Source organism: Sinohyriopsis cumingii, unplaced genomic scaffold (genome assembly GCF_028554795.1).
Source record: "Sinohyriopsis cumingii isolate HCF-2022 unplaced genomic scaffold, ASM2855479v2 utg001779l, whole genome shotgun sequence".
NCBI lineage: Eukaryota > Metazoa > Mollusca > Bivalvia > Unionida > Unionidae > Sinohyriopsis > Sinohyriopsis cumingii.
Genome location: NW_028316050.1, coordinates 848362 through 920450, shown reverse-complemented (window position 1 = coordinate 920450; position 72089 = coordinate 848362). Strand labels below are relative to the sequence as shown.

At 35.4% G+C, this 72089-nt stretch overlaps 2 protein-coding genes across 2 annotated transcripts in view; one reads left to right on the top strand and one right to left on the bottom strand.

Annotated features, from left to right (window-relative positions):
• LOC149771561 (F-box/LRR-repeat protein 6-like) overlaps positions 1 to 4822 on the top strand; it is a 33856-nt gene extending 29034 nt beyond the window's left edge. The window contains exons 9-10 of the mRNA XM_089948349.1: positions 1709 to 1863; positions 3531 to 4822. Of these exons, the coding sequence (XP_089804475.1) occupies positions 1709 to 1863; positions 3531 to 3678 (303 nt within the window). The 3' untranslated portion in view covers positions 3679 to 4822. The remainder of the gene's footprint in view (positions 1 to 1708; positions 1864 to 3530) is intronic.
• An 11826-nt stretch (positions 4823 to 16648) lies between these two features.
• Positions 16649 to 60941, bottom strand: LOC149771560 (adenylate kinase 8-like). Its single transcript, XM_089948356.1, has 10 exons — positions 60492 to 60941; positions 53048 to 53132; positions 51137 to 51300; positions 38341 to 38491; positions 34540 to 34611; positions 31193 to 31393; positions 26922 to 27053; positions 21478 to 21567; positions 20832 to 20973; positions 16649 to 18831 (listed from the first exon to the last, which is right to left on the bottom strand). Exons 1-10 carry the CDS (start codon positions 60573 to 60575, stop codon positions 18513 to 18515), a joined length of 1440 nt encoding a protein of 479 aa, XP_089804482.1. The 5' UTR covers positions 60576 to 60941; the 3' UTR covers positions 16649 to 18512.
• Between the last annotated feature and the right edge of the window lie 11148 nt (positions 60942 to 72089).

Below are 72089 nucleotides of genomic sequence, written 5' to 3'. Positions count from 1 at the left end.
ATACATCGATGCTGTGTTTGTAATTATGGTAAAGAGTAGACAGAAATCAGGAAAAAGTCACCTGATTTTGCATCAGAAAGTCATTGTTTAGCGACCTTAAAATGACTGACAATGCTAATCACTCCTTCCTTACAGTAATACACAATATTATACTTCTCAAGTCACAGTTGCCATGAAAATTACTGATGTTACTTCCATTATAAAATGCCATTTCAGTCAAGATATCTTGCATCCATATTGAAGCACACTAAAAATGGCTGACATGAAATTGTAGTACAATTTTGCCAGACATGTGAGCCAGACAGAAGATAGAACAATGTGAGGTGATGAGTCTTTACTCTAAACTTTCAGCAGAATAAGAAATGATCTTTGCTTTACGTTCTTATTCCCAACTTATTTTTCACCTTGAATAATTGTTTAGTGTATACTTCCAGCTGAGAGGTAGCTAAGAGAAATTGATCACGTTTTTTTCCCATTTAGCTAAAAGCTGTCAGCTGTTTTTCCTTGACCTTTTGTCAGCAGCAAGTTATCAGCTAGTTACCTGCCAGGAGAAGAGGCTAAATTTACTGTGTTTCAGAACCCAACTTTACAATATACTGGTTCAGACTTGTGTTTCTGTATCTAAATTTGAGAAGTAAAAATGAATCCACTTCTCCACAGAAAATTAATGCTTTATTGCAACTAATGCTAAAATTCTTCTCTCTTTCAAATACAGAGCTCTCAGAAAATAATAATAACAAAAGATCTCAAAAATAAGTCTTCACTTAATGTTAGGTTATTTTCAGATTACAGTGTGAACTGATATTTTAAAATGTATGGGTTTTCAGCCTTCTTTGTGCTGATGTTCAGTAAGCTGTCTTCAAAAGTTGAATTCACGTGTAATGCTAGAGTGCATTTTTTCTTGATGAAAAGTCTTTGTTTTACAAATACATCAAACTTTACATATAGGATGAACTGCTATAGAGATAAATCTCATATATCTAGTAAGATTTAATATCCTGGCAAACTAAAACTTTTTGTGTGTTTATTTCAAGATCCATATATAATGACCTAGCTTTTTAACCCTGAATTGTAACTTATTTAACTATTATGGTGATTATTAGGAACAACAATAATACATCGGGTTTATTAGCTTATCTCAGCCAATGGTATGTCCATTGTCCATCAGTTATCATGTGTTGCCCTTTCACTATTGTTATTTACAAATATGGATGAAGGTGCAAAACCTAGACAAACCACAAAACAGCTGGTTTCGTAATATAATTGATCAACAGCATTGGAAGAAATATTAACAGAATGCATCAATCTAACTTGGATTTCTTAGCCTACTGCTCTTGCATTTTGCTTTTAAGCAGATATCAGACAGATGAGTGGTCTTATGCCCACTTGGGCCATTTGTTAAGTTTGCAAGAATACTTAGAGAAGAATTGAAATCCTCAGTTTTAACCTTCAGTTGCTTAATTTATGTCAACAGCAAGCACTTAAATATACTGTAGCAAACCATGTATAGTGAAACTTCCCTAAACCAGCTGTTCTGCAATCCGGATTTCTTAAATGGTCAAAAAATCTTGATCCCACCAGTTTCAACCTTTGCTAGGTTGTATTGAATTATCCCTTTCATTCATATTCCAACAAATGATTAAACATCGTAGACTATGTATTATCAGTACAAAGCTTACTAAACTCTGTTGTCTTCTTAATAATATAGTGGAAGCACAGTCTTTTGGAAGTGGATCTTTCTTGGAACAGTTTCCATGGTGAAATCCTTGACCTTGGCCTGTATGCTATTACACAAGGTGAAGGTGATTCCCCTCTGCAGAGACTGAATATTGCTGGAACACCTGTCAGCTTGTTGCCAGTCAAGTAAGTATTGTACATGAAATCATGTAGGTATTTAATACCACTACCAGAGCTTGGTTTCAAATAATCATAAAAAAACAAACATTCTATTAAAATTTTCAAATGATTTGTTGCTCCATTGTCACTGTATCAAATGGTATAGAAAAGACAAAAATAATTGGAAGTTTTGTTTTTCTGTGGTATGGAAACATTACACAGAAAATTCTCAGATGCACAACAGTTACAAATATCTGAAATGGATCTAACTAGAGCAGTTTACTTTAATGATTTATAATGCATATTATATCATTGGTCATATTTTACTGTAAGGTGTCACCATGAATCTGATATGATAATGATAAAGTGCTGGGTAGGAATGGAAATTTGGAAATCACTGTTTTCATTGATTTGGAGTGCACAGTTATTGGTTTCAATAATTTACAACCTAATGCTTTTATATTCTTGTGTTTAAAATGTCTTCATAAAACATGAATTACCTATGTGTGTGTGTGATTTGGATTTTTAACATAGCTTTAACAAATTTTCAGTCATATTGTTACAATGTCTGCAGTGTGGCAGTTTATAGTGATGCCTAGCACTGGGTCATCATGTTGGAGACATGTAGCATGATGTCCCACCCAGTCACATTTTCATGACACTAGGCTGACCAGTCCTAACTCTAGTCTCTTAATGCTGAGCTCCAACCAAGGCATCTGTTAGTACCATGTTTGTAATCTTTGGTATAACTAGACTGGGGATCAACCCCACAACCTCCCACATCCGAGGCAGATGCTCTAACCACTTGGCCACCGGAGCAGTCTGAATTACCTTAATAACGTTTGTAATCATATATGATTTAAGCACATACGTGGATATACTAACAAATTATTTGATTAATGGCAACTTCCCTTTCTTTAGCTCTTGCTCATTGACACATGACAGGGAAATTAGTAAACGTACAACACTTCAGTGAACCAAAATATCAATGGACACAACAGAGAAAATTTTGTTGTTTTTTAATTATAATTATTTATCACTTTAGTTATTTATTAATTCAGGTTTTGTATGATTCTTTTTAGCTCAGCCATTTAGTTTGTTCATGCTTTCTAATATCCAGCTATTCACTGATGTACAACTGAACATTTTTAATATTTTGTATATTTAGTTTTAATTTTTGAATAATTGATATGTTATTTTTAAATAAACCATGAATTGCCATTTTCCTATTTAGTCATTGACACTTTTTACTCCTTAATCCACAAATTTGTATAGATTGTTTTTGCTTAAAGGATATGTATTTGGCCTCTATCTGTAGTTCTTCATTGAGAAAGATTGAAGAAATTATCTGCAAAAAGTTTCAGCAATAAAATTCAAGAGAAATTGTATGCAAGTATGAAGTGTAGACTTGGGATATTAAGGAGGGTGAGGATGCAGAAAATGTTTTTGTTTTCAAAACCTTTTAATGTTAGCTCTTAAACTAAAATGTTTTTCTTGTATATTTTGGAATTATATTATAAATTTTTCTTATCGTGATATGCATATATAGTACATGTAGGTTGCTGATGGTACACTAACAAATATTTTATTTTGTTCCAAATGCATCATTTTAAGATATCATTTTCATGCTTATGTTTAAAAATAGAGGAGAAATAGATAAGGAAATTGACAATTTCCTCAATTTGTTATCTCAGATCCACCCTAGAGCTGTGCAAGGATCTACAGTATCTAAATCTTACCTCATGTCGTGCCATTCCAAGAGGATTCAAACGGGAGTATAGAAACAGGCAAGAAATAGACAAGTTACGGGAAGACATTTTAAACTGCAGTGACTCAGAATGATTAACTATTTTAACGTCTGTTAGCAGGTCATATGTTCACAGATAAAGCATTGCTCAGAAAATCAAACACACTATGATATCCTGTACCAACTAATATTGACATAGAATCAGAATACATTGTCTATTTAAATGTGTTATGCATATGTAGAACATGTCTATATACATTGTCCTTATAAATGGGTTATACAAATGTAGAGCATGTCTATATACAGTGTCCTTATAAATGGGTTATGCATATGTAGAGCATGTCTGTAATCATTGTCTTTATAAATGGGTTATGCATATGTTGAGCATGTCTACATGCAGTGTCCTTATAAATGGGTTATGCATATGTAGAGCATGTCTACAATCATTGTCTTTATAAATGGGTTATGCATATGTAGAGCATGTCTACAATCATTGTCTTTATAAATGGGTTATGCATATGTAGAGCATGTCTATAATCATTGTCTTTATAAATGGGTTATGCATATATAGAGCATGTCTACATACAATGTCCTTATAAATGGGTTATGCATATGTAGAGCATGTCTGTATGCAGTGTCTTTATAAATGCGTTATGCATATGTAGAACATGTCTACCTACAGTGTCCTTAAAAATGGTTTATGCATATGTAGAGCATGTCTACATGCTTGTCAAATTTAAAGTGATATGATTATGTAGATCCTGTCTACATGCTGCATCTGTTTAGATATGCATATGTAGAGCATGTCTCAGAGATCTCGGAAACGCTTAATTATGCATATTTGGACACCAATTTTTAATCTGGGACGCATACAATCACTGAGGCGGGAGTCCTCCGTACACATGTGATAGGTGTGCAGAAAAATTCAAAGACTTGCCAGTCCTGCTTCAGCAACCTGCTTTGTGGGAAAATGTGTTGATCAGTTAGCTGTGCTGATATTTACAACGACAGAATTCAGTGACTGAAAGACCCCTTGATGTACATACATGTTGCCATTTTATAAGAGTACATAAAAAAGAACATGATGTAATAGCTGGGCGGCACGTTCAAAGGCTTTGACTGGCGGCAGGGTGGGAAAAATGTACTGATATTTACAGTGATTGAATTCAGAGGCAGAAAGAGCCAGAGATGTACATGTGGTCATTTATAAAAGTACATCAAATAAACAACTTTAGCTTTCGTTATTGTGTTCATTTCCGAATGTATCGGAATAAGCAGTGCACGTGACCTCAGAATCAAGACACATTGAGTCTTAGACAAAATGCCATTTGTAAGTGGGTGTCAAGTCACTAAAAAATGTAAACGTCACCTTCTTCTGTTAGGAAAGTGAAAACGGCTTTGCCCTGTGATTATTTAAGAGGTACATTGACTGACCATATCATTTTTTTTTTTTAAATTCCCCCCCGGTATATTACCCCCTGCAACTACCCCCCTGCCATTACCCCCCTATCAATTACCCCCCCGGTATATTACCCCCCTGCCATTACCCCCCCCCCCCCATATAATTGTTATATCCCAAGAGTAAATAATAAATTAAAATAAATTTCAAAAGAATTTATTTTAAATTTTTATTTTAGTAAATGAATCTCAGCCTTGAAAACATATACTTGTCCTGGAATATTCAATAGTAAAATCATCATATCATAATGTTATATTACCATAAAATATGTTATATTTATAAGATTACAGCTGAATGTTGTGTGCAATCCCTCGCAAGTACTCTAAGTGCTCTCTATTAGCAAAGTCATTAACAATGTTCATAATCTGAGCATTGCAGTCACGATATTTCTTTCGAATTGGTTCCGCTGGATGTCTTCCAAGTTGCTGAGAAATTATCACGTTCAGGAATGATTGCTCTCTTTGAAGGATTGTCAAAAAGCACCAAATGTTTGGATGGTCAGCAGCAACGACAGCTTGCATTTTTTGATGCCAACCTTCAATGCTGTTGTTGGTGCGAGGTAATTCATTTTGAACACGGATGTGTACACTCCAAACTTGAGGAACAAAGACAGGATTAGCTCGGCTTCAACGTCTTCTTCTGCCAATGTAGTTATCTTCAAAATAATCTAACAATTGATTCATGTCGTCATCTTCTGTAAGTTCTTGAAATTCTTCGAAAACCTGCACAGTGTAAGAAAGTGGCACAAAAGCCAAAAGCAGCTACCATTCTAACTGACATTGCAAATTCTGAATCATCTTGATATCTTTCCTGAAATCCAAGAGCTTGTACTTTTCAGTATATGCTCTGAGAAAAATGATAAATACATTTATCCCTGCATAGCATTCTGCAACAGAATTCATGGCTGCTTTTTCATAATCCATCATAACTGTTGCAGGCTGAGCATTTAGAATTAGTTCCTTTATCTCCATGAAAAGACGTTGATAAGTTTCCATAGTTTTATTTGGGAGCAAGCAGTAGAGGCAAGAAATGACATCACCACCGATGAGTGCATGCACCGTATATAATTGAAAGAAAAGCTCAGGCATAATAGCAAAAGTTCCATCCATGAACCAATTAGGAGATTGTGCTAATAATGATGACGTTTTATCAGTCCCAAAGATTAAAATTCTGTTTATATCTCCTACACCGCTATCAAATAACAAGAAATTCTCACCATTTGGAAGTTTCTTGTATACCTCAGGCAGTTCAATGGTTGCTCTATCAGTTGGAAGAGGCTGTGGAGCATGAATAACTTGTTGCTTTCATCGGACCTGATGACGAAGATGTTGTATAGGAACCATTTGTACTGATGCTCCTTCACTTAGATTCTGCATTTCCCGGCCAAGAATCTGTTGAGTGTTTCTTCTGTTTCCACTGCTCTTTTTGTAATGTTTTGTCTAACTTGCAGAACTTCACATCGTGCTGAATCTGGTGCATGTGTATGTTCATGCAGAGATCTACTACAACATCATTTATAACTTTGATCTTTGCTTTACATTCAGATACTCCTAATAAATTTCCTTGTCGCTTTTCACATTCGTAACTGATTACACCTGCCACTAAATCTTTCTGCTTTACATAGACATATCCATTGTGCATAATTTTTTGCTTTACACGTATACTCTGAACTTTATCCATGGTAAAAATATTTCTGGTGATATATATTTTTAAGAACGTATATATATATATATATATATATATATATATATATATATATATATATATATATATATATAGTTTTTCTGGAGCATGCGCATAGAAATAATTTTTGCTTGAAGAATATTCAATGAGGTGAAGCCAATACCCTTATCAAATTATATTTGTGTACACTTAATTAGAAACCATTTCTGCTCGAAGTATATTCAGTGAGGTGAAGCCAACACAATTGTATAGATGAACCACAGATTAAACTGCTAAAATCATTTTTATTCTTGTGAAGCCAATACTCTAATCAGATTGTGTTTGTGTACACTTAATTAGAAACTATTTCTGCTCGAATTTTATTCAGTGAGCTGAAGACAATAGTATAGATTGAGCACAGATTATCAGATTGTGTTTGTGTACACTTTAATTAAATTTGTCGTATTTGCTTTAGTTCGATTTTGTATCTGTATGTCTAAATGATGCTAATGGCTAGTGGGTAATATGCGGAGGGGTAATGGCAGGGGGGTAATATACCGGGGGGGGTGGGTAATTAATAGGGGGGTAGTTGCAGAGGGGCAATTAACAGGGGGGTAATGTCCTGCTCCCCATCGCCTTAGCCCAGTTAGCTCTAGTGTTGTAGCGAAATGTATTCATCAAGGCATCAGTAGCTAGGCCTAGTTTTTATATCAATTACGTTGACAAACAAACTCTTGCCCATTCACAAGCATTATATTTTGATAGCTGATTGACCATTAACCCTTTTCAGAGTAAGGTAGCAACTATCAATTTCCTGCATGCTATCCTTTGATGATAAAACATACAGACTTGTGTTTTAAGATCCGAATTGGTGATCTGGATGTATATTAACTGTCTCTTAATACACTATTTCATCATAAAATTAGTTTTAAGCTGTAAGTGAACCAGTAGGCCTAACGGGAAATGATGGTGGACTTCGCTAAGTCTGGGATGTACCAGTTTATTAGATTGTCTATTTCCTTAAATCATCGGGCAGATATATTCAGAAAAAATTTACAAATCATTGCAACCAAAGCCTAGGTGTTATTTTATTAAAGATTTAACTTTAAAATGCAAATTATATAGGTCAGAAACATATGGGACAATGCTATGTTGTGGAATTCGCGAGATGCACTTTAAGGTCTACGCTGTTTTCTGACTTAACACGTATTTGCAAAAATACGGGGAAAAACAGCAAATCAAATGCTATTTATTTGCCTAAAATTACTACAAGTACGTATACAAATAAATAAACAATAAATGTACAAAACTTTAAATGGACTGTTGTAATGAAGCTATATTATAGTGAGTGATTACATTATGAAAACCTCTCCATCTAAAAATAGATGCACTCACGTGTGTGTTGATTCTGTAGGAAAGAAGGGACTGCAACTTTTGATGGTAGGACTCCTATTTTTACCAAAATGGGAGTCCTGGTCTCCTAGTTTTAAAATCCTAGCGAGACCTCTGTGTCTACACACAGTGTCAAATTTAATATGATATTCATATATAGGGCTTGTCTGCATATAGTGTCCTTATAAATGTGTTATACATATATAGAGTATGTCCACATACAGCATTGATTTGGGGCCCCGAGTGGCCGAGTGGTCTAAAGCGCTCTTCGTTACGGATCACTGCCATCTCACCTCTGTCTGCGGCGGTTCGAGTCTAAGATTCAGCCAATGTGGGCATGTGAGAAAGCTTGCCAGTAGCTTCTCGTGGGTCGGTGGTTCTTTCCGGGGTTTTCCGGGTTCTTCCTCCACCATTAATACTGGCCGCCATGTATAGCCTATCGTGCTGAAAAATGGCGTTAAACCCCACAACAACAACAACAACAGCATTGATTTAAATGGGTTACACCTATATAGAACATGTCTACATACAGTGTAAATTTTAGTGTGCTATGCATATATAGAGCACATCTACATACAGTGCCAATTTTAATGTGATATGATTATGTAGAGCATGTCTACACTGTCAATTTAAATCTGAGATGCATATATAGGGCTTGTCTACATACAGTCTATTTCTAAAAGTGATATGCATATGTAGAGCATGTCTTCATACAGTGTCAATTTGAATGTAATATGGATATGTAGTTCTTGTCTACATACAGTTTCCATTTCTTTTAGAAACAGTAGAATCACTTAAAAAAATGTTTTACATAAGCTTTATTCCAGAATAGGAAGGCGATTTTTTTCTAAGACTACACTGTCGATCAATTTTTTTAATATATTTTTTTATATACTATTCAGTGTGTTTGAAACCTTTTAAAAAATCTTGATTATTCCAAACACCATTAATGAAATAATGTGCCTTCCATCTCCAGATTGGATAGTCGAGAGTTAAGAAACACACATAATTACTTAAATCAGGGCTTGACATTAACAGTTGCTGATTTGTTTGCAGCTGGTGAAAAGCTAAAAGAGCTTGAAACTTGTATAGCCAGGACTATTGATCAATTGATTTTAGTATTGTTAGTATTACTGATTAGCATAATTCAGGGAAAACATTGTGGAAGTTACTACACAGATCATGCAGTAAAATTGAGTTTTACTTCATACCATTTTGCTCATGTACAGTTCATAGTAATTTCAGTGCCTTTGGAGAAATGTCCCATCTGCACAAAGACCATTCTGTATGTAAATCCATGCTTTGCTCATGTACAGTTCATAATAATTTCAATGCCTTTGCAGAAATATCCCATCTGCACAAAGGCCATTCTGTATGTAAATCCATGCTTCCAAACGTCTTCATCTTTTACAGATGCATATGAAACTAGCAAAATAATAAGTATTCATTTCATATGGGATATTAAACTTTTTGAACTTGTCATTTCGATTAACATTTCTATAAACATTTTTTAGTATTTATATGCATATATTTTAACTATTGAGTTTGTGAAATCTTCAGCAACCTTATTGTGCGACATTATGTACAGCTGATGTACAACTTTTTACATGTGTTGGTTGAACACATAAGTGAAATATCAAATTTGATTGCTTCCACGTGGGTTTTTGTTGTCAGACAATAAGAAATATTGTGATCAGAATGAAAAGATTTGTTGATTAGTTTCTGACTTGAGAGAAATGTGAAAGGGACCAGTGTAGAAATGAGTTTCTACCAAAGCAGATTTGGACAAGAAAGAAAGAGGCCAGATTTCATGTCTAATTCAGAAAGCACACATAAAATAGTAGCAGTAGCTATGGCTCTGGTTTTTAGTGGAACAAGACTTTTGTTATTTTTGCAATAATTTCCAATCAGTTACAACATCATGTCAGTTTTTCAGTTTAAGTTCAGAGTAAGATACAGTTTTGCTGATAGAACTGATCTTACTGTAATATATTAAGACATGGCCATTATTAATTTAATCCTGCATCAAAGATTTGCTTCTTTTCATTTCATTTTTGTCCTGAAATATGTCTTGGCAAGTAATGATCAGGTCAGGGCAAGTAAAGAAAGGTCAGGACAAATAATAAATAGGTCAGGCCAGTAATGATTGAATAGGTCAGGACACATAGATCCTATGAGACTTTGTCCTATTGGGCAAGTAATCTGATAATTAATTTGGAGCAGTTCAAGTATTGTTAAATGTGTCCTGACAAGAGATTTCAAGTGATAAGGGACATAACAATTCTTACATTAGAAACATTAACTCAGGGATTCCGAAAAATCACCTCCTCAACAGCATGATGAAATATAGGGTAAGACAAAGAACTTAGATATGCTTATTATATATATTACCTTATTGAAGAGCAGAATTAGACTCCTGTGTTAATTTAACACCGCAGCATTTGTTGAAGATGTAAAATAGAAAAGATAAAGTATCTTGACTCAGGGATGTTAATAATGCCAGGATATCATTTTATCTCATTATTAACTGATGCAAAATGTCGGCAGGAATACAGTTAATAATTGAGAAAGTCTTCAAGTTAAAAATGAATCATTGCTATTAAGTCTTGAACTGATGAGAGAAGAGGGAAGATAAAAATGTTAGTATCATTACTCAGTGATGGAGAAAGGGGTAAACATTTGGACTTGAAAACAAAATACAACTTGTAAGTGTCTTGCATATACCCAAAAATATTAGTACCCAGTTATTTAAACTAAGAATAAATTATATGAAGTGAATATCTACACTCGGGTATATATTATTGAGACATATTTCATAACTGAGACTCACCAGGTTTATCAGCTGATAAAAAATTAAAGCAGGGTCCAGAAATGATTATCTCTACTTAGGATATCATGCAAAATTAAGATGTGATATTGATATAATAAATGTGAAGTGGAAGGGTGTTAATGGTAAAAATTTCAGTTCATATCATCTGGTCCTTTTTAAGAAACACAGTTTCCAGATGAAACCTGTGATCCAGACTGAATGTCTACACCATCCATTAATCTGAGGTGGAAATAGTGCTAACATGTATGGCCCAAATATATGTGGCATAGAATTATAAACTGCTTTCATCACAATATATTTCATTTGGAATAGCCTTGTATGAAATGTCCTCTGATACCGTATAGTCGATTGTAATTCAAGTCCAAGTGGAGACAACACAGACCATGACATACCAGCATATTATGTGAAGACAGATCTTGATTTGTGTAGTTTGAGCATGGATTTGACTTATAATCAAGTAAAATGCAGTATTTGTTGTGGATCTGCATTTCTTGTACAAAAGAAGCAATAGTTCAATTTTTACAGCAGAGTAAAACAAACACTGTTTGAGTCACATGTTAACAGTTGTGGAACTGGTTTATCTATATTTAATTTTTAGGGTAAATTTTGCAAATATTGATGTACAAATTTATTTTTTAACAAGCATGTATATTTTATATAGATATATCCTTTTCTTGTGAATGATATTTGTATACAGCTTTTGTACAATAATATTTTTTGTTCTTGAATAATGTATTTTTTATGAACATCTGTAACCTCGGTTGACAGAACCAGGACGTCAGATTAGTAGATTTTCAGTTCTAAAATGTGTGGATATAATGCATAAAAAAATTTTTTTATACAAAAAACATTAAAAATTAATTTTTAAAAGTGGTCGATTTCAAATGTAAAATGGAAGGTCAGTTAATGGCTTTTGAACAATGTTTTTGTCCTACTGCTAAGAGAATTACATGTATGCACATAGGTCATTTCAATGCATCCCTGTGCTATGTACTTATTCCTAGCTATTAAATTTTCTTAACATTGTTTTTTGTCTCTTGGTTATATGTCTTTGTATTTTTGTGGCCAGTCTATGTAGTAAAGATTAATAATAATGATTTCAGGACTTGTTTGTTTTTAAATCTGCATTGATATTTAATGTTATGTACAGAGCCCTACTGTAGAAACTTTTAATGCTTATAAATGCTTACTGGTATACAACCCTGCTTTTCTGATTGTTTCGTTGATATATATTAACTTGTATGTAATGTACACACTACTCTAATCATTGTTTGTTCAGATCAAAATGCACCACAAAATCATAGAAAGAAGTCTCTCATTCAGCTAGATTTTCACAGGACTTCACGCGATTTTTGCCAAACAAAGTTATGGTTTAATTTAAAAATGCTTTTATTTAATTGTAACACCTGTTTGAGGTTTTCCCAGTGTTTGATTGGCTGATAATATGGGGTAACTTAATATGTCCCAGAGTTTGATTTGCTGATAAGATGGGGTAACATAATATGTTCCAGTCTGATTGGCTGATAAGATGGGCTAACATAATATGTCCCAGAGTTTGATTGGCTGAAAAATTAGGGTAACAAAATATGTCCGTGTTTGATTTGCTGATAAGATGGGGTAACATAATAGATCTCAGAATGTGATTGGCTGATAAGATGGGGTAACATATTATGTCCCAGAGTATGACTGGCTGATAAGATGGGGTAGCATAATATGTCCCAGAGTATGATTGGCTGATAAGATGGGGTGACATAATATGTCACAGAGTATGATTGGTTGATAAGATTGGGTAACATAATATGTCCCAGAGTATGATTGGCTGGTAAGATGGGGTGACATGTCATTGTGATGATGAGATAACATGATGTTTCATGTACACAAGTAATAATGAAAAAGGAACATACATTGTAACTTGTGTCCTTCCCTCTTTCCAATTAGGTTACTGTTGAAGGGAATTGAGGGAATTATGCAGTGAATTAAATTGCATGTGGCTTTTTTTAGCATAATACATGTAATTAGAAAGTGTTGAACTTTTTTGTACGTACCACATTATTATTTTTAAATATGAAAAATTACTAAATGATCAGTGATATTTTCAACACTGCACCTCATGTTTCTTGTGGACATTGCACATATCACATTCACTTGTGTGCTTGTTTGAAAGTTTCATTTGTGACTGAGTAAACTCGTCCGGGTTGTTCATTTTATCATCTCTATTTTAAAATAGACAAAACAGCTGCTTTAGTTCATCCACAAACAAATGTAATAAACTAAAACCTAAAGCATCTGCTACATGAGTGTACATGGTTTGTTTACAAAGTAGTTCCTAATACACTTTTCTTTTTCAGATGCACATCATGCAATATGAAGCCATGCAATATGGAAAAATATTGCATGATTCTGACAATATAAAGTTAATGGAGTTAAATATGAGCATTTTTAAAATATCAAAGGAAATGAAAAAAAAGTGTTAACTTTTAGCTGTTTAAAACTTAAGCTCTTAAGATCAAAAAGTGAAAAATGGCATGCAGGGCTTGCAGTCTTCCAATGCACACCACAGGCAAGACTTCACTGTATACTTGTAAACCCAAATCAACCCCACCATTTACATATTGAAATTTAAAATATGTGTAAGGGCTTGAACTTCACTTATGATACACACATTTCTGTCTATAGACTTCTGATCATAGACCAGAAGATCTTATGGAATGGTCTGTTGTCCATATGTCATTTACCACAAATTTATTTCCGCTACTTCACCTAAACTACTTGAAGGTTTACCATGAAACTTTACATGCACACACTTTCATCCCATGGTCTAGTTGGTCCTAAATGAAAATGATGTTGATCTTATGTCTATTATGGCTGCCATGGCTAGGTCATCAAGACAGCATTCGAAACTGAATCAGCATATTGTTGAATGATTCCTGAACTATGCTGGTTACAAGGATCTGCCTTAGCCAGTTACAAATGTGAGGCAAGGGCAACAACTCTGTCAAAACTGGGCATGAAAATAGGCACATCTGTTAAGTACCATATCAAATAGTATCCAGTTATGTGTAAATGTGGCTGAAATTTGGTTGTTACAAGTGTGAACAGAGAGAAGGGAAAGGTAATTTCTATTAAAGTATTTGTCAATGTGTGTAGGCGATTTTCTCAAATAGTAATTGTTCTAAAATTTAATGCTAAAATAGTTTAACCAAAGTCTATTCAAATCCTGATTGTTGAATGCTTTGCACCTTAAATGTCATCGAAAAACTTCCAGTTGAAAATTACAGATCACTATGGAATTTTGCAATGGTTGCCATGTACTAAACCGGGTTAAGAAAAGAGGACATTGGGTCTGTGGTGACCAATAATAATTTGCTTTCAACACACACTGCTTTCTTTGTGACAGCAAAGAGCATGACATTAAAACTGGTTTGTACTAGAACACACCATTAGCTTGATCCCTTCGAAAATTGTGCATGTAAGTTAACATTCGCCCTTTTTTCTTGGGGGTGTAAATAATGACTTATATATGGCGGTATGTGGATCCAAATAAAATGATTAATTGCCATTTAAGTATATGTGTAATCAGGTTCAGAACACCTCATAACCTACATGAATTGTACTATAGGTTCCTGCATCTGGATGCACGGCCCTATTAAATTTACCAGGAACTGAGACAGAAGCATCAAAATTTAAGAATTAACTTCCATATTTTGTGCTTAACATGACTCAAGAAATTTTACAATTATAAAAAGAGAAAGAATCATCATGGTGCCTTGAGTTTGAGTTAACTTTTGTGTTTGGCATTTTGAGGCCAGTTGATTTTTTATCATATACTTAAAATCCCAGAGCTGGGTAAAGTGTCATGTCTCAAGTATTTCAAAATTTACATTTACATTGTCCCATGATGTAAGTTTTACTCAAGGTAGGGGCATGACATTACAGACATCTAGAAAAAACATCACTGAGATGGTTGCCTTTGCTGTAATATTCTCCCTAACGTAGGGTATTATGACCTTTGAGCGAGGTCTTAATAATGGTATGTTATATACCATGTACCCCAGATATATATCAAGGCAAGGCAGTAAAATTAATATGCCTAGATAAAGATCTGGTTATCAAAGGCTAAGTGTCAGAAGGTCACATGTCAAGGTTATGGAAGGCTACATCCCATAAAGGCTGGAGAGCAACTAATGAGATATATTGGTTCATGCTGTCAGCATCATAGCCTGAAAATTTGCTTATGTTATTACAGAAATATCAGCTTATTGAGAATTCACAGACTACATGCATGTATTTGAGGATCTGATGACATTAACAGTGATTTTACAAACTTTTGTATGTTTTGCTAGCATGATCTTATATGTAACAGCAAAATTAACACAAAATCTTTTATCAAATACAAGAGTTATCCACATCCCAACATAGTTTTAAACATTTTCTCAAGCAGCAGAACCACCAATGGCAGTATGGTCAAACTGCAAGACGAAAATATTTTAAATTCATTTTATTAATGAGGTAGCAATCTTTGCAAATTATTTTGTTTATTTGAACCAAGAAGAGACACATCTTAATACCACTTGTATGTGCCTATGAACAATAGTGTGAGAAATGGTCTAAACATAAAACCTAATCTTGAGCAAATGAGCTCAATCCAATATTAACAAAGCAAAACTCAGTGAATCATGAAATACAGGATACAGTGACCTAGTTTTCATTAATGGCTGTAAAACTCGCGACATATTTGCATACCAAATCATCTGACTCCATTTTTAGTGGTGCCTTAGAAAATGAGCTAACTGCAAAAGTTAATAAATCTATGTACTGAAATAAGTCAGAGTGCGCTAATTTTCACTGATCTGTGTAGTACTCCAAATGACACATAAATATCAGCTTATATGACTCTAGGAACAATAGTGTCTGAGAAACATAAACCCTAACATAGTGAAAATGAACTCAACAAAAAGGTTTTCACAAATCAATGAACTATATAATAGAGGTCACAATGACCTAGTTTTATGTTGGCTTTAGTGTCACATTTACATACCAAGTCATGTGACTGAGCTCAGCACAAGTGTTGGAGAAAATGACCTAAAGGTTGTTGTTGTTGTTGTTGTAGGGTTTAACGCCATTTTTCAGCACACAATAGGCTATACATGGCGGCCAGTATTAATGGTGGAGGAAGAACCAGGAAAACCCCGGAAAGAACCACCAACCCTTGAGAAGCTACTGGCAAGCGTTCTCACATACCCACACTGGCTGAATCCGAGACTTGAACCTACGCAGGCAGAGGTGAGATAGCAGTGATCCATAATGGAGATCGCTTTAGACCACTCAGCCACTTGGGGCCCCTGACCTAAAGGTAAATCCTAAATACTAACATACAAATGGACAGACACCATTAATCCATATTAAGCCAGAACTGTTTTGCAATCCAGTTTTAAAAAATTGTAATTTATGGATTTCGTTGCTGCAAAATATTTGACTTTTAAATGGAAAGAAAAATTACAGTTTTAGATTTGTTGGAGTTTTATTTTCTCTGTAACATTAGAATTTTATTTTCTAAAATTTTTCAAACACATGGAGACTAAATATACTTTGAAAACTAGAAAGGACACTTTGGAAAAAAGAAACAAAATTTGAAAACTAAGATGAAAGAATGAAGCTCCTTTTACAAAAGAGAGATATCAAAATGGCAAGGATTTGTATTAATGACTCATGACAAATTGCAGTAGATTATTACCATGTTTTAATGCAGATATAACATGAAGTAAATGTGTTATAAACTATTTCATTGTATGAATTCTATGGAAATGAGAAATAAAACTTCAATGAAACATAAAATAATGAATACTAATTACTAAAATAATCATTTAATTAAGTCCATCCATGCTTTGCTGCAAATTATATGCAATTATTAAATAATGTAGTCAAATCCCATTAAAACAATCACCTGCTAATAATACAATAGTCTGTGCTAAGGTATTAAATTCAGAAAAGTCAAGTAAATAATTAAAACATTACAAAACCAGTCCTCTTTAGCAGCATTTTTCCTAAGACTTTTGGAAGAACAGGGTTATTGGAATGATACAGGTCTAATGGATGCATTAATTAATGGAGTCTTTTACCACTCTATTCAGTAATTAAATTGACTCTTCACTCTCTCTGGAAGAACAGTGGAAATTTCTGGATTGTTTAGACTCACAAGAGATATATGACCATTTGCCCATAAATTTAACTATATGCCAGAGAACACTGCACGAACAGTATGTTAATACAGAGGTCCATCAACGAATCTTGATAACCATAGATCCATTTTGGACGAGGGTGAAACGGGATATAAGTGTACATGGAATATTTTGCTACTGCATTTATTGGACAATAGTTTGTTTTAAATGTCAATCCATATTTCATTGCCCAGTGATTGGACAAAGTTTGTCCAACATGGCACTCTGCTTTCAAGATTGTTTATGCATAATTCTTGTGATGAAAATAAAGGTTAAAATCTATATAAAAAAATTAGGGAAGGTAGTTTTTTTTTAGACAAATATATGCCAGGGTATTTTCAATTTCATAAAGTTGCTATTAAAATGATAAGAAAATTCTAAATTGCACCTATGGGTGAGTACCCCACAACAAAACTTCCTTCCCTGGGTCCCAGGTATGTTTGACTGGATCAGCACTTATATGTCAAGGTCAACTGCAAAAAACATAGGTCTAATCAGCATCACATAATGTATCAACAGATTAGGGTCTATGTTGTTTGTTCTACTGATTACTCCTAACAAACTTGATAGACATAAAGCTGCTGGTGCATTATGTAATGGCAGATCTGGATCTGTACAGTTTGCACTTGGAGATCAAAATAATGCAATTTTTGGAAAACAGTTAACAGAAGGCCCAGATGGAGAGCATTTCATTTTGTATAAAATATTTGAGAGAGAGAGCCTCAGAAATCAGATTTATTCTAGTCTCTTATAACCCTAAAGGGAAGTGTTATCAGCTAGGAAGTCTTGATGCTATATTTTTGGACTTGAATAAAATCTATCACTGTTGCCCTTTCTGATATGACCTGTCACCTGCTGAAGCCAGTCATGACTGAGCTGATTGGTGGTATGCTGTTAGTATGGATTCCTTGATGATGTGTGATAAACATAATATAACCACAGTAAAGAGTGTTTTATAAAAACAACGAAATGTTTTTATCTATACTTAGAACAGGTTACAAATAAGTCTTATCCCATTTTTCTTTCACATTTTCTTAGGTACATATGTTATGTGTACATTGACATTTTCTATGGATGGGAAGGAAATTTAGACTTGATTCTTTACTTCACATTTATATTAAATGGCTTAACCAGCAATACATTCTTAATGTAACTGCTCAAACAGCTGTTTATTTTGATGATTATTAAATGGTTCCATGTATATAATCCTTAGAAGATAAATTTGTTAAATTATAATAAGTGTGTGCCCAAAGTCAATACATTATCTTTAATTTAATCTTTAAATGCAACTCATAAAGTTGAATAAAAATTGTATCACAGATTACAGTGTGGCATAAACTTTTTTCATTAAAAAACAACTCCACTTGCTTAGTTAAAACGTTTTGGGAGTAGATTAACTATCATGCTTTCCAGGCATTCAAATACAGTATGAGGATCTTGGTCAGCATTTATGTGCTGTGCTTCACTGAAAAAGTCAGCAATTTCTTCAACGTATGCATGATACTGTGCAAGCCTGTGTCTGACTTTGTCTTCTGAGTCACTTGGATGTCTCTGTAGTCTATCCTTGACTTCTTTTGTACGTGGTGGATTATACAAGGTGTGATACCTCTCGCCAGTGACAGGGTCTGTGGCACGGCTGCATAATCTCTCTATAACTGAATCATTAGGAACATCCAAGAAAAACACTCTGAAATTAAAACATATAAAGCAATAAAATAATAAAGTCTTTAAAAAGCAACATGCAAGGTTATTGCACTGTACCAGTAAAAAATACAGTCTTTAGAAAGCAACATGCAATTGGTACTATTCATTTACCATTTACACAGTCTGTAGAAAGCAAGAGGTATTGAAGACTATATCATTTACCAATTAGAAATAGTCTTTTTTGAAAGCAACAAGAAATGCATTCAAGACTATTCCATTTATGAATCAAAACTCATCTTTTGAAAGCAATATGCATTTAGGTCTATTCCATTTACCAATCAAAACTAGTCTTTACAGAGCAACATGTATTTAGGACTATTCCATTTACCAATGAAAACTAGTCTTTTAAAAGCAACATGCATTAGGACTATTCCATTTACCAATCAAAACTAGTCTTTTGAAAGCAACATGCATTTAGGTCTATTCCATTTACCAATCAAAAATCCAGCCTTTTTTAGAAAGCAACAGGAAATGCATTCAGGACTATTCCATTTACCGATAAAAGCTAGTCTTTTGAAAGCAACACACATTTAGGTCTATTCCATTTACCAATCAGAAATACAGTCATTTTTAGAATGCAACTGGAAACGCATTCACGACTATTTCATTTACCAGTCAAAAGCAGTCTTTAGAGAGCAACAGGAATTTGGAACTATTGCATTTACAAGGGATTCACATTTTGTTGAGTCCTTTTATTTAACTGGAAAGTAAAAGCTTCACCACTGAGCTTAATCTGTAAAAACTTTAACACTGACCTTAATATAATGTGTGGACATGCATATGGATGCACACACATCCAAACAGATGCCAAAGTAATTAATCACTGTGCAGAGCTCCCACTAAGACCGACATGACTAAAACAATTACCAATGTCAGAAGGCAAGTCAAAATGAGGGACAGTATATGGGTTATTGTTCTTATAGAGAAATTACTCTTTTATGATATGCAGAGAGAAAATGATGTCATTATGAACATATGGAATACTTAAAGGTTTTTGTAAGTGGCTAATGTGTCGGCCAATTGCAAAAAATGGAGAAAGGTTTTTGAAGCCGCTCAGGTAAAGAAAAGCTTCTAAATCAGCATCATTAGTGTGCTATATCACTGTCAAGAAAGTAAAATTATGGGAAAAAACTTGCTTCAAATTGGTTGCCACTATCTTGGAAAATAGATTCAACTGAGGTAAGATTTTGCTTCAAAATTTTACTGTAAGCAATGTTGTATGAAAATAGTGCAGCACAACACTTTTCCCATCCGAGGTAAATTTATATATAAACAAAAATGTCCTTTTTTTGCCATACAAATGGATACCAATGTTAGTAATAATGTGTCCATGTTTGACTAGCAACAAGTTTTAGAATGATTCCTTCATCAAATATTGACCACTGGCAGCAATGAGGCTTCCTTGTTAATTTTGATGAACTGAAATGATATCTAAAAAGTCAAAATTATATTTCTTGCATCAAAATCTTTGTATAAACCCCAGAATATCCCATCAGTAATTTAAAACTACTTGTTTATATATAAAAAAATCCTTTTATTTAAATATTCACTGATACTCTATTTCTCAAAAATATGTTCTTTTGGTATCTGGGGTTTTCTTGGATTTTTTATAGCACTGCAAAACTTGGAAAATTATATTGTGCCAAGGCAAGTAAAGTACTTTGCCCAAGGAAACACCATGGTAGATGATTGGTGATGGCTATGGTGTATTTTCAAAATTTGAGCAAGAAACTCAAACTGCTGTTCAAAGTTAAAATAATAATGACACATAACTTTATTTAAAATAAATTTAGAATATAATAAAACCTTAACTTTAGTTACTCTTCATCAAGATAAATTTATAAAATATATTTAGTGGAAATACATTACTTAGGGGAGGGGGCCTTAGAATCAGAGCTTGAGTTCTTAAATTTCTTGCAACAACAAAAAACAAAAGATAAAAAGTTTATAGTTTTTTTACATGTACTAGTGAAAATAGAATACCTATTTGGAACAAAGCCTTCTTTGCTCAGAGATTCCGCCTGCTCCCGTGTTTGTGGATAGCCATGGAGAACCCAGCCTCTGCTGACACAGTCCAGTTGAGACAGGCGCTCCTTAAGCACACTCATGACAGTATTGTCTGGAACTGTGTAATGAGAAAAGTTAAGTTTATAAGTATTTTGCTACACATAAAAAAAGTTATTTCTCAGGGCAAATGTGATCATCATCTAACTTAATAAAATAAATTGCAATTCTGCTATTATACAAAACCGTGATGGCATTTATGTTCATGAAGTAAAAAGTATAACACTGTGTTTTCAAATGTTCACAAATGTTGTAGTTTTTGGAAAGGTATAAATGTTTACAAAATTAATTTCTTTAAATCAATCAAAATCAGTTTGGTACACCAGCTACCCTACACCAAATTTGACAATACAACATGCCTAAACCAACCACCAGCAGATATTTTATTTACATATATGTTCTTTTAAAATCCCAACTTTCACCCTACTAAAATTGTTATTTCTAGCAATAACCTAAATTAGAGTTCATTATAAAAGGGTTCTATTTTTGATGAAGATGATGATTTATATCATCATCATCATTTCAAGCATGTGAGCTCAAAAATTTTGGCCTGTAGTTGAATTACCTAACATTCCTTTATCAATGTAACCCTTGGCAGCAAGTCCAGCCTTGGTCTCATCAGCAATTGCCTGTTTCATCAGCTGACCACAGGACACTGAAAAGATAATACCATATTTTCTGCATGTTTCATTTCATTAGGTAAATGATAATTTTTGTCTGTCTGACACCATACAAAGCCCAAGCAACCAAACCTATACATATTTAATTATCCCATAAGTTGTGCCACAAATGTAATGACAATTTATAAGTACATTAACTAACAAAAGTGACATTTCTGCCTAGTTTTGTTGAATTTATTTCAGTTCACAAGTACAAGCATAAAAAGCACAACTTAAAACACAAAGGAAAAGAATCTAATCAGTTAACATCATCTACTCAGTATCACTCATGAAAATATTGGTAAATATAACTCAGAATGGTTGCTTAGTCTGTTATTAAATAAAAACAAAAATGAAATAGATATGATAGGAAAAATCTCGATTGTAATTTTCCAGATCTGTAAAGCAGTTTGTTACTTGTAGCTGGTGGGAGAGTAGAAGGTCTGTCCTAAATACTACTAAGAGAACAAATGAACTGATCCCAGTTTGTGCATTCCACTACTAAAAATCTGTACAAGATAAATGGCAAAATAAATTACAGGAAAAGCACATTTGCTAGAAAGGAAGGATAAATTGATAAAAAATATATGGATAAACTTTAAGTCCTAATACCATATAATTAAATTTTACAAATCTGTTAAATCTATCCTATTTTAGACGTATTATGACTCTTTGCAATGGTGGGTCACTTGTAATTCAGTTCACTGATGCCCCATTTAAATCGAAAAATGCCTTTTAAAAAAGTATAAACTTAATATATTTATACCAAGTCCAAATCATAAAATGCTTTATACAAAAGTTGACACAGAATGTATCCACACTTCTGTCAACAGATAATGAATTAAAAGAAACATATTGGTTGTAATTGTAGATTACATAGTTTATGTACCATTTACATGTACTGTATATACTCGATTACAAGTTGAATCCAACTGCAAGCTACACAGAACCAAAATTTGCTGTCACTGACACTGATATGCCAGCAAATTATGTTATGACAGATCAGGGTCTATGCTGCTTGACATACAAGGGAGTATATATGGTACTTATATCTGACAATTTAAATTCCATTCAGATCAAGTTAATATATGCTTCTCCATTTTGATAAATGACATTAGACTTGCTATTTGTCACTGAAAGCTGTTTCTTATTTTTTACATGCAAAAGAGAGAGAGAGATACAAACATGACTCTCAAGTATAACTAGCTCATTAACCCATGTAGATTTTTGTTGTTTTTGCCTGAAATGTGAGTAGGAAACACAATTTGTGGGGCTATTTCTGAAAACATCCTAATACATCAACTTCCTATTAGCCTAATGCCCAGTTGTGTTAGAAACATCGCTTTCCATTGATTATTTTGCTTGCACATGAGCAGAAGGGTAAAAGTTGGGCGTTATTTTCCTAATACACCAACTTCCAAGAGATTTTCTATTAGTCTAATGCCTAGTTGTGTTAGAAACATCATTTTTATTGGCTATTTTGCTTGCACATGAGCAGAAGGGTTGTTGTTGTTGTTGTTGTAGGGTTTAATGCCATTTTTCAGCACATGATAGGCTATACATGGCGGCCAGTATTAATGGTGGAGGAAGAACCCGGGAAAACCCCGGGAAGAACCACCAACCCACGAGAAGCTACTGGCAACCTTTCTCACATACCCACATTAGCCGAATCTGTGACTCGAACCCACGCAGACAGAGATGAGATGGCAGTGATCTGTAACGGACAGCGCTTTAGACCACTCGACCACTCGGGGCCCCTGAGCAGAAGGGTAAAAGTTGGAGGTTTTTTTTTGCTTAACAGATCCATCATTTTTGTATAGAGACCACTCTTTATTCCAAATGCCCACCTTATCCTACTGTTTGCAAAGGTTCACCTGCCTGTGTGCAGTTCAGACTGATCTGCCTTAGCTCTGAGGCCAAAAAGTCTCAAATCCAGACACAAAATCGGATTCTGACCACAGGCGAATTTTGGGTGAGGAAAAAAAAAGGGTCCAAAAAATTAGGTTTTTCCCTCTGTATTTTGTAGTTCAACAAAAACATCCAGATTATTTGGTATCATTGTAGAGCTACATCTGTCTACCCTTCTATAATACCACCCACTTAAGTGTATCATACATGACCTTGACGCTACAGAGCTCGGCAGTAGGCTACTACCTCCTGCCACATAAACACGGCACCTGGGGTTAATGAGTTAACAAGGATTTTGGAAATTTTTTACAAACTGTCAAGGAAAGCATAAATTTTTAATTTGTGTGCAATGTCGATGCACAAGTGATTAAAAACACAAGGAATATTCAAATTTGGTGACATCATCAAAACGCACCCATTAACTCATTAACCCTTTGAGGTTTTTGTTGTTTTCGCCTGAAATGCAAGTAGAAAACACATTTTGGGGGCTATTTCTGAATACATCCTAATGACTTCCTTTAGCCTAATGCCTAGTTGTATTAGAAACATCATTTTGGATGGTTATTTTGCTCGCACATGAGCAGAAGGGTAAAAGTTGGAGTTCTCTCTCTTTTTTTGTTTTTTGCTTAACAGACCCATCATTTTCATATCGAGACCACTCTTTGTTCCAAATGCCCACCTCATCCTACTTTTTGCAAAGGTTCACCCGTCTGTGTGCAGTTCAGACTAGTCACGTTTATGTTAAAGCCGTGCAAAGTACTGCACTGCAGTAAAACAAATATGATTAACGTTACCATTAATATTCAATATTTGATACCTGCTGGTCTAACACATTTTCTTCATATATTAATTACTCTATTCATGGCTGAAATTTAATATAAAATTATGAATTCAAACAGTGTTAATCTTTTCATCAAAGGCATATTTATGGGACATCTTTATCATGACAATGGATTTTCTGTTACAGTAAAATTGACACATACTGTGAAATAAAATAATTAGTGACCACGAAAAATGGTAAATACATTTTATCATTGGAAAATAAACTTGGTTCTTAATCTTAATTCTCATCTTAATCACAGTACTTGATTTTTTGGTTACAATACCGTGATAAATATTTAATGGATGCAGTGTGGTGTTTTTTGAGATAATCAGTACCAGTTAAATCTCTGATGTTCCAAACATAATAATGATGTTTTGTCTTGGCAAATTCGAGCTTGGGCACTAATTAGATATATTTCAGAGGTTTCACAATAGTCCAAATAACTATAAATACTGGGCCTGAGCTATCACATAGCATCTTGTGTTCAATCTCAAATCTGAATGAATATGGACAAAGTATCAACACAGACCATGTAAAAAAAACCTCATACATTGTGAAAGACACCCTAACCATCATTATCTATGCAAAACTCATGGTAATAGATCTGATGGGAGGGAGTTCAATGTAGGAGAGTCTTCTGTTAGGGAGCAGACATGAATAAAAGAAAGATAAGAAAATACAGAGGTTAAGACAAGCAAAGAGTGACAAGCACAAAGTATATTGACAAAGAAAGTGTAGTTACTGAATAGGTGATGGATAGAAGATGGGATCCTGGCATAGAGAGCTGAGTCCTTGAATGGGTGATAGATAGAAGAAAGAAGGAATCCTGACAGAGAGAGCGGAATCCTGGAATGGGTGATGGATAGAAAGTACACAGGAATCAGTGGTGTCCTTGAAAGGGTGATGGATAGAAAATATGGATCCTGACAGAGAGTGGAATCCTGGAATGGGTGATGGATAGAAGACAGGAATCCTTATATAGAGTTTGGAGTCCTGGAATGAGTGATGGATAGAAGAAGACCGGGATCCTGACACAGAGTGGAATCCTTGAATGGGTGATGGATAAAAGAAGACAGGAATCCTTACATAGAGTTTGGAGTCCTGGAATGAGTGATGGATAGAAGAAGACAGGGATCCTGACATAGAGAGTGGAATCCTTGAATGGGTGATGGATAAAAGAAGACAGGTGTCTTGATATCAACCATGGAAATTTGCTTTTAGGCAATACTGACTGCTAGCAGAATAAAATAGATGACTACAAAGGGTCCGTGAACTGGGTCAATGCATTTCTACAACATCATGGTTTATCAAGTCCTTGAAGCAACCAGAATATTTTGAGGACAAACTGCTTGAATTTCAGCAATTCATCATTAAAAAGTGCAAAAAGATACAAATTCGAGTGGAACCAGATTGGAAATGCTGAATATTGGTAGATGCTTTTGACATTTGGACCTTTTAGAAACTGACTACCAAACCTTTCTGGGCATAATTCCTGGCAGTATGACATCAATGCTTCAGTTATGGATGTCAGCAACAACAAGCCATTAAAAACAATGCTAAAAAGATGGACTGACTGGTTTACCAACATTCATTTGCATCATGTGGAAAAATTAGGGAACCTTAGCTGACTGACATGTGCCAGTGGATAGTGGATACATGGGATGAGCTGGATCCAATCATGCCTTCATAAGATGTTGCATCTCAACTAAAATGGATATCACAAAGAATAAACAGCTTGTGGGAGGACAAGCATCACCACCACCCAGTGAGTGAGGATGAAGATGCAGATGAGAGCTGGTATAGTAACAGGTGAGGACATAGAGTGACTTTTGAAGAGTGTTGATAATGAAAATGGATTTGAAGGATTTAATGAAACAGACTGGACTTGTTCAACACAGTAAACCTTAAAACTGCCCTTTTAAGGACTAACCATAAAGTCAGAATGATATACTTTCACTATTACCATATTTTTTTATTTCTTTCTTTTATGATACCTACAAAAAATATCATTAATGACATCCTATGCTGTGTGCACTATCCATAATGACAGACTTCTGTCATGCTATGAAAATGAATTGAAAATTTCAAGATTCTGAAATGTATTATATCACATGTGCATTATACGGCATAACTTTTGTTTATACCTTATTCTGGGTAGAAAACCCAGGTATTCAATATACATTAGTGCATGTTATATCCACCAAACTATGGCACATAAAAGATGTCCAATGCAAATCTAAAGACTTTAAAGTTTTGTGATTTTACTTTATCTACATTGCAAACACAATCATAATTTGAGTGACTCCAAAAACAAAATAAAATGTTTGATCTTACCCAATCCCCTGCAGAGCCATAAGTTTTTGTACAGTTTTGATAGGAACTATTTATCTTGTTACCAAGTTTTGGACACAAGTCTAATTTTTGTTTGTGTCTGAAAATACTGGGTAATGATGACCCTTTCTAAACAAAATTGGTCTTTTAAGTTAGGTATCACTGAGTAACAAATATTAATCATACAAATATTACAAAATCAACAAATTACAAAACTGAATGCAAACAAATTTTCCACATGTCGAGAGAAATAGTTAGAATGGTGAGAATGAGAACCTGAAGTCTTACCATTGACAATATTGTATTTGTTAGCCAGTAAAGCTGCCTGCACTCCTTTACCAGAACCTGTGGGTCCCAACAGGATAATTCTTGGTGTATGTGGTGCATTGGTACGGGGCATGCTACACAAGAATGTGAACACTAAAACAAAATATATAGTTAATTGCCTTGAGATCATACAATTGGTATACAATAAGACATAGTACAGTGTTTTCAGATATCATTGTATATCAGTGTTTTGAAAATACCAATTACTCAAAAACCAGACAATATTTCTCACCCAATCCCAGAAAAATGCCTTGTGTTCTACCACCTTAAAAGCTCAACCATGAATTACTTTTGGTCTCACAAGTATCTGATTTTTCATAAACACATTTTTATTAAAAAAAATACCATGAGCTAGTATAATTTTAGCAAATGAGATGCACTAACCTAAATAGTGTGTGCAATTTCTGGAATTATTTCATTGTATGCAGCATATTAAATTTTAAAACTCTAGTGCCTTTGCAGTAACATTCAAAAAGATACAGCTGCATGCCATATTTGTTTGAAATACAACAATCCTAACTTGTAATGTATTGCTGCAGTAACCAAAGTCAGTAGACAATCAGGGGCTATGTCCCCAATAAATGATTTGTAGATATTCACAAATCAAACTAATTCAAGGTTTTATCCATATAAAGAAGGATGCCTAATTTAATTTAAATCCAAGAAACTTAAGTGAAGTTGTTAGTGCTCCAAGTATGTATGAAACTTTAGAAACTAACAAGTATACTACCTGAAAATTACCTATGTCATAGACAGCAAAATTCAATTAAGTTATGAATTAATGGTAGAAGATGACAGAGTAAAGGTGTTAAAGTAATGAAAAAGTAATCATAAATAAAGCATAATATAATTTTTAACAGTAAACCCAGTGTTGTCTGAAAGAATTGTCAACGAACATCATCTGCTTCAACCTCAGACCAGTCAGTAAAAATCACAGTCTGGAGTTCTCTAAATAATTAATATTGCCTGGCCTCAAATGCACATATAACTGACCTTTACCATTATTATGACAGTTTATATTATTAAAGCCTTAGCTATATTTGCATTTATTTGATTGATGTTAATTTTGCTGCAATGTTTTATTTATCTCCATCTCCATGTTTCTCTGAATCTGTACCAATTAACTAAGACTGACCATACAGGTCATGTGTTAGACTGGTCAGTTATGGAGGTGCTCTACAGATATTATGAACTTCTGAGAGAGTGGTGGGAGTAAGGTGAATTTGTTTATATTTACAACTTGCACAATGGAGACAATGTTGGTATACCTATGTTACTTTCATGTACTGTGGCTGAAATTTCTCTGGATATTGTACTTGTGGAAACTGTACATGATCTAAGCATACAGCTAACTAAAATGACTGATACCTTGTGCTAAAACATTTTTTAGCCCAAATTAACATAAAGTACACTAAAATAGGGAAAGTGAATTTTGCCAGACTAGACAATACCAGCTTCTGAAAGTGCAATGAATGAATTACCAAATATATAAAATGAGAAAAAGTTATCAGGTTGGATTGGGGTGGGGGGTACAATTTACTTCTTATATCCAGGAAGTGAAAATAACCAAGTGGAGATAGCAGTTTTTTTGAGAGGTGCACATATGAAGTAAGGTCAAGCGGTAGAGTCTATAACCCATATTAAACTCATCAATCAAGCACCAAAATAAAGGGAATTAAAGGTTCTTTGAACAATACCTAAGATATACAAGGTCTTTTCTAAATAGCCAGTGTAATCAGTGAGGAAACCTGGGCAAATTCTTTTTCTTGGAGATTCTAACCCTATGCAAAATACGAAAATGTAGAGCGTCACCTATAGGCTGTGAGCCAGACTAGTCAAATGTAAAGATGGCAATTTAACATAGGAACCATCAGTTTTATAATCTAAAAGGCATTATGCAATAAAATACAGGCCAAATATTTGTTGTATAAAATGTGTTATATACATATTATTGGAAAGCACTTATGCCACTTTTGAGTCACCACTTATGAATTTTGAAGGTTACCAGGAAACCAGCTGACATTATTCTTTCACCAGTTCTTAAGTTTACTTGCAAATCAGACCAGTTTAATTGTACCCTGAAGTTCCAATTATGCAGAAATAAGGAAAGTAGGAAGGATAGGAAATCAAGGGTACATAACTCCTGTAAATGGTATTGCAGAATGCTAGATAACAAATTCATTAATTCTCATCATTCTAATGTGCATCCCAAATCTGTTTGAAATCCAATGATTCTTGGTAAATTTAATTTGTAGAAATGAATGTTAGCTCATTCTCAAGGATATAATGTATAATCAGATCTAATAAAAGAGATCTGCTTGAAAGTTTTTTTTGTGTGTATGGTTGAAATTACAAATAAAGTTATCGTGATAAGTTTCTTTGTGGAAGCTCACAAAAATGTGATTCTCTAAATGAAAAATCAAATTCATTGTTAGAAAAAAGATCAAATAAAACTGCTTCAGAAGAGAATGCTTAAATATTTTTCTAATGCAATCAGGAGAGTTCCTTTGTTTCAATAATGTGTACAAGAGATGCTCCCCATATTTGTTATTGATTTGCCTGAATTGGTATTATAAATGGTGAGATGAATAAGATCTGTAAATCCCAAATTGAACTCAATATAAGAAAAAATATTTCTACAGTATTTTGTTAAAATTTCTGTTAACTATCCAGTTGAGTTTGTATACTCCAAATTTAACATAAATATGGACCCTCACCTATAGTTGCCATTCAACTGGGAATGTCATCATAAAACTCTATAGTTGTTGTCATTCATCAGATCTTGTGTATTATTATTATAAATGTACCATATATACTCACTTATACGTTGAATTCAACAGCAAACACCATATATACCTTATCTGCCTTCACATAAATTGCCTGCAGACCAGGGTCAACATTTATTCTAATGATTACTCTAAAGAAACTGCACACACCCAGATCTACTGGCACATTATGCAATGTTAGATCTGGATCAGTGCAGTTTGCAGTTGAATTCAACGTATAAGTGAGTATATATGGTATTCTATTTAGGTAAAATGATGTGTTACACTAACATGGATATATTTCTCTTGCTGATATAAAATCTTGATACAATTACAAAAATAAGACTAATGTGTAGAAATATGTGAACTGATTTAATATGATATGTCTGTCCTTAAGTATGAAACATTACAAAGATCCAACAACTGTTCCACAGAATATGGTGTCTTGCCTGCATTCATGTTTTGATGTATCACCCTTGTATCTGACTTGCAAAAATTTAAATTTTACTGAAAACTGTGAGATCTATGTCTCATCATAATGACACAAGTAAGGCAACAAGACAAACTTTTCCATACTAAATAAGACAATACTAATTGAGGACACAGGTAAAGTAACAAGAAAAACTTCTTTGTACTAAAATGTAAGACTACTGATTGATGATGCAAGTAAGAATAGAAGAAAAACTGCTCTGTAAGACACTAATAATTTTAATATCTGTAGACAGATGTGCAAAATGTATTATGCATGTATTAGAGCTTAATGACATGTTAGCACAATATATATATTATGCTGCCAATTAAATGTTTAAGTTCTACATAATGTAAATAAATGTTATCAAGAATTGCACACAAGAAAACCAGTCTTCCAAAATAAAAATAAACATGAAGTACTACAACATAAAAGATACAGATCTTAAACTTCTGTAAAATGTATGTTGGATAAAAGATAAAGGTAAACAATATAAAGATCTTCAGTCTATGTGGAGTAAATTATTATTATAGACATTTTAAAATCATCTTCATTTTTTCAAAAGTTATTCAAATGCCTTAAGTTAACCATAAGATCTGACACAGAAAAGAAAAAATATCTGTCATATTCTTGTCATTTTCTTAATGTTCCAAGAGATCTTACCAAAACGTTTTATATTTTTCATGTACAATTGTATTAACAGTGCTGAATATTGTTCAGGATATACATATATATTTTAGCTACTGGATTCCAGATCATAAACAAGTACGTTTAATTTATGCTTGATCGCTGGCATTATAATCACTATATGCCAAACAGGTTTAAGGCTTGAAACAAAATGAAAATGCACGTCTTAGATTGTAACACTGGAGTGGCCACAGCATATGTTTTTCACACTGAATTGTTTAGTCAAACCTCATTCAAATGCATGAAGGAATGCAGTTTTTATTAACCATTTGCATACAAAAGCAGCAACATGGGTTGGAAAAAAAACATACCTTGAGAAAATACATCTGCCTTGGGCTGATCTGCATTTATGGTTTTGGTCACCTTTGAAAAGCAGGACAGAATGTCGCTGATGTGGCGATAATATTCCATCAGCTTCCTGATCATATCATCCTCCTGATAGCCTGGCTCCTCTTGTAAACGGTTTTGTAGTTCACCATTTGTTGGCCAATCAAAAGTTGTGTGATATATATCTGTGAAAGTCAAACAAATCAATCAATTTGCAAGTTGCATTTTACACTGCTATTCCATCAGAAAACAATGGCAAGGTTATAGGTCATATGAAAGGGTTTGGTTTATGGATATAAGAGTATAAAGAATTAGAAAGCTTTCAGATTTTAGGTTCAGATGTTTTTAAACTGCTTCATTAAAAAATGCATTACTATCTCTTCAATTGCTAGAAAGAGATAAACCATGTCTAGAAATATATACATGTGTTGCGTGCTTTAATCATCAGATGAGAATATATTTTAAAAATCCATGCACATCTCATTATGTATAAGATAACTTGTTCATTAAAACTTTAAACTTGCAATAACGTTACATTGCCAGATACTCAAATCAGGGATGGTGTACTAATACAGTGATAATAAAGACATTTTAAAATCGTATGTATCTTTTTTAACCATGTCATTTAAATAACATTTCTAAGTTCTCTGTAATATGACTGACCTTGGTGTATATTTTCACTTACTATTTCTTTCTTTTAAATGAATGTAATGTTTGATATGATGTCTACTGTCAGTAATAAACTGACCACAAGCGACTCAATCAAAGAATTTATTTTACCCTGAAAACATGGTACCAATCATATAGAATGTATTGAAAATTCTGATAACATTGATTTTTCAACAATTTTTACATTTTTAATTGATCAAATCTGATTGTCAAAATGCTTTAGTAACTTGGATTAGTAGAGATGCATGCATGGCAAAGATCTCTCATAACAACTTGCTAGGCAGGGTGTTATATATTTTAAATATATCTTTTTATAGCGAAAATGGGTATTCAAGGACCATAACTCTTCCAAATGATGCCATGTAATCTATACTATAAGACATATATTCTTCCAACAATGGATTATTGTTTAAATATATGCCTCCACTACATATAAAATCTGCTGAAAATATCACAGTATTTAAGAAGAGATATCATGAGCATTTATGTGTTTCTAATAGATAACAGTGTATCCCCACGGGGTGCAAGACTGAGAGTCAAAAATCTCCTTGGTATCAAAACTGGGGGTCAAATTAAAAATATTGGGGTCTCTAAGTGCAAATGAGGGTAAAGGGAAACACTGTGATAATGGAATTTAGTATTTTAATAGTAAACATGTTAAAATAAACAGTAATTATTGTACAATGCACACTGTTTTACTCTCCTTAAGAGGGCCTCAAGGGAGAATAGTCCTTGACTAATGAGTCACCCTCTATAAATAAAGTATTATTATTACTATTATTATTTTTAATTTTTATTATTATTATTATTATTATTATTATTATTATTATTATTATTATAATACTAAAATTCAAAGTCTCATCATTATAAAGGTACATGATACTTTTGTCTGAAATGCAATGTTCTTTAGTAAAGTTATGCTGTGGAAAGCAAAGTAAAAGGATTGTTAATCAGGGGCCACAACTCTTCTAACTGATAATGTGGAACACTTGAAGAAATGAGACTAAGTCAAAGTCTCATCAATGTTAAACTGCATGCCACTTTTTGCAGAAGTGCAACAAAGCTTAATGTTCTACTGATCAAACCAATGTCTGGAGAAATGGCAAGCAGGGACCATCACTCCCTAGTGTACATTATGTCATGGAATACTGGAAATAATAATACACAGGGTGTCATCAATCTCAAGCCACATGCCAAATTTGGCTGAAATCTGAAAAGTCTAGAAAGTCGTTTTCTAGAAACCAATGTCAGGCGATGAGCAATCAGATATGTGGCCCACAACTCTTCAAAACAAAACTGATACAAAATTATATGTGCACATGTATGCCTGTTAGACTGTGTTCATACCAAATTGCATCAGAATAGGTTGAAAGGCTCTTAAACTATGCTGACCATAAGCAGCATCCCAAGTGAAGATATGAAGTTAATTGTCAAGGGTCAAAACTCTTTCCATAAAAGAGTTAACAGTATAAAACAAAAAAGGCACATCTAAATCGGCAAAAACAATGTACACACCAAATAACATCAGATATGTCAAATGATTCCCAAGTTATGCTGGCTACTAGGATCTACTGTAATGGAGATGTAATACTGATGGAAAATGGGCAATAACTCTAGCAAAATTGGATCTGAAAGATAAAACCTTTGAAAGTCATACCTACATGTAATGGGCAATTCATCTTCCAAATGGCATCTAATCAAGTGCAAGGGTAACAGATCCATGCTGGTTACAAGCAGCATCCCAAATAAAGGCATTAAGTTAATTGCCAAGGGCTATAACTTTAGCCACAACAAAGCTGATATGACAAAACTCATAAAATGCACAATTAAGTCTACAAGACAATGCATACATTAAATTCCATCAGAATATCTGAATATTACCTAAGCTATACTGTGACAAGAGCCTGTTATTGAGGAGATGTAATATTAATGGAAAATGAGCAATAGCTTCAGAAAAATTTGTTTGTAAAGATGAATCCTTTAGAAGACAAATCTACATGTAAGAGGCAATCCACCTATAAAAGGCATTCACTTATGTATAAGCGTTGTGCTGGCTTCAAGGTTTACATGGTTCGACTAAGACACAGAAAATGTGATTACTGTAGGTCTCCCACATCTTGAGATGCCCAAATAACTAGCCCCAAAAATGTAATGCATATCACATCTTTTTCAAGATCTTCCATCTTCTATTTATACTGTAGTTATTCTAATAGATGCCCTGGGGCGGTGCAATTTCTAAATGGGGTAATTTTGATTTATTGTGTCTGTGTTGATTTTTTTTTAATACTGTGCACTACTGATTGACTGAAAACATTTGTAAATTGTTTTGATTTTTCTAACAGTTGCTGGATTACTCATCTAATCTTTTACTTTTTGGGACATACCATAATGGATATATATGGATCTATAAACCTCGATAAGTTAAGAATTTTTTATGAAAACAAATGGGGGGGGGTTATTAGAAGTGTGGCTTCTATTAGAATAACTACGGTATTTATATAATGCCTGTATGATTTTTCTCTTTAAATATATGGGTCCACTTGCAGTGACAATAGGGTTGGAATCTTAGACATAAAAAACATTTAAGCCCTGAATTAGCATGAAACTTAAAAGTCTACCAAAACAACTTTCTATTTTCACTGCAAATAAAGTACATACATACCTCCAGTTCTGGGGTCAACTCGTCGACCTTGAGCTCTCTCTATCAATACCGTATCAGGTGCTTCCAACACCACTGCAATGTAATGAGTGTGCAAGGATCAGATGAAGTTCAAAAGATTCAAAAACCAAGATACATAAGGCAAATTTCTCATACAATGCTCTCTCAGTATATGGTACTTAAAGATAACACAGTCTCTGTTTATAATGTATGTGCATGAATGCCTTCATGTACCCCAGTATGTACATGGATGTCATTACATTGATATTTTGTACTCCAATATGTACAGGGATGTCATGACATTGATATGATGGACTCCAGTGTGTACATTAATGTCATTACGCTGATATCATGTACTCCAATATATACAGGGATGTCATTACACTGATATCTGGCCAAGTGGTCTAAAGTACTCTCCATTATGGATCACTGCCATCTCACCTCTTATCTGCATGGGTTTGAGTCTCCAATTCGGCCAATGTAGGTATGTGAGAAAGCTTGCCAGTAGCTTCTCATGGGTCAGTGGTTCTTCCCGAGTCTTCCTCCGCCATTAATACTGGCTGCCATGCATAGCCTATTGTGTGCTGAAAAATGGCATTAAACCCCACATCAGCAACAACGCTGATATCATGTACTCCAATATATACAGGAATGTCATTACATCGATATCATGTATTCCAATATGCACATGGATGTCATTAAATTGATATCATGGACTCCAATATGTACAGGGATGTCATTACGTTGATATCATGGACTCCAGTGTATACATGGATGACACTATAATGAGATCTATATACACATATATATTTGCATATAGACAGAAAGTGAAACAGACTGATTAAGTTCCTGAATTTTTATATTAAGCCATCAACAATAAAATAAACAACATCAAACTATGAACATAAATACAATTCACTGCTGGAATATATTCACTCATTTAATTTCAAGCAGTTTGTCCCATAAGCCTGTTTTACACCGGCAAACAAAATTTAAAATCCACATCACTGCCAAAAAACATAATCCATGTCATGTAACTGTTCCTCATTATGGATCAGTGTGTTTTCACTGCCACCCAGGCTCAGATGCTTAAAACACACAAATATTACTGACAATATCGGTTTTTACAGTCAAGTGGCAGGTATCCTATTCATACTTTAACATGTTTTGTTTTAACTTAATCCAGCACATCATAGTTTTGATTATAGGAAAACAAAACAGTACTATTCTACATTAATAAGAAATCATGATTTTATAATTTTTTATCTCATTAAATAAAGCATCAATGAATTGGCATGAGGTAATCAATTCAACGGAATCACTCAACAACAAAAATATTTTTAATCTTTGTTGGCAGCAATGTGTACCATGCAATAAAGGTGACTATTGTTCTGTGACTAATTAATCAGTTCTGTGGTTTATAAACAACAAAAACAGAATAAAAGAAATAGAAAAGAAAGAAAGAGAAACAAAAACTTACAGGTCCTGTTTATTTCAAGATTTCAACATTACTTGTGCATACATGCCAACCCCTGGCAAGGAAAAAGTGTAATCCAAGTGGACAAAAAGAGTAATCCGAGTAGAAAGAGTAATCCACATATAACATGATAAAAATTCAATGAGCATATGTACAAAATGATTTATTTATCCATCTGGACTTTTAACATCAAATACTGCTTCAAGTTTTCGTATATAATGCTTTCAGCTTTAAAAAGCAACAGACTCTCATAATGCATTTCAAAACTTTGTACCAGTGAGATTATAAATGTTTTGCACACCAGTAGAGCACCAAGTGCTGGGTTACAGAGCCTGGATCTGAATTCAGTTTTATTTTTGTTAACAATACTGAACAATCTCTCATAGTCAGCATTAAAATGGTAAAGAACCAATATTCCTTTCATAACCTGACAAAGAAGAGGAAATTGTACCTAACAGTTATTGGGTATTTAAGCTGGGAAAGAAGATGAAAAAAATCAACTCTGTACGCATGAAGTACATTGCCAGGTAGAGTGCCAACTTGATACTTCAAGAGTTCTCCTAATTTATCAGCAGCCTTTCCTGCAGCATGGTGCATCATACGACCGAGACAACCTGATATGTACACTGATGGAGACATTTTTTAAAACAGAGAATGCAACTCCTTTATGAATTCCAGTCATCACTGATGCAGTATCAGCTGAAAACCCCATACAGTTCTGCCAACTTATGTTTATGCAAAGCATTATCAAGCAAATAAAAAACAGAATGTTTTCTCCAGTGGAATCTAATGTTAATTCTAGTAATGAAAGAAGAGCACTCTGACTTTGCCCTTTTCATTGTCAAAGTCTCTTACACAGACTGGGTACAACTTTTTGTCATATCACGACTCCAGTCTGTTGCAATACTAAATGGCCCAATTTTCATGGCTTCTGCAATTTTAAGTGAAGTATCTTCTGCTAAACACCTAACAATATTAGATGATTTTGTTCTTGCACATGCATATTATCTGCAATTTTGTTATCAGCATTGTGTAATTCATGTATTCATCTCCAAATTGATTTTTTGCCATTCTAATCCATCTAAGAAATTATTTTTGCTCTAACACGCATCGACTAGAATAAATCTGACTTGACTTTTAGTGCCAAATACCTACAGACTGGTTCTGTACCGTGATATGAATTTGAACAAAAAATCTGCAAGCAGGGATTAAAAGTTAGAAAACCAGTCTGTTCTCTCCTAACTAAGCCATACAGCTGCTATAAATAGAAACCGAGGTCAAAAGTAGAAACCAGCATGTTTCTTGGAAAAGGGGGCAGTTGCTATAAATAGAACATAATACTGTTAGGAAAGTGCATGCAAGTCTTCGGACAAACGTACACTTATGTCGTAGCTACATAGAAGACGTCTTTTCTAGAAAATGGTCTGTGGGATTAATGGGATGTTAATAAAAATGAGAAAACAAATTATTAATTTTTTTTGGAGGGGGATATACCGAAAACAGTTATGAGTAAGGCGTAATTTAGTGAAAGAAAGCATAATGATTATGCCAAACGTGTAATGGTTGGTATGTATGCTTGTGACGACTCATATGCTACTATTTGCTCAATGTATCTTAATGTCTGACCTTCACAAATGTATTTCTATCTTGGATTTTTATTATAAAATATAAAGAGGTCGTCCAGTTCTTTCAAAACATTTTGTGCCTGAAGAAGTAGACAGTAAATGCAAAACTAGCTGCACATAATTATCGACATTTGTGGGGGTTTTTAATCCCTATTCCAGATACTAAAAATATGTATAATTTTTTTGTCATAAATACCTTTGTAATCATAATTCATTCACAAATATTTTTATTTATTTTATTTACATTTCTTATTTACAAAAAAATGAAACTTATGTGCATTCGTAGGGTAAATTTTTGTCATCACTAATTATATAGCAGTGGGTTAAAAAGTGCTTTCAAAAATGACTAACATGTAGGTTCTCTTGGAAATATACATCAAGTTGTTACTTGGATCCATATATGACTGCAAATTCTGGTAAATGGGCATGTATCAAATACAAAAATGCAAGTAATTTATTCTTTTCCTTCATAAAATATGCTTTTTTATTTCAAATTTTGGGTTCCACACCAATATAGGGGCTAACTTTTGTAACATTGTTGCTTGGGAAGGAGTGTTTTCTTCCTCCTGTTTGCTTTTGGGTTCCAAACGAAATAATTTAGAATATCATTGGGCATGAAGAATGGTGTTTATTATTGTTTTGCTATCTGAAGTCATGCACAAAATATGGTAAAATGAGTAGCAGAATCTGTGTATTTCTTACCACAATGTTTGGCATATATGCCTATCTCCTGCAGAGCTAGTGCTTGTTCCCTTGTCTCAGGAAATCCTTCCATTATCCAACCCTTCTTGACACAGTCAAATAGTTTCAGTCTCTCCCCAATAATCTTAAGCCATAATTGTGTTGGTACAGGCTGTAGAGCAAGAGAAAAATATAAATTTATACAGTATAATGTCCCTTTTCCATTCATTTTGATTATGAGGTCCACTGGTGCATTCCATGTTCGATTATAAGTCAAGACCAATTGCAAATAACACAGTCCCTGATCTGTTGCATCAAGTGCCAGCAGATCAAGGTTTATGCTGTTCATTCTACTGATAACTCTTAAGAAATTGCAGAGACCTTGATCTGCCAGTACAGTATGTGATGGAAGATCTGGGTCTGTGCAGCCTGCAGTTAGAGACAAGTATATATGTTAAGACAATCAATTATCCCATGCAGACAAAAATCCATGCCACAATATTAGTTTTGGGAAACAATACTTTACTGTATTGCAAAAATATGTTAGCTATTTATAATAACCTCTAAAGAAACACAAAGAAACCATCCATATAAGCAGCAGTGTGATTTGCATTTAGGTGAGTATAACTTCATCGAAAAGACACTTTTTAAAATGCTAAACAAACTCCCCAGTCTGGAGCTTAAACAACACAGAAGATAAGAAGTAAATGACAAGAAGTTTTATAATGGGTACATTTTCTGACATTTCAGATGTCAAAAAGTAAATGTGCCATAAAAGTGACTACTAATGAAGTGTCTTGTCAATCAAGTATTAATATATCATTTTTATGTCACTGAACATTGGTAAATACACAACATGTTTTTCTTTTTTGACTGGAAATGGTATTAATCGGACCATTTTTTTGCCCCTCCAAAAGCGGAGGAGAAAAATCTCTGTAGTTGTTTACCTAAGAAATGTTAGCAATTTTCCCCTAGTTTTCCTGTCTTCTCCACCTCATTGATTAGGGCTGTTCCAGTAAAACATATACTCCCTGGGGGGAAGGCACTTTCAAATTCAACCAACCCACAACAAAAGCAATTTAAAAAAATTATGGTCCACCGTCAGATGTGTTTGAATAAAAAAACACTGCCCCCTACAGAAGCATATTTTTTTAACATAATTTCTGTCTATGGGTTACTGGGCGCTAGAAGCAATTTTAATATTGGGTTGGGGACAGAAGCGATTTAAATGACAGTTGGCCAGAGGTAATCTACTGAATTCTTATAGATCATATAATCTACTGCATATTTTTATTTGTATTCATCTATTATAATCAATCTTTTGTCCTTTTGTTTGTTTGTCTGTCAGCCAAGTATGTCCCTGATACTATGAAATCACAAATTTTCATGGTGGCTTATCATTTGTGAATGTCATTGATCAGTCCCTTGATACCTACTAATTTAACATTAATGTATACAGATTTTATAATATATATTTCTATTCTAATACAGAAATCATGAATTTGTATCCTTACTAAACTGTGTGCTTACTAAAGTGATCACTGTGTCTTGCTATTTTTCTTTGTTCTCAGACATGCTGCTTTTGATTAGAATAATAGTTAAATCTTGTATTGCTTTAAATGTGTGGTCATATTCTATGATTCCTTGTTATTAATTTTTTTCAATAAATGTTTTGGTTGTTGTTGTTATTGTCCTAGGGTTTAACGCCATTTTTCAGCACAAGATAGGCTATACATGGCGGCCAGTATAACTGGTGGAGGAAGAACCCTGGAAAACCCAGGGAAGAACCACCGACCCACGAGAAGCTACTGGCAGGCTTTCCCACGTACCTACGCTAGCTGAGCCTTGGACTCGAACCCATGCAGACAGAGGTGAGATGGCAGTGATCCGGAACGGTGAGCGCTTTAGACCACTCGGCCCCTCAGGGCCCCCAAATGTTTTGGTAAACTTATAATACATGATTTGTCAGAAGAAAAAAACACTGATGCCTGTGGAAGTGATGTTGCATTATTTCTGTCTACTTTTACACTATATCATTTCTTGTAAGAACATCTTTTTCAGTTACCAATGTCTTATTTTTATGCCTTGTTGCAAGACTAACATAAAGTTATATAAAATAATATGGCAAGTCAAACGTTTTTATATCAGAAGTTAGATTTTTAAAAATGGATGGAAGTCAAGAAATCATTTTTCCCAGAGTACTCATAAAATCAATGTCATTGCAGTTAACTGCTCATCATCATCACTGATGGCCTGGCAGTAACATTCTGCACTTTCAATCCAGTTGTCACAGGTTCTATCTCCCACTTCTAGTCTTTCATATGAGACTTATACCTATTGCCCGAGGGGCTTTAATGGCAGAGTGGTATAAGATGCTTATCTTGTGATACAGATCTGAGGGGCTTCCATGGCAGTGGTACAAGATGCTTGTCATGTGATTACTTGCCTCAAATGTGTAAATGAGAATTTTGCCAGTTAATTGTGGAAGGTCAGTGGTTCTACATAAGTGGTGTTTGGTGTCTCAAAAGCACTTGGATTTTCTTCAGCAGTAAAACTGGCTGCCATATATAGATTCTCTTCATCTGAATATGGTGTAAAGGCCATAATGATCTACCGAAACCCAAGATCTCTTGTATAAATGACTTCGGTTGTTGGAGATAAACGTCAAATCAACAGAGGCTCCATGTGCCCAAGTGTACTAAGGTGCTTGCTTTTACATCACTTGCACATCGCACAGAGTGAATTTGTGTCACAGATCAACCAATTTAGGTTTGTGGTCTTTCAGGGTTCTTCCTCCACCTAATATATTGTTAAAAAATAAAAAATAAAAAAAATCAAACTAAGTCAACCAACTAATCAATTGTGGCAACAGCAGCAAAGGTATTAGTCAATCATTTTTGCCACAGCTGTATGAGTTTATAATTTTTGACTCGAGTAATTTTTGTAGACCTTTGAATATCGTCAATTATGCCTTTCTGACAGTTACCTAAAAGTCATCATCAGTTGGTACAAATAGATTTTTCATGGTGAGCATATGAGATGGAAAAGTCTTGAGCAATCCTGTATCACACACTGCTGAAAAGTTTAAATTTTAGCTCACTTAAATTTTCTCTAACAATGTTCATTGTTCCAGCTAGAACTGTTTTAACTTATCCAAGCTATATTCACCAATATCTGGAGATATGCATCTGTAATAAATATTTGTAACAAAGTATGAGAATGCATCAGTGTTTTTCAATGAAGCATTGGAACTGAGCAACAACCATAATCAACAAACCAAGAAATAAAATTATTCACATCTCTCAGGCAGAAGTAGTGTATAATGATAAGCTGCCAAAAGATTTAAAATTTTTAAATTTGCCAAATATTTTTCCAACCATCCTGATTCAGTGGACATATCACCAGAACGGACAGAAACAGACCAGAATGTTAAAATCAATTTGATACATCTTTTAAGTAGCTAAATTCGTATTGGTTTAGTTAACTGTACACCCTTTATTGTCTTCCTTTTGATGAAATTTCTTACTGAAGCTGAGAAAATAATGTTGCACATAAAAAAAGAGACACACTTCTACTCATTATTGTTTTTATTATACTTCTCCATTCCAGCCTGTTCTTATGACCTTGTCCCCCCACATACTGTTTGTATTGTTTATGATACGTATCTAAATTTCTCACTTTTCCTACTACTCTACAAATATTCTGTAAATATGCGTATCAGTGTGAAACGCAACAGGGAGACTAAATCAAGATTGAAAATCTCTACATTTCTGGATGTATTCTGCTTGGATTCCATATTTCTGCACAAAACTCAAGAGTTCAGGACTCTCTGTACTAATTCAGTTACCAGTGTAAACCTGTGCAAACACCATGATATTAAAATTTAGTAACTTAAAATTTTTGAGTGCTCATGATCAAATTTGTATCACTATAGAAACACCTATGACAACAGCTTTTGTGAAAAGAAAACCATAACAGCCGCACCATTTTCTGGATCTGTACAAATTTGAAATGTGTGCTTTCAATACTGCACCAAAGAGTCAGCTGCTGATTTCAGTAATGAATCGTCCAAACTCAGGTCTGTAAAGGGACGGAAATTATGTTAATAAAACAATGTCCCTCACTTTTTTCAGTTACAAGTAGGACAAGCTCTCAAAAGATTGTTTTCACTAAAATCTTACTTTCATTATCAACCAATCAGGGATAGTCAAACCCATATATACTCTATTTTATCTTCACTGATTTATAATATGGTTCTCGTTCTTTCACATCTATAGCAATTTGAGTCCTTTAAGAACTCTCAATGGTTGTAAGCCTTTTTTGACAATGCTGACTGAACACACTATAAGATAATGTTCAAATAACAGAAATACCATGGGATAACCAGAGACCAATAAAAATTGAATAGTCAAGTTATCTCCCCTGCAGTGATGCTGCCAGGATTTCAGGATTTACTCTAAGTTTTGTGTGTGTGTGATCTCCAATGAGGAAGTGGTGGCGGAAGGAATAGCCATTGTTAATTATCTCCCTAATACTTAAATATCTGTCACTCTTTCTTACTGTTCCACTCAGTTAAGGCTCTACTGAAATCAAAATTCTCAAAGAGATATCATCTCTAGTTGTATAGCAATTATTACTGTGAAGTCATTGGGCATGGTCACGTGGTTGTGGTGGGGTCTTGGTTGGGATGGCAGAAAGACCATAGGCTTACTCCATATTTGACAGCTAATTACGATGTTGTCAAAAGAATTTAAAAATTTTCAACAATTCAGTTGTACTTGGATACTTGATTCATAGTCAATAAACAGGTTCTAAAATTGATGTGTTTATTTTGGAGCTATGTTCCTCCATCACATTCAAGATTTGGATATACCAAAGGTGAAATTAGTACAGTTGCATCCTAAACTACTATCGTGGCTACTTTAAATGTTATTTAATGTAAGACTTTAATGCAAGAACTAGTAGTTTCAGTGACTTTTGGGTTAAAAAAATTGATTTCTTCTCAAACAACTCAATTTGGTGTAGATTACATTGTTTTTTAATGATACTGTGAGAATTCTTGATGTGTAAAAATTGCACAAGAAATAAACAACATCAGATCAGAAAATTACTACCACTGGGAAAATACTGATAGGAATATACAGAAATAATGATATTTAGAATATGTGGTGACAATACCAGCACTAGTTCTACAACTTTCCAAAATACATCTTGTACAACTATTATGTTGTTTCTTACAACACTGTACTATGACAATAATTTCTGCCCACTTTTCACTTTAGTCCTTTGCTAATTAATAGTATTAGATTTTACAACACTAAGCACATTTTACCTTTTGACAATAACACATCATTACAAATATTTAGATTGCAAGAAAATAAAAGTTACAATTTTATTAAAAGCACTGGTACCTGTAAGACTAAAGGAGATGGTAAAAAAAAAAAGAATCAGGATGAACAGATTAGTAGTGTAGTAAAGAATCCATATATCAGAATGACATCAAGTATTTTTTCATCAATTGCATCATTAGTTAATGACACTGCTTACTAATGTAGTGTACTAGGTAATACTCTTTTAGTTATCCAATTTGTAATACAAATACTAAATGATGGCTTGGAACCAAGTGCCAAAAGGTCTGCAGAAAATACCACCATGATCAAAATATACATAGGAAGAACCGAACACAAACAGGACAAATTTTATCCATCTTGCTTTGAGTTTACACAGATCTGTCAGTATCTTATGTTTAATGTCATTTCATTTTTGCACATAGAGAGCATGTACTTCATTTGGTCATACATCTGCATGATATAAAGTTTGTCTCTTTATTCTTTTGCTGCCATAGTGGTTCTGCCAACTAGAGATCTACACACACTTAATTATGTTGTATGGGGATTGTCTGATGTTCCCTATGAGCATTAATCTGTTAATTGTTTCTGAATTTAATATGATCTCCTCCTGTGTATGAATATTATTCTGTGCTGTGAACTCTTTTCATTGCCTGCTGTCTGAAATGCATATGCATAACTAGCTTGAACAAGTTACTTTTCTTTATGGTTGTGCAATTTTCAACATCTCACAGGTACGGCCCCATGGCTATTCTCTCTTGGATATCTCTGTTCCGAAAAGAAAAGTTTTGAACCATAGGTCTCGTTAGGATTTTAAAACAGAGTCCATGGATCCCATTTTGGTAAAAATACAAGTCCCACCAGCAAAAATGGCAGTCCCCTCTCAGAAAACTATGCAAATTATAAGAACTAATGGTTGCCATAGAGTTTTTCTATGTTCTTTATAACACTGACATAGCTCTTGTTTGTCCATCAGAGTGAGTCTGAATATTTTCCATCCAAGGAAGGTCTTATTCAAAGCACTAAGCTAGGCATCACACACTTTCTTACACTTGGCTACTGTCTCTACCAGACTACCAGTTCTAGCAATTTAGAACTCTCCTGAATCTCATTACAATCTTCATCAGTTTGCTGTTGAACCCCAAAATACTCACTGAAGTCTAAGTTTCAACACATCATGATTCCGAGGTCATGTGCACTGCTTATTCCGTTACATGCGGAAATGAACAGAATAATGAAAGCTAAAGCTGTTCATTTGATGTACTGTTATAAATGACAACATGTACATAGCTGGGTCTTTCTGCCTCTGAATTCAAGCACTGTAAATATCAGTAGATTTTCCCACCCAGCTGCCAGTCAAAGCCTATGATTGTGCCGCTCAGCTACTGCAGCATGTTCTTTTGATGTACTTTTATAATGGTGACGACGGGGGGGGGGGGGTGTAGGATTTCAGCCACAAAATTCTGTCATTGTAAATATCAGCACAGCTAACTGATCAACAAATTTTCCCACTATGCAGGTGACTGAAGCAGGACTGGCAAGTCTTTGATTTTACCGCCCACCTAAATAAAAAAAATTGGCGTGCAAATACACGTGATTATAATCGTTTCCGAGACCTGTCAGTTTTCACTAACATGAACTCTGCTAAAGATTCACTTCCTTGAATTAGTGTTCTGCTGCCTCTTACGCCAGATTTTTCTCTTCCATAATGTTGTATTGAACAGACAGACGTCCAACCAACCTAATGAACGAATGCTTGCTGCTCTCAGAAGTGCCCGAAGTAACACCCAACGCATCGCTAGACAGTGTGTGAACGAATACTGGCAACAACTGTGTGAAGGGATCCAGTGCAGTGCCGAGTCTAGACACATCCAAGGTATGTACAGTGGCATCAAGAAGGCTCTAGGCCCTACAGTGAAAGGGGTCGCTCCCCTGAAATCCCTGACGGGAAAGAAGATCACAGACCATGGGCAACAGATGGCCAGATGGGTGGAGCACTACTCAGAACTATACTCCCGAGAAACGTCAGTCACCGATGCAGCCCTCAGCAGCATAAAGAATCTGCCCACCATGGAAGAGCTCGACAAAGTGCCAACCTTAAAGGAGCTCAGCAAAGCAATCGACTGCCTTCCAAATGACAAAGCACCAGGTAGTGACAGCATCCCGTCCGAAGCTATCAAACGTGGAAAACCAGCATTGATTAAACCACTGCACGAGCTACTTTGCCGCTGCTGGGAGGAAGGAGTAGTCCCCCAAGACATGCGTGATGCCACAATTGTGACCCTTTACAAAAACAAGGGCGACTGCAGTGACTGTAATAATTACAGAGGGATCTCGCTCTTGAGTATTGTTGGTAAAGTGTACGCCCTCATCATACTCAACAGGCTGCAGTTGCTGGCAGACCGTGTGTACCGGGAATCACAGTGCGGCTTCCGAGCAGGCAGGTCGACTACAGACATGATCTTCTCCCTACGACAACTCGAAGAGAAGAGCAGAGAGCAAGGTCAACCACTTTACATGATGTTCATCGACCTCACCAAGGCCTTTGACTTGGTCAGCAGGAAGGGCCTTTTTGAACTTCTGAGTAAGATCGGTTGTCCCCCAAAACTCCTCAGCATGATAATCTCTTTCCATGCAGATATGAAGGGAACAGTCCTGTATGATGGATCCTCCTCAACCTCCTTCCCAATTAACAGTGGTGTGAAGCAGGGCTGCGTGCTGGCACCAACACTTTTTGGGATCTTCTTCTCCCTGCTCCTGTCCTACGCCTTCAACACGTCCACGGATGGCATATATCTACACACCAGGTCCAACGGGAGGCTGTTCAACCTGGCACGACTGCACTCAAAGACCAAAGTGAGAGCTGTGCTCATCAGGGAGATGCTTTTTGCAGATGACGCAGCTCTTGTGGCCCACACCTAGGAAGCCCTCCAGAGACTGGGAGACCGTTTTGCTGTTGCCTGCATGCAGTTTGGTCTCACCATCAGCTTGGAAAAAACAAATGTCAGCGTGCAAGATACCACCATTGCCCCTTCAATCAAAATCAACGGTGTCACCCTGGAAGCAGTCAACAACTTTACCTACCTAGGGTCAACCATCAGCAACACTCTCTCTATTGATATGGAGCTGGACAGAAGGCTTGGAAAGGCAAACACCATCATGGCTCGATTAACGAAGAGGGTGTGGGAAAACAACGCACTGACAGAGCACACCAAGGTCCGAGTCTACCAGGCCTGCGTTCTCAGCACCCTTCTATATGGAAGTGAGACCTGGAGTACCTACATGAGGCAAGAATGCCGGCTCAACTCCTTCCATATACGGTGCCTAAAACGCATCCTGAAAATCAGCTGGCAAGACCGTGTTCCACACAGTGAGATCCTGCAGCGTGCAAGTACCCCCAGCATGTACTCCCTGCTAATTAAACGCCGCCTTTGATGGCTGGGTCACATCCGACGCATGGAGGATGGAAGGCTGCCAAAGGACATCCTATATGGACAGCTGGCCACTGGCATGAGAAGAGTCGGACGCCCCTCACTCCATTTCAAAGATGTGTGCTAGAGGGACATGAAGGCATGCAACATTTCACCCGATGGCTGGGAAGAGCTGGCCGAGGACCAAGGCACCTGGAGACTGATGGTAAACAATGGCATATCAGTCGCTGATGCGAGGAGAGGCCAGATGGCGGCAGAGAAATGTAAGAGAAAGAAGAACGCAGCAGCAACCACAGTAACGCAGACTTCCCAGTATGTCTGCACCAACTGCAATAGGGACTGTCACTCACACATAGACCTGCATAGCCACAGCAGACGATGCCAACAGAGACAGACAACACCCCAAGGGTGCTATTCGCATGGTCTTTCGAGACCGAGTCGCCGATGATGATGAATGCTGTATTAGGGTTTTAAGTCCAACATTCCCATAGTCTGCTTGTTCAGACATGGGTATCTTGAATAAATATAACCGGCATATTGTCCATCCAACACATACATTGGACTCGCACTCAATATCAATTTTGGGCTCAAAATCACACACTGGTATTTCCAGTGACATTTTCCCAATGTCCAACAGACCGATATACATGAAATTCATTGTCATCATAGCTATCACCAGCCAGTATTTGCCGACTGAAAACAAACTGCGTTGTGATTCAACCATTTTGGTTTCCTGTATGGCCCTTATTCTAAACACGCATATGTAAAACTTCCATGATAAAAGTAAGGCTAAAACTACCATAAAATGCCTTCTCCAGGGCCCAGTGAACCAATCAAATTTAGTTTAACAGCCATTCATGTCGAACCGAAGTATCCAGATATCTGGATGTCGCATCAAGTACTGTGAGACAGCTGCGGAAATGGGAATTACGTTGCGAATGCACTTTCAAAGTTTAATAAAAATTGTATACTGCACAAAGCACATTTTTTTTATATCTGCGACGTTGACGTAATTTGCTGAATGTGTATCACTGCTTTAAAAGTATGCGAATTCGTACAAATTACATGTACTGGCATCATTTTCTGACTCAATGTTTTATTCACATTAGACCGATAGGAGGGGGTGAGATGCGATTTTGAATATATATTCATTTTTTTCTTTCTGACAACCCCACCAGCAATTTCTCACTTTGTTAACACAATCCACAACATAAGTGATTTTCCTAAGCAACCTTCCACTGTCAGAGTCAAAACAGTTTGAAACACAACCTCCTACAGAAGTTTTTTTGAAGTGCATTCCCCGGGGGGCTTGGGGGATATGTTTTACTGGAACAGCCCTAACCAAATTCAAATATCTAATGCACTGAAGTGTAGTTCACATATGGACATAAACTGACATTTTTTAGCATTAGACAAATGTGGTTGTTTGCTGGAATCTGATGGTTTGCAGGTACGTCAAATAATTTCATGGCAACTTAATTGTGTGTAAATCTGTCATGTTTTGTTTTTCTTAATTTTTTAAACTGTTTAAAATTGTACATTCATGATTACATACTTTAATTTTGTCCATGCCATCTTTCCACAGATGCCCTAAAATAAAATTAAAATAAAAATAAACACGATGGTGGCTGAACATGCAACTTTTAGAACCATCTGAACAATCAACCGTATTTACCATATATGTTGGGACACGGTATTTGTTGGGACACCATAAATTAATTTTAAAAGTAATTTTTTTGTGCACTGTATGTTCTGGGACACATCGTTTTTTCGAGTCATAAGTTATGGGACACCATTTCAATCATTCGAAAATTACATGTCAGAAATTGCACTCCAACTGAAATTGTATTTTAAAAAATATAAAACTATATACTTGAAATAAAACTCTTCAATCCACTGCAGCAGCATCTCATCAACACAACCCTTCTCCTGCACAAGGACGATCTATTCTTTTGGTACATTAATATATTTTTAGCTTTCTCATACCGTGATAAAATGTTAGAGGCAACACATCACCTGAAGCGGAAACTGCAAGGATAAAAGTCAGATGTTTTCAAATCTGCACTAGTCTTGCTAAATCTCACACTTTTGACGCCCATCTTATAGTCAGTCCATCCAGGAATGCGATCAAAGTACACGAGAGTTTAATCCATGTTAATGATCATATTTTCGGTGAAATGATCTATTCATCACGTGATTTTATTTTGCTCCAAATCTTCTGGATGATGCTGGGTCATCGATGTTCGCGCACGAAGCATTATATTGTAAGCTTTAAAAACTGTTCCATTGTTTCACTTTATTTTAAAAAATGTCGTGAATACTGGTGAAAAGAAACCCAAGTTAGCTTCCATATCTCGGCCGTCTTTGTTTATTTGAAGCTAAAATATAAAAAATCGGCACATGTAAAAGAATCCAAGTCGGCTTCTGAGGTCAGCTTGCTTTGCAATAAAATAATCATTGTATTGATATCCATTAAAAAAAATTCGGCTTCCGAGTCCAAAGTCGGCTTCCAACGTCGGCTTGCTTTGTGATAAAAATAACCTTTGTCTTTGATGTCCTGTCGGTAAGTTCAAAGAAGAAGTTTACTGTTGGCTGCCAGCTGTGTTTATTTACCACCAGGGCTTCTATGTGCTTGGTATTTTTTGTAGTAATTATTATAAAGGTGCACTGATGTCTGCGGATAAATAGTAATGATACTTTTGTAACCCGCGCCGGCGAAAAGATTGTCACTTGCACTCAAGTGAATGTGTTTTTAAATAATTTTTTTTTTTTTGCGAGATACTGTCATACAGTAGACCTGGATAAAAATTATTCTTGACTATTTTGAATCTAACACAGTGCAATGCATGAATGGCAGTTGTCTTCAATATATCGGTTGATTATTTCCCTCTCGTTTGCGAATTCATCGATATCTGTGCACAAAGCACTATATTGCATCCAAATTTGTTCCATTATTTCAATTTAGTTTCAAAATTCCCATGAATATAATTGAAAAGAAACCCAAGTTTCTTCCATATCTCAGCTGTCTTTGTATATTAAACAAAAAAAAAAATATATAAAAAAATCGGCTCACTTCACAAAATCCAGTCAGCTTCCGATGTCAGCTTGCTTTGCAATAAAATAACCTTTGTATTGATATCCTTTACCAAACAAAACAAAAAAGTAACCAAAGTCGGCTTCTGAGATCGGCTTGCTTTGTAATAAAAATCACCTTTTGTCTTTGATGTCCTGTTGGTAGGTTCAAAGGAGGAGTTAACTGATTGCTGCCAGTCATGTTTATTCACCACCAGGGCTTCTATGTTCCTTGTGTTTGGCATCTGTGGTTACAATTAATACAAAGTATCACTGACGTCTGCGGGTAAATAGTAAGGATAATTTTGTAACCCAAGCTGGTGGAAAGATTGTCAATTATACTTAAGTGAATATGTTTTCAAATGATCATTTTTATTTGCGACATACTGTCATACAGTAGACCTGGATATAATTCAATCTTGATTATTTTGCACCCAACACCGTGTCATACGTGAATGGCGTCTTCAAGATATCAGTTGACTATTTCCCTCTTGTTTGCGATTTTGTTGGCTCCAGTTTTCAGTCGGATAACACGTTCAAACTTTGGAGCACAACCACACACAATTGCTTCTCAATGTTCATGTGAACAACATGGTGTGTGGTATCGGACATAATTGATACACGCTACAGTATAGAATCCTACGCTTACGGATTTCGTGGAAATATTTTATTCTTAAATGCTCATGTTGAAAAAAAAGGAATAAATGATAACAACACAAGGTCAGTTTCTTTCTTTTTATTATCAATTCAATGTTTTATTTATCTATTTTATTGCAATGTGCACTGGGGTGGGGGGAAGCACAAATCCAATACAATTTTATTTCGTTTCTTAAGTCTTGGGACATATGATCAAAGTGAAAAATGTTTCACCATAAGTTCTGGGACAGGAAAAAAAATAATTATTTTATCATGTCCCAACATATGCGGTAAATACGGTACAATAAATGAAGCTTCCATCTAAGTTACCTTCTTTTTGTTAAAAAATGTCTGTGCTTGTGACTTCAGGTCATGGTCTGCCTCACCAATAAGGTTCTCTTTTGTTAGGTGGGCTGTCCTTAATTTGTTGGCCAACATCTTGGATATAGTCTTTTTCCCAGAAGCTGGGGGACCCAGAATGATAACCTGTGGTACTGTGAAGCATACAGAACGAATCTTATACAAAGCAATATAATAATACACATCAAATGATTTATATACATAGCAATATAGTAATGATTCTTTCACAAAGCAGAATAATAGTCATAAAATACATGCTGGAAACACTGTCCACACTTGACAGACACAATATGTTTTGTTTAAAAAAACAAAAAAGATACTTCCTATTACACAAATATTTTAATTTCCATTGAAAATGAAGTACTGTTATATAGCATCATATATCTGAACACTTATTCCAACAAGTGAATAAAACATGTTCAAATGGCAGCAAGATATAACTCAAAATTCAGCAAAAAGTTTCAGGTAATTTAAATTAAATTAAATTAAAGCTGATTTGTTAATATCAATAGAAACATTACAGTCCTCTGTGCAGTGTAAATCCCCCACCACCACCCTTCTTGGGTAATCAGTAAAAGAAACTGTAGGAAGAAAAAAAAAATGTGCTTTGAAGCTTAATTCATGTACCCCATCAAAGAAGACTTATACACAACTCTCTCCTCTCTCCCTCTTCATACACAGAATTATCCAGACTCATTGTAGGATATAATTGTTTCCAGACAAACATCATCCAGATGATTGCATGTTGGATCTTTTTAAACAGTTTATGGACAGTTTTCAGGGAGTATTTGTGGATCTATTGGTTTAGTTTACTGGGCCTCCCATAGCCTTACTTCACACATAGATATTCTCTTGTGCAGATTTGCCTTATTATAATGTGGATGTAACTATAGATGAAACAAATTTGACAATCACTATGCCAACATGCACAATTCAGTATATAACTGTAGATGAAACTAATTTGTGAATCACGATGCCAACATGCACAATTCAATAAGCAGTTATGTGTGTGTGATTTGGATTTTTATATGTAACTTTAACAATTTTTCAGTCATATCGCTACAATGTCTGCAATGTGGCAGTTTATAGTGATGTCTAGCACTGGGGCATCATGCAGCAGACATGTAACATGTCCCACCCAGTCACATTATCCTGACACCAGGCCGACCAGTCCTAACACTAACCTCTTAATGCTGAATGCCAAGCGAGGCAGCTGTTAGTACCATTTTTGTAAGTCTTTGGCATGACATGGCCAGGGATCAAACCTACAACCTCCCGCATCCGAGGCAGACACTCTAAGCACTGGAGCTTTCATGGTGCCTTTGAATTTCTCCACTCCAAACCCAAGATTGTATATACAAGTTTAAACAGGCAACAATGTTGTCACCCAAAATAATTGCCAGCTGGTATATTTTGTCACCAATAAGGATACAAAATTGCAATTTATGACATTGACAAAGACCAGCACAATCCCTGAATCAACTCATTATTTTTCATATTTTTAAGAAGAAAATAATTTTGTTTTGTTTACAAGAAAATACATGTACATGAAATTTCAGGAGTCACACCATGATTGTCTTATATTAGAATTCATGCCCTATCTCTTCCCCCAAATGATAATAAATGTTTTACATTTTATTGTTCATTCTTTTAATATAAAAAAATATAGTTTGTGTATGAGAAAAATACATGCATATGAAATTTTGGGACCCAAGCCATGATTATGTTACATCCACATTCATGTTATAATGAAGCATGCTATAGTATAGTCACACTGTACTAAGACCACTCACAAATACACTTTGTAATGTATATGGCATGTAAATCCTGAAGATAAATATATATTCTATAATGTTTATTAAGATCAATTAACGTACATACCATCAATATTGTCCCTCTTCAGCAATTCAATCAGAAAGGTAAGTGGATTAGCTGGTTTGTGAACAATAAGTTGTTCCATAAGCCTCTGAAATTACAGGGAAAAAATACTCTTTTGAACAAAACATTTGTTTGGGTATTTACTAATTGATATGTCAGTAAATTTTTATTGCATGATTTTCAACAAAAGCATTAAGTTTACCATTAAAAAAAACAGCACCAGTATTATCACTGGTTTGCTTCAAAGATAATTACTGCCATGGCTTACAGATTGTAACGGATGAAAGTGCTCTATATACATGTTTATAAGTCAAGTCAAAGTGCAAACAGCTTAGATCATGATCTGTTGTCACATAATGTAAATGCATATCAAGGTCTATGGTGTTTGTTCTATGACTTATTCTAACAAACTGCACAGATGCAGATCTGCCAGCACTTTATGTGGGTCTGCACAGTTTGCAGTTTGACTTTTCTTATAAGCAAGTATATATGGTTCTGACTGCATGCTCACATAACTGTTTGATTATCTCACACAAGTATGATGCCATTTATTGTACAATCTATAAATTAAACTAATTTGATAAGTTCATCTTCTCAATTGTCTTATTCAATAGTTTTGCTTGCTGAATAAGTTGGGCTTATCCTTATAATGCATCAATTATATTTTCTCCCAATTGTATCACATCATATTCCTCACATCATATCCAGCACCTTATGATAGAGATTATAATATTATATTAATGTTGTAACACCACATTACACACATATGTCTATTCATGATTTAACACCAAGCAATCTCATATGCAAACTTAAGCAACTTAGTTGAATCTTGTGGATAAGGACAGGTGGAATTATAGTTTTTAAAACAGTCACAGACCAATTTCATGTCCAGGAAGATTGGTAGCAATTTGAAGATTGTCTTAGGTCTGAATAAAGAATATTTACAATGTTAAATTGTGGGATCTCAAATGCATGTAAATTAGGCATGAAATGCACTTGTTAAAAAAAACTCATAATCTGGCTGGCAGCAAGAAGTTAATGGTACACAAAATTATGCAACCTGTTTCATAAATTTCACATATCATTCTGATGAACCTCTCCATTTCTCATCAAAGACAAAGATGATTTTATTATTAAACATTGTTCTTCATCTTTTATTATATATTTTATAAGATGCTAAAATGTATCAGTTTTTATATTGCAATAAAAATGAAAGTATTATCACCTAAGAAATTAATTTCTTTTCCCACTGATGAAACATATCTTTATGTATGGTATACATGTACTTCTATATTTAGGTCTAATCTCTATCTTCCTCAAGATTGACCCTGGGTGGCTAGGCTAAGTGGCCTAAGATGCTCACCTTTACAGATCACTTACATCTCCCCTCTGTCCACATGGGTTTGAGTTTCAGTTCGAACAATGTATGTAATTTAAAAAGCTTTAAATGCCAGTACTGCACCTTAGGTTGGTGGCTCTTACCTGAATTTTCCCAGGTTCTTCTTCCACCAAATATACTAGCCAACATGAATAGCCTATCATGTGCCAAAAAATGGCACTGAACCCACAAAACCATACCAAACTAAACTCTTTCTCAGGATGAACAGATCTTAAAATATCCCACCATTTTACTTTTCGGTAAGCAAAAAATGCATACAACAAATCTCCAAATAACAACAATTAGGTTTCACGTATTAACTTATTTCAAATAGTTTTTCATGAATTGTGCAAACTGTCACTGGCTGAACTTAAATGACGACTGTTTCTATCTAATACTCAGTGTCAACCATTCCAGTTACATTCTACAATAAATGATAAATGTTTTTGGGCAAAACTTTTAGAGTAAATATAATACTAACATAATTTAAGTTAGCAAAAACAGCATGCATCACACATATAATCATGTTTGAAAATGATGGAAAATATGATGGAAAGATGATTGTTGATTGCAAGTTGAATTTAACTATCAAAATTAGGTTGCAACATCTGTTACCTGAACTAGACTGCAAGTTGTTGTTGTTGTTGTTGTTGTAGGGTTTAACGCCATTTTTCAGCACATGATAGGCTATACATGGCGGCCAGTATTAATGGTGGAGGAAGAACCACTGACCCACGAGAAGCTACTGGCAAGCTTTCTCACATACCCGCATTGGCCGAATCGGAGGCTAGAACCCACACAGACAGAGGTGAGATGGCAGTGATCCGTAACATAGATTATCAATGTTGCCTTTTGAAGCCTCTTGGATCAAACCATTATGTGATAATTCTACCCCTACTCTAACTATAACCTACCAGATCACAAAGTGCCCATGCAAAACATGTTGGGTTTTTTTAACTTCCAAATTACCAGACATGGCCAAGGTCATGTTTATCACAACACAATTTTAAAAGAAATCTTCTTAAAAAAAAGAAACCATTCATGACTCATAATGTATGTCAGCAACCCATAGCATGTATTAAGAGTCAACTGTCATGAACTGCATAGCTTCTCATTTAATGCTTATGGAAAACATTGGGCAGTTTATATGGTCAATTGTCATAAAAGTCATTAAAAGGTAACGGTGATTAAAGATAAACCCCATAGCACCAGTCCAAAGATTATTTAACAGTCTGACAATAGTCAAGTTATTTTATGTTTACTAGTTCTTTGAGCACTGCCATCCTGTATGAAAACTTCCGCCCTGACTTTAACCAAATTCCAGGAGGAATTTTAAAGCAGATTTCACTTAAAGCCTAGATTCCACTTATTATTAATTTTAAGTGGATTCCGGGTGGAATATGGCCCAAAATATGCAAATTACTCCGTCTATTACTGGAGTTATGTGCGCAGTAATAATGTTGATTTGTGTAATGATGAATATGCGTTTGTGTATTTAGTTTGGAATGTGGCATACATTCATTTATATTGTTTCTTGTAGCGCATTTTGTTTATATAATTAAACCTTAGGTAGAATAAAAAAATGAGCATATAATAAAATGGTTACTGCATTTGTATGGGAAAATATGAACTCGTTTTGTCGGATGGATATACTGTACTCCCAGGGTCGTGCAGTTTTCCATCCCAAAACTCGTTCATATTTTCCCATACAAATGCAGTAACCTATAATTATTTTACACTGAATTCTAACACACCTAGAATATTTTGATACTATACACACTAATGCCTCGCAATATTCAAAAATGATTCTACTTTTTGGCCAAGAAAGTTCCACAAAGATATGACTGTCTTTGACAGACATGGGTATCTGGCAACAATTCCCGCCAGTGATCTATACGTTGTCCCTCCTTACATTGATAGGCTATGACTTTGTGAAGCTGAGCAGCAAGAGGAGCACTTTCTCAGATTGCAAACACTATACCAATATTAGTTATTCTGGAGTGTATGGCATTTGTCAATGCAGCAACACCACCCTGCATCAGGACAGAAGCATAAATGTTCAACAAGATTGTCAGGGATGTATGAATAATAATTAACTGTCCAGTTTCTAACAAGAGCAAACAGGTTACACTTGCATCACCAACAACCCCTTCCAACTGAACTACTGACAGCAGCAAAGCTGGCAACTACAACATTGTATTATACAATCCATTAGATTTCAATGACAAAATTTTGTCATTTCTTTTACTTAATGTCTGTGTGGTTGTAATTAAGTGATTATGTGCACATGTATGTGTCTGTGTGTGTCTAGTTGATAACAATATACAACAATATTAAGTCTATGATTGCTTTTGTTTGTATGGATGTGTATTAAATTTTACAAACAAAACATACATTTTTTTCTGTTATTCGAGTTCAAATTTCCAGTCATCTTCTTTAGACATAATTGAGAAGTTAACCTATTTTCAATGGTACAATATTTTTTATATAGGTCATACAGAATGATCCCTTCAAAGGGACCTCAAAACACACTTCCCGAGTCTCATAAGAAATGGCACTGTCTGGAAGGTTGGCTGGTATGCCCAACTATGTTCACTGTATCAACCCATGCAAGGAATTGTCCCTGCTAAACTAAAAATCTTGTCATTTATGGATATAAACAGTCATTATTTTGACAAAGAACAAAATTTGAAGCAATTTTATGTACAAGATATATTTTCAAACAGTCATTGTCCAAAAAGTTTGCACTCTACAGATTTGAACTGTGCATAGGGCTTGATTTTTAATGAAAAAGAATTTCCCATGCATGGTACATCGTAGGCCTTGTTAAAATAACTTTTAATTCCCTTTATTTTGGTGTATGACTGATGGATATATAAAATGGGTCATTTAGTAATCAGCTTGGCCTTACTTCAGATAATGTCCCACTCAAAATACTGCAGACTCCACTTGATCATTTTTACTTCCTAAACTATATAAGTAAAGTGAAGGAATAAGCAGACAAACAACTTTTGCTTTTTATATATTTTAGAAAACTGATTTATTGCACATGCAGCAGCTGGTATTGTCTAAAGTGGCAAAATTCATTTTCTCTATTTAAATAACTACTAAATTTAATGCACATAGGATTAGTTCAGGTTCCGGTATCGAACACATGGCAGTCACATGCCATTTTGATAAATATCTGCTTTAAATAGTGCATAGTTTCCATAATTACCACATGTAAAAAAAATTTAGTCACAGTACATTAAAGTAAGAGAAAGCTATGCCAACAATCTCTCCAATGTGCATGTTGCCATTGCAAACAATTCCTTCTCATACAAGTCCTTCTATAAGAACTATATAATAAGTATATAGTGGAACCAAATTACTGTCAGATTTCATAAATTCTTTTATCAATGAAGTTATACAGCTATTAAACATATTAGAACAGAACCAAAATCTAAGCAATTCAAAAGTGTATAATAACAAATAATCTAAATTATTTTTAAAATACAAATACCAAAATATTTTACTTGTGAAGCATTAACATGATCACTATTTAATCCAGTACAGAGGGGCCCCGAGTGGCCGAGTGGTCTAAAGCACTCACCATTCCGGATCACTGCCATCTCACCTCTGTTTGCGTGGGTTCGAGTCCAAGGCTCAGCTAGCGTGGGTACGTGGGAAAGCTTGCCAGTAGCTTCTCATGGGTCGGTGGTTCTTCCCTGGGTTTTCCAGGGTTCTTCCTCCACCAGTTATACTGGCCGCCATGTATAGCCTATCTTGTGCTGAAAAATGCCATTAAACCCCAGAACAACAACAACAACAACAATAATCCAGTACAAAATGTTTCTTCTTCTCTCATGAAATATTTCCTTACATCAACTCAAAACAGGTATATTATAAAATACTTATTTAGCAAAAATAAAGACTGTACATCATTCACTACAGTTCTGTCACATATTCAGTGCCAGCACTGAAATGGGATTGATCGATAAGATCAGAGTGGCTCCACTGGCAAGGGACAAGTTATTGCCCCATACCAATTGTTGCATAGTGCTTTAGTTCTCACACCCCCTCATGCTTGTTTGTTCCCCCATATAAATTTTAAAAATCAAAAGCATCAAAGATATAAAAAGTCACAAAACTAAATCATTTCATTCATTCTGGTTTATAATTTCTAACCTGACTGATACAAGTGTTCAAAGATATGTAACTATATGATTTATGGAATTATTGAGATTATCAACAAAGGTGAACTACGTCACATCTGTTGCTTGAAAATATAAACTTGCCCATGAAAATATGGTGACCATGTTACTAAAGAAAGTTCCGTTTGATTTGAAATGTCAGCTAGTTTATAGTGTTTGAGAACCCCTGGCCTCAACCAGGTTAGAATTTATAAATCAGTGAATGAAATGACTTTAAGTTTTGTGCATTTTTTAAAACATTGTACCTTTTGTTTTTAAAATCAGTTGGGTGGTATAAGCAAATGGGAAGATGTACAAATACTATAAAATCTCATGAATAAATGTTAATTTTTTACTTAATATGCACATCTTAAACATACCTCACACAATCATCATTTCAAGATATGTATAACAAATAAATAATCTCCTCCATTTACAAGATAATAGAACAATTGTGGCCACTGTGAGAAATGGTCCTTGGCCAGTATATCTCCCCACCCACCCCTTTCCATTCTAATAATATACCTGAGTGCTATATTATCATGGGTCTTAAATTTTGAAATCAGCGAATAAGTAAATAAAAACACTAACCTTCAAGATACTATATGTGTATATTTGTTGCACTTTGCTCTCCAGATTAAATCAGTGCACGTGATTTGGATTTTTAATGTAACTTTAAAAAATTTATAGTCATATTCCTATGAAGTCTGCAGTGCAGCAGTTGATAGTGATGTCGCATATATGTAGCAGTATGTCCCACCCAGTTTAAATCAGATTACTGCCGGAAACATTTGATAAACAGACACCATGTAGATTCCAGGTTATACAAAGAGAGTTACTCTGATACTGTAGCAATATTGAAAAAAATATTTTTTTGTGATGGTATATACTTTTCTTAATGTTAGGATCCTTATGGATATGTTCCACAAAGTGTAATCAACGTCACAAATGGATGCTAATTCCATGGTATTCTTCTGCCACCTGTGACATCCAGCAGAAATTTATCAGAGAGAATTAAAGAAATGAATCATGTAACCTACACCTGATGGGAAGAGTAGTGCAGGGATTATCAATGAGAATGGACACCAACATGAACTTCAATGTACCTCAGACTGTTTAAGCAACTCCCAGTGCTCCAATGAAAAGTAATAAATCATGTACAACAAAGTTTTAAGTCAACACTTTTCAATTGCAAAGGCCACCAGAAAATAACAACTGTCCGTACTTCACATTTTGACTCTTTTTTTTTTTTGTTACCTTAGATTTGATCAATTGGTTCTGGACAAATGCAACAATGATAATCAAGTGATCTAACTTTTGCATAACATCACTGGACATTAACTGACATCAAACTTTTTAAATTATTTGTTATAATGAATTTGAAATTCTATCTGAGAACATGGGGTAAGGACATTATTTGGAAACAGTTATATTCATGGGTGTATTTTTTATATAGTGTATTCGTCAGAGATACCAAGATCGTCCCGAAATCAGCTAGTGATGTAGAACTTGTAAGTTATGGTCATGTAGTGTATATAAGATAAGTACACAATTGGTGGCTCCATGCAAAAAAAAAAATACCGACAACTTCGAACACCCGATACCGTAGAACCCACGATACCATAGGAAGCTACCATTCCTGTACTCATGTTTTGCTATGTTGAGCTGACGAAATTCTAAACATGTATGTCTCCGCATACTGACAATATCAAAACATATCCTATAACGCAAAGAAAAAATTCAAATCCCAATAATCACTAATGAAATAAAATATACTGGTATAGTAAAATATAGGGAAACGTGATTCAGAATCAATGATAATGACTGGTTCGACAAGAACGAGCATTTGCCGGTATTAGTTCTATATTTTGCTTTAAAACAAATATATAAGTGTAACCTTATATAAATCAAATAGGCCATGCTGCTCTGAGTAGGTTGCAAATTCTGGTGGCACCTGAAGCGGTCTTTTTGTCTGATCCATTGCGAAATATTGTGCGACAGACTCCAACGCATGTACACTACAGTTTTGTCGTTGCTAGGTGATTGAAATCTATTGTAAGAACAAATATGATTGGATCTCTGGTAAAAGCTCGTCTGCGATTGGCTAACATTGCCTTCACAGGTTATCGAAAGAGTTTGCAAGGGGAACAACTTTAAGAATGTTTGACCTGGGAATTACGTTGCTGGGTCAAATATATTTGTTTCTGATTTCTCTATGAAATTGTTGAACATAAAATTAAAAGGAAAACCGATATTAAACTTGATAATACAGCTGATTATAAGAGAAGTTTAAAGGAAATAACATTTTGCACCAAACGCACCGATGTATTTTAAAACATGAAGCAGCGGGGGCGGGGGGGGGGGGGGGGGAGGAACCATACAAAATTTAGAAGGTTCCAAATGTCAAAATAAACCCTCCAAAAAAGAGGGTTTCAACCCGAAATAACCCGTCGACTACGTTTCAAGAGGAACCCTTGGAGATAAACCTCCCAGGAGGTTCTCCCGAGTTAGTCTAACCACGGTTTCTGGTTGAAAAACTCATTAATGGCGCTTCGATTAAAAAAAAATGAGCCAATTCGTTGTCGTCTCCCTGCCTGCTGCTATGAATTAAAAATTGCTATACCAAATAATGGTACACTCGGAATCCTACACAGCTAGACTAGCTAGAGAGCGAGAAGAAGCACTTAAAAAATATATCCATGTGAAAGAGGATTTCAAAAAAAAAATGTGCAATCGCGGCAGGAAGCACAAGTTGGGTACGCAGCGGAAACGGAACAGTTGTTTAAACCTATTACCGCGGTTACTGGAGATGTTTTAACTGCTATCAGGGGACCTAAAAAGGAACCAGGTGAGAAACAAGAAAGTCTTATTCAGGTATTAAGAAACTGCTGAAAAAATGGTTGCGGTTCAGTCTCAACCTGAAGGTGCTGTTGGAGAACCCAAAAAGAAAAATAGGGGAGTTAATTTTAGGGAGAAATTTACTGAAGCAGGTCTAAAAGAAATTCAAACTTATAAGACAAAAACCCGCCGGGAAATAATCAAATTTAGTGAGTTTGCTGCCGAAAGATTTAATACCAGAGGTGATATTTTAAAACCCGAATATGTTAAAAAAGTAGTAGGTAAAAAATGTGGACTGATTGATTGTATAAAATAAATCGAAATGATGAAAAAATAGTCAGTGAGAATGCTGATTATAAAATTTATTCGCTGGGGATAGCGGATTATAATAGAAATCAAAAAGAACGACAAGAAGAAGAAAGAGAACAAAGGCTAAAAGAAGTAGAAAAGAAACGAGAACATCGACGAATATCACTGGCAGAAAAGAGGGAACGGCAACGAGAAATACGAGAACAAAAGAAAAAAGAAAGGGAAGAGAAAGAAAAAGAGTCTGATCTTGTTGTTCCACATCGTGAGATTTCTCCCACACCTGAAGAAGAAGATGATACTTCTTTATATCTTCCTTCGTCTCCGCAGCAAACAGAGCAAGAACAACTCTGGTCCGGATTACCACCGAATCCCGTAGATATGTTTGAAGAACGTACTATAAAAAAAATACGAAAACATTCAGACGATACTTTAGTCAGTATTGCTGTGAGATATATTGATCGTGATTTTCATTTAAAACCTGAGTATCTTGAAAAAGTAACATATGAGCAGTGGCCTGCTGTGGTGTATTTTACCGCTAAAAACTTACCTGTTAAACTAAATGATCCCAATTACTTGTCATTTATGGAAAAGGTCAAAAAAATACGACAACGAAAACCACCCGGTGCTACTGGCAGTGGTTTGGGAAGTGGTTTTATTCCCTGCCCTGATAATATTTTCAATGACGTTTCGCGGTTAGAAGTTCTTATGGGAGGAAAACGAGCTGGAAATAACTCACCAAAAATAATTAATGAAGCAGCTGATATTTGTCGGCGATTATTTCAAGGTGGTGTCATGGATGCTGCTATTTACCGAGAACTCGTTGATGAACTCGTTGATGATTACAGCGATTAAACAATAGTAAATAGCATAATGGTCATATATAATAGACATACACCTGTGCAGATCAGAGCAGTAAACTCACGATTACCAATCTACAGAGCAGCTTACGGAGGCGGACTTGGTGATGTAACTCAACGATTATTTGCAGGATTAGCACCAAAATTGGGTCCCCTTGCAAAACAATTATCGATGAAAGCCATTAATGTTGTTAGTGAAAAAGCTCCTGGTGCAATTGTTAGCGCTGCTGGTAAGGCGCTATCGGCAATCAAAGAAAGACTAGCGCGATTAATACGACGAAAATCAGTACCGGTGAAATTACCGAGTACCGAAATTATGCCCGCGGATGTCAGTAAGGTGATAAATCAAGCTGCAAATCAAAAACTAGCACCGTTAATAAACCAGGAATCTGACGCACAAAAAAAATATAACAGCAAATTTGATAGCAGGAAGTGGACTTCGTGTTCGACGAAGATAATCACCATTTGGAAATACACGCAATAGTATAAAATGTTCAAACGCATATCCGACCCAGCATTTAAGATAGATGAGCCGGTCGAGCGAGATAACTCAGTGCGTGATTATCAGTTTTATTCCTATGATGCAAAAGAACCAAATCAGCGAGGGCGTATCGAACTTCAAGTTCATGATACAAGTAGATATTTTCTACCTCATGAGGCTTTTATTGAAGTAGAGGGTGAACTTGTAAAGACGAATAATAATAACTACGGCGCCAATGACCGAGTTGGTTTTGTCAATAATGGAATTATGGCATTGTTTAGTAGCGCCACTTACATGATTGATGGAAAAAATATCGAATCGATTCAAAGTGATGTTGATATTGCTACAACAATAATTGGTCTAGCAAGATGCTCTGACGACTACACAAGATCGGCTGGCCCATCGATGATGTTTGCTAAAGATATTACCGACAACGCTGCCCATATTCAATATGTTACAGGAACACCAAAAGAAACCTCTAACGCTGCTCAAGACGCGGATATGGGGCCGGTAGTTATGGGCGCTAACCCCCAACAAAATCTAGGATTTGCAACACGCCGATCAATGTTGTTAGGAAATAATAGGATGTTTTCTTGTGCCATTCCGCTGTCGCATATCTTTGTATTTTGCAGAGATTTTAGAAGGGTTATCTTTGGAGTTAAACACACAGTTGTGCTTCACAGAAAAGAAAGTGATAATGATGCGATCTGGCGAGGAGCTGGTATTGTTGATGATGATGCTGCTGCTGATGCTGCTCATGCTGGCAAAGTAAAGATAACAAAACTTTCACTGTGGATGCTGGTATTAACCCCATCGATCACGGAAGAACCGCGATTACTTTCTTTTATGAATCAGGGTGGTAAATCATTGTTATCGTGGTTAACAGTGACCACAGATTCCGCTCAGATTTCTTCCGTGGGTTTGTTTACTTGGCGTATAGCATCACAACAGGGTATTTCTGCGCCACGACGTATTTTTATTGTGCTGCAGGGTAAAAGTCGGGAAAATAACCAAAAACGATCTCATATGATATTTGACAAACTTGATGTTACTGATGCTCGTTGAGAATAAATGGGCAACAAGAACCATCTGAGGATATATCACTAAATTTTACACAAAATCATGTAGCGCGTGCGATTCATCGCTGGCTGACATTCTTGGCGCGTAACACAAATATAGATACTGGGACGCAAATATCACAGTCTGATTTTATAAATCTGTATCCGATTTATTACTTCCCGTTGGAGCATCTAGATTTATCCAAGCAGTCTGTCGTCGATATATACTTTCAAGCTCATATCGGCGCCCTACCAACAATCGTGGCTGGTCCGCCAGTTGTTTATGATCTCTGCAAAGCAATCGCAGTTATACTCAGTGATAAGGCAATGTTACTTGAAGGTATCAATGGCCGAATGAGACTCGTTGATGTACCAGTGGAAAACATGTAGACAATTAGATCAATCGAGTTTATTATAAAATGTCATATAGTCACGTTAATGTTACTTTGACTTCTGGTCAGGTAAAGAAATTACAATCGAAAAACGCAAAAGCATGTGGAGCAACGATAACACTAAAAAATAATCAAATTGTTAATGGTGGTCCAAAAAAGTTATCGCTGACTAAAACCCAACTAAAACATTTCAATAAAGCAAAGCAAGCAAAAACCGGAGTTCAACTTGATTTCGCTCCAAAAGCTATCAGCGACATGATTAAAACCGGTGGTATATTTCCACTTCTCGCAGCAGTACCAGCACTGATAGCTGCTGCTGCCCCAGCTGTCACAAAAGCAGCCGCGATAGGAGCTGTTGGAACAGCTGCTGGAATGGCATTAAAGAAAGCAACTGGAAAAGGACGGGGTCTAAGACTTCCAGGAACTCCGCCTTCATGGTACCCAAAACGGTTTTAGACGCAGCGCGTCTCACACCGATGTCAAATTTTGATTTACTCGATGCTGCTAAACAATTAAATATAAAAAATTTCAAAGGCGTCTTTATGCGAAATCAATTACCACAACAACCGAATAATCCAGAAACCGGAATTATTAAGCTCGATAACAGTGATGGTCCAGGAAGTCACTGGTTGCTTACGCGATCGATCCACGTGGAATTGTCTATTTCGATTCGTATGGGTTAGCACCGCCAGCCGAATTCCTCAAGTACGCACATAGAGTGCAACGCACTCCAGTACGAAGTACTCCAATCTGGTATTCAACGCTACCAACACAAACATTAACCGATCCACCAATATGTGGCCGTGAAGTATTAAATATGCTTGATGCAATATCAAAATCAACCAAACCACCTCACAAAGTCGTGCACGAGTATACCGCGGGTCGATTTAAACAATCCTTAAGAGAATAATGGTAGATATTTACGGAAGATCTCTCATCGAAGCAAAGATAAAAAAAACAAACGCGGTGATGTAGATTTATCAAAATATGCGACCAAAGATGAAATCGACAATCTTTTAACGTTAACCGGGATAGACTCAGATGAGGTTGTTATTTTTCAGGACCGATACGGAAAACTAAAAACGAGCAATATCAAATGGAATGACATAGTTAGCAGGGTTCTCAGAGCAACCCCGGATAACATTCATGTGTTTACTGACAGCGGAAAAATCAGAGACTCAAGTATATCGTTTACAATCATCAGAGATCAAATCGCAACAAGTGTGACTAATCGCTTAAAAATTACCGGTGACACAATGACAGGTGAACTCAACATGAACGGGAATAAAATAGTAGCTGTAACAACTCCAAAATCTGACAACGACGTCGCAAACAAATTATACGTCGACACCGTAGACAGTAAATTATCCACGCTGTGGGCCGAGTATGACGTTCACGTGGGCGCGTTTCCAAGATTTCGCAGAAACCATCAAAAAACCGCAGAAGAATTCTTCGGCGCTCCGCACACCGTTGACATAAAACTTTCTGATATCAAAACCAACATTGACACGATCAAACAAACACAGCAAGATATCGTAAGTGGGATTCCTGAGATTGTTAACAAAACCAGTTTGATTAAAAGCCCACCTGGAGTTACCCCCGGGTATATCACCAACATAGTGTACACGGTATCATCTGATTTCGCAACATGGTCTAAAGAAAAAAATACTATCAATTACATCGCAACAGCCACTGGCGTGTACAGGTTTTCTGTGTTCAGTGCTGCAAAATTTGAGATTTTCACAAAATATCCCTGGCGACGTTCCACCGATAAGTTTTCCGGGGTTGTTACTATCATATTAAACAAGGGAACCGAAGAGGAATTCATACTGGAAGAAGCCGATAAGACATTAAAAGCAACATCTTACTGGTGGTGTTTGGAATTCGTAGCTGTAACACCTAAATTGGTTACTGCGTAAGATAATAAATGACCCTCTTGACGAAGTCAACGACGACAGCATCAACGACAACATTAGATGCGCAACAATATAGATACGGTCAAGTGCGCGAATGGCAATCAGAGTTAAAAACCCTCATCGACAAATACAACCTAAAAGTAAAAAAATATAAACGACGAGCAGTCATCCTGGATGCGTTTGTATACTCAGTATCCGCGTTAGTTGCATCCACCGGAGTAATATTATCAGCGTTAACACCAGTAACAATCGCAGTAACAATAGTCTCTTCATCAACTGCCATCGCAGGGGTTTTTAATATAATCGCGTAAAAAATATCCTCGTGCACGAGCACAAAATTGCACGATTATATCATACAACTAAACACAGCCACAGCCGCATACTCAAAATTATCGTCGTTGATATCATCAAGCATCGATGATACAATAATATCAGATTCCGAATTCGCTCTAATGGTTAAGATATACGAAGACTGCACCCGCCATTTAAAAACAACAAAGATAAATAATGACAGAATTACTTCAGCAGATAGTCGAAAATGCAACCCCCAAGAGAATTTCAATGATAACGGTAAGTTCGACTAACCCTGAATTTAGTATTAATTTTCCAACTGCAATTCCCGTGAAAGAAATCGCACTAGCATAATTACGAGTATACCACAGTTGGCCCAATATCAGATCAAAATTGCTTGGTAGATTACCAGCGAATAATTCGTTTGTGTTTGCACATAAAAACCGACCCGATGGCACTCCCGACTGGAACGTCATTGGGATACCAACCGGGTCTTATCAAATTGATGAAATTGATGAGGAATTACAGCGTCGAATAAAAAATATCACAGGAAAAGAATCCAAGATAAAAATAACTGTTCATGAACCAACGCTGTCTTCTGCGATCGAAATAAGCACCCCAGACTACGCTGTGGATATGTATCAAAGTTCGATCAGAACAGTGTTAGGATGGCCTGAAATACCACCCGAAGCACCACCAATACCACCAGAACCGAAAAAGTCTGATTATGTCACTGACAAAACTTCGTACCACGAGGTTAAACCATCATACAAACAACATCTACTTAATATAAAAAGATCAACGTTTGCTGATGGGTTTAGATTCCTTGACAAGGATAAGATAGAATGGCTTTTTATGTTTAATGAAGTTGCCACAGGAAGTGTAGATTATACGATTGATTTAAGTCAAATCATTAAATATTTTAAAATCATTAATAAAGAACACAAAACACAACTACAACAACTACGGCAAAGTTTCCAAGAACATCTTTTTGATATCCCACTCAGCGATATTATTAAACACGTAGAAATATTAAATCAGCTTATATCCGACATGGAATATCTATATCTTAATCGGCAAGTAATTGGGATAATAATTAATTTTCCCGAGAGAGACATAAATCGTCACAAACAACGATTTTTGGAAGCATACTCGCTGACAGAAGCTACGCTGCCGAATTTTAAATTTCCCGGGTATAATGCAGCCGAGTTAAGAAAATCAGTCAGTGATGTCATTGATGAGTTTTTTGATGACATACTCGCACAGCACAAAAAAACACTACCGGAGCCAACTATCCTCAGACACAACAATAGCCCAACCGGAGAAGGCCGGCATACATCTCCGGGCATCGTAAATATAACCGAAGTGGTCGCGGTCAATCTTGTGTGTGATGTAATCGATGGCAGCTACAGCACGGACTCGACAGTATCAAATCAAGCTCAGCAAGGCTTTGTTCTTTATTCATTCACCCCGAAAGATATACCACCTGGATATCTGATTGTGCAAGAGCCGATCAATCAGGCTTATTTGCAGTGTTATAATCCACTGTTATCAAGAATAAATTTTAAACTAATAGACCAGTCTGGCCACCTTCTGGATTTAAGAAATGAAACTCTACATATTAATCTACTTGTGAAATCATAAAGACTTTCATCCTAAGGATTTCCATCGTAAAGATTTTCAATCCTAGAAGTCTTCGACTTTCAAATCTTATTTTAAAAAAATCCCGACAGTCAGGGTGTTTTACTATCGCTCAGAATTATAAGAAATTTATTTTTTACTGAAAAACTGTCAAATTTCTTAATTCTGAAGGGCAATATGCCTGACAAAATCATGAAAATCGTCCGATTTGCTAATTCGGAAGGGTAATATACCTATCAAAATCATGAAAATCGTCCGATTTGCTAATTCGGAAGGGTACTTAGCTAGTCAAAATCATGAAAATCGACTGAAATTCACAAGCAAGTATAATAATTTTATTTGTGTGCACGAGCAACAGTAAAAATATTTTATTTATATATATTTTGTACACATCGTCCGATTTGATAATTCCGCAGGGTAATATGCCTGACAGAATCATGAAAATCGTCCGATTTGCTAATTCGGAAGGGTAATATGCCTGACAGAATCATGAAAATCGTCCGATTTGCTAATTCCGCAGGGTAATATACCTGACAAATTCATGAAAATCGTCCGATTTGCTAATTCTGAAAAGTAGTATACCTGACAAATTCAGTGAAAAAATATATCTGCAAAGAATTTTATTCCTGACAGACCCTGATTTCCAATTAATCAAACGAGTATTATATATGTACCAGCACGTGAAAGTTTTTATTCACGACAAGCAAACACTTGAAAACTACATCAAAGAGGTGTTTATGCAGTCCCCGGTCAGCATAGTTGATTTAGTTATTGATATATTCGGTAATGAAGACATTTTACTAACGCAGGGACAGTTAGATGAACTGCGGCAAAAACGTATTTGTGTGATTACATGTGACAGAGATCAGATTTTAAATTACGCGCATTCCTGCATTACATTTGGTCAGCTTAAGGAAATATTATTTAACCCTGCAGATCAGATTGATCCAGATGCAGATGATACAGATGAAGATGATATAAGTGAATCAGATTGACTGATGTAGGTCAGATTGATGTGGGTAAAAACAAATCAGATTCATGTGGTTAAAAAGTATTTTTTTTTCTGTCAGTACGAGACTGACTCTACTTTCAATTTCATTTCCACGTACCTGACTTCATTTCCCAGTAATCACCTTGATTTCATCAAGGGGATCTAACTTACGATCTGACATAATTTTTCTCAACTGTCTTGCACGCGTATTAATTACCTTCCTGGCTTCGTATTCTTCGGATAACGCTGACCTGATTTTTTCGATTGCACGGCAGAGAGGGACAAATTCATCTAGTTGCTGTTCTTGTATTGTAGCTAGTGATTTATACAACGCTGTTTGGATTCTCTTTATAAATTTATACTGAGCAGGCAAAATATACCGACCTTCCAATTTAGCCTCATATAGTGCTTCAAAATCAGACATGATTTTTTCAGGATTTAATTCATCAGATATATTTTGTTTTCTTCTAATTTTTTTTATAGCAACAATTACTTCATTGATATTTTCGTAGTTCATATTATTATAATTATATATTTAAAAGAAGAAAAAAAAATGTGTACACCATTTATGTGAACTCCTAAGTTGTCTTATAACATCCTAACAAGTCCAGAAATGGTTTACACTATTGACCGTGCCCCCTCCAAATTGCCCTTCTGACATTTTGGCAGGTTTGACGGTTAGTGTAACTGACAGCACAGACATATATATACACTATTGACCGTGGCCCCTCCAAGTTGCCCTTCTGACATTTTGGCAGGTTTGACGGTTAGTGTAACGGACACTATTGACCGTGCCCCCTCCGAGTGTTGGCACAGCCTGGTTCCTATCCTAGCAATAAAAGCTAGGAAGGACACAGATGTGGCACCCTTCTACTGATATTTTTTCTTGGGTTACGTGTAGTATTTGCTTTACTTGGTATGTGTGGTGTCTTTAAAAAAATTGTTTCTTCTCTCTTTTTTTTTCTTTTTTTCTTTTTTTTTTTTTAATTTTCTTGTTTGTTTTACTCTCTTACTCTAAGCTGTTTATAAAGGGTTGATCTTTGCTCTGTTCATCGAATTATGTTGTTTGGTTGTGAGTATGTTGTCCCTCCCCGTTTCCCTCAAGTGTAGGCTTCCCTTGAGGGGCGTGGTTGGTCCATGCATACCCGGAACTTGGATTTGTACTCCCAACCCACTAGACCATTAGGTCCGTGGGGTGGTTTCCCTCCCTTTTTTTATTTTTCCTTTTCGCGAAGTGACTTGATATAGTCAGTTTTGTCCTTGTGTGGTGCTTTGTGTTGTGCTATATTTGTTGTCATGTAGATAGGTTTGTAAAGGACTGTGTTTCAAATTCCATTTCCGAGTTTTCTTATTTCTTAGTGTTCATTTTTGGGTTTATTTTCCAAAGATATGTTATGTCTGTTTTGTCACTAGTTTTGAGTGCTTCTTGGTTTGCGTGTGTGAGTGCGAACATGGGATCATAAGTTTATTGGGGCATATGTTTGGGGTTTGGATTTGCTTTGCATCATTTCCTCTTCGTCGATTGATATCTTGTGTTTTGGTTGGATCCCTAGTGCCGCGCTTCCGTCCTTTGGGGTTGAGCCGGAGTCGCTATTCCCGTCTTGTGCGGCAAGTAAGTGCTGAATTAGCCCGGGTTTTCGAGGGTTCCTTTAGTGTGAGCTTCCGTAATATTCGGGGCTTCCGCTCCTTATACATAGGTGTCGATGGTGTTCATCTAAATGCCCGTGGGTGCAGATGGTTGTTAACTCAAAATGTGTCGTCCGTGCAGAGGAACGTTGGAGTAATTGACATTTAGAGTATAAAGAGAGAAAGAAGCAGATTTGGCTTGTAGAGATTGTTTGTTGTGTTCATGTGAAATGAGAATGATGATTTATTTGTTGCGATTTGTGTATCTCGCATAATAAATTTGATTTGTGGTGATTTCTGTCTTTTTGTCTTATATAATTAATAGATCTAATTAGTAGATCTATCTCCCTGCTGCCGTATGGCTAGGTATTGTTTGTGTTTGGAATTTACCTTTTGCATGGGAGCTTAGTCTCAGTATTTGTTTGCATTGTGTTTTTGTAGATTTGTTCTGAAACGAGTAAAAATTTCCTCCCTGCCGCTTTTTTGCTAGGTATTTTTATTTTTACCTTTTGCATGAGAGTCATTTTACAATTGTGTTATATGGTTTGTTGTTTTTTGAATATTAATATGCAAAAAACTCCTTGCTGCTTGGTGGCTAGGTATTTTTTTTTTTTTTTACCTTTTGCATGGGAGTTTTTGTTCTTATTTTTGTTTGTAAAAGCTTAGTTACGTTTTTTTTTTAAAGTTTTTTTCTTATTTGTGTTTCCTGACTTTTCCCTCCATGTTGCTTTTTTGCTATGTATCTTTTGTGTTACCTTTGGCATGGGGGTATTGTGTCTTATTTCTCATTTGTTGGGCGCCATTTGGCTAGGTATATTTACCTATTTCCTCGGGGGGGGGGGGGGTGTTTACTATTTGTATGCAGTCTCTGTTTGGGTCATTAATTATGGTTTCTCCATCCTGACGGCACCCCGCTGGTGCTTGTCGGTCTTATTACTGTAATGGTGTTTGCCTTGCGGGGATGGTATTATTTAGTAATGTATTTATTGGGGCTATGTTGATTTGGGTTTTAGATGTTAATTTTCTGTGATCCAAGTATTTTTCGTCTTGTTTCAATTGCCTGTATGATATAATTTATAGTTTCTTGGTAGAGGA

What these genes read in the sequence shown, in the direction of transcription:
- LOC149771560 (XM_089948356.1), bottom strand. Translation starts at nt 60,575, where the DNA reads ATGGATCAGACAAAAAGACCGCTTCAGGTGCCACCAGAATTTGCAACC. An exon ending in GAAGAGGGACAATATTGATG is followed by an intron (nt 51,301 to 53,047) that starts GTATGTACGTTA and finishes TATGCTTCACAG; the next exon opens with TACCACAGGTTATCATTCTG. An exon ending in CATTGATAAAGGAATGTTAG is followed by an intron (nt 20,974 to 21,477) that starts GTAATTCAACTA and finishes CTCATTACACAG; the next exon opens with TTCCAGACAATACTGTCATG.